General features: G+C 39.6%; 2 protein-coding genes across 5 annotated transcripts; one reads left to right on the top strand and one right to left on the bottom strand.

Annotated features, from left to right (window-relative positions):
• Positions 1–4,196: 4,196 nt before the first annotated feature.
• Positions 4,197–22,364, top strand: LOC310636883 (haloacid dehalogenase-like hydrolase domain-containing 5). 4 transcript variants are annotated; one of them, XM_083357009.1, is made up of 8 exons: positions 4,197–4,448; positions 11,017–11,226; positions 12,273–12,385; positions 13,065–13,125; positions 15,410–15,443; positions 16,283–16,454; positions 18,846–19,034; positions 21,081–22,364. In XM_083357009.1, the coding sequence occupies exons 1-8, from the start codon at positions 4,317–4,319 to the stop codon at positions 21,490–21,492; spliced, it is 1,323 nt and encodes a 440-aa protein (XP_083213135.1). In that variant the 5' UTR covers positions 4,197–4,316; the 3' UTR covers positions 21,493–22,364. The 4 variants fall into 4 exon arrangements, with proteins under 4 accessions (XP_083213135.1, XP_083213134.1, XP_083213133.1 ...); XM_083357008.1 differs by having other exon boundaries at positions 13,032–13,125; positions 16,307–16,454; XM_083357007.1 differs by having other exon boundaries at positions 13,032–13,125; positions 16,286–16,454.
• Positions 22,365–39,799: 17,435 nt separating this feature from the next.
• RAB43 (RAB43, member RAS oncogene family) lies at positions 39,800–46,327 on the bottom strand. Its single transcript, XM_083357226.1, has 3 exons — positions 45,969–46,327; positions 42,212–42,395; positions 39,800–41,185 (listed from the first exon to the last, which is right to left on the bottom strand). Exons 1-3 carry the CDS (start codon positions 46,176–46,178, stop codon positions 40,935–40,937), a joined length of 645 nt encoding a protein of 214 aa, XP_083213352.1. The 5' UTR covers positions 46,179–46,327; the 3' UTR covers positions 39,800–40,934.
• Between the last annotated feature and the right edge of the window lie 12,285 nt (positions 46,328–58,612).

Below are 58,612 nucleotides of genomic sequence, written 5' to 3'. Positions count from 1 at the left end.
TACTATTTTCCGGCGTATAAGATGACTGGGCGTATAAGACGACCCCCCAACTTTTGAGAAGATTTTCATGGGTTAAAAAGTTGTCTTATATGCCGGAAAATACGGTACTTGAGCAGACATGTCAAACTCAAGGCCTGTGGGCCGGATCTGGGCCAGGGGGACTGCGAAGGACCAGCTCCGGCCCACCCCAGCCAGGGTGGGCGCACGCACAGGAGGCGGTGAACATGCGATGCCCGGAAGCAGCAGCAGCCTGTCAGCCCCTCAGCCAGTGCACCCCGTGGCTGCGCAGCCTGTGCAGCACAGGTGGGTCTGAGTGCTGCGGCTGCTGGGCCAACCTTCCAAGCAACAGGCAAAGGCAGATGCGCAGGAGGGGAGGCCCGCCATTTGGTCTGCTGGATGCGCTGGGCAGCTGCCCAGGGAAGCAGGGCTGAGCAGGGCCACGGGCTCTGGGAACTTGAGGGCCGGGCCAGGGGCCTGGGCCCCAAGGCCCCAGGCAGCCCATGCCATTTGGGGGGTCCCTATGTGGCCCGAGAGGGACGGTGAAACTTAGACCCGGCACCCACCTTGGTCTCACCCCCTCCTACATTGCAAGAATATTGGAAAAGCTCAGGAGGATCTTCAGCCAACACAACATATGTGCACACTTCAAACCCAAGAATACACTAAGACAGAACCTTGTCCAAGGATAAAGCATCCAGACACAAACTGAGCAACATGGTATATGCAGTACAATGCAGTGAGCCATGTGCAGATCTGTACATTGGGGAAAGAAAACAACTTCATAAACTTGGCACAACACAGGAAAACCCATCAAGACAAGATTCAGCAGCCCATCTGCATTTAAAAGACACAAGGCCACTCTTTCGAAGACAGCAAAGTCCACTTTTTAGACAGAGAGGACCGTTGGTTTGAAAGAGGGGTCAAAGGCCATCTATGTCAAAATTGAACAGCCCTGTCTCAACAGAGGGGGAGGGATACGACATCGTCTATATCCAGCAGTTTCAAGCAGGCTCCACACCCATTTGTACTACTCGGGTGACTCTGATGACACAGATAAAGCTCCAGGTGGCCTCAACCACTCTAAAAGTGCGCAAATGACCAGTTGTCTGCAAGGAATAAAAATCCTTCCATTCTCCACCATCCAGTGAGAGCTGAAGAAGCTTCTTGGATGAGAAGTGAAATGTCTTCAATGAAAAACAAAGTCCAGTTGCCGAATGAAAACAGCATCTTTGGATTTACTTTCTAGTGTGAATGGTGATAGTGGGAGAACCAGATATGAGTTTTGGGGAAAACTGCAGTACTCTAAATAAATGCAATTCAGAGAAACATTATATTGCTAGTTGAAATGAATGGGTAGGTGTGGGTGAAACAGGTACAAAAGAAATTGATTATTTAGAGACTGAAGAATGAAAGAAAATGTAGTTATGTTGATTTTGCAGAGTTAAGAGATGAGCGGAGTTTGTGATTATTTGCTAAATATAATAACAGTACATGATGGAAGTATGTCAGGAGCGGAGAAAAAAAACCGATCTACACATGAAGGTACAATTTATGCAGAAGAGTCTTCCCAACTAACAGTCAACACTTGGTTAGAGCTAGGTAAGGTTCAATAGCAATCAAGGTGGGGTGGGACTTAGTTCACTTATGAACTATAGAATTAATCTAAACGGATCCCTCTTTTTATCCCTCCCCCGGTCTGCCAATCCTACATCATATATGTAAATAAATAAACAAAATGGTTAATGACTCGTTCAACACAAGGGAATAAGACCATGTGTACTTTGTATGCAGATAATGCCAGGTTGTTGACTGAGAAACTGAACATATATTAGTATTGTATGATATAATGAGCATAAATTTCAAAATTAATTAATACAATATAAAGAGAGATGAGAGAAAAACAGTGATTACCAGTTTTATATAAATGATAAAAATAGTAAATGAAATTGTATAACTTGGGAAGATGGGCAACAGACTAGCAAGGTGTCAAAAACTTGATGACCAAAAAAAAAGAAAAAGAAAAAAGTGATGAAGTACAGGTAGTCCTCGACTTACAACAGTTCACTTAGTGACTGTTCAAAGTTAAAATGGCACTGGAAAAAGTGCCCCCCAAGCCACAGCCGAGCAAGACACCTTTCTGCCCGGCGGCACTCTTCCTCCTGTCCGAGGTTTTCATTGTTGTGAGCATTTCTGTTGAGGATTGGCAACAGGTGGGGTGGGGGGGTGTTTGGTTTTTATTCCCCCCCTCTGCAGGGTGGTTGCAGCAGGTTTTGGTCACTTCACATGACCCTGGGACACTGTGACCATCATAAATATGAATCAGTTGCCAAGCATCTGAATGTAAATCACAAGACCCTGGAGATGCTGCAACATTCCAGCTGATCGGTGCTTCTGGGCTCAGAAGTGCCAGGATCAGCGCTGAGCTCCAACTGGAGCCTGGAGCTAATCCTGGAGCTTCCACTGAACCCTGACAGCCCCGAAGAAGTGCTGATCCTGGCACTTCCGCTGAGCCCTGACAGCCCTGCAGCTCCAGCCATCTCTTGCTCAGGCTTGTGCAGTGCTGCCACCGGTTCAGCTCAATCCCCTCCCCCACTACCTTTTCTAGGATGGTCAAGTACACAGGTCTGCAACCCGCGGCTCCGGAGCCGCATGTGGCTCTTTCAGCCGTCTCCTGCGGCTCCCGGTCCTCTGCCATGTGCAGTCCAAAAAAAAAAAGTGGGACTAAAAAAGTTCAACCAATCAATTCAAATATACAGGGTAGGTGTACATCTCACCTTTGCTCCACTTTTCAGTCAAACCCTGTTCTGCGTATGCGCGCATGTACGCGCATGCGCACACATGTTTTGCGGCTCCCAGTTTTTCCTTTTGTGAGGGAACCCGGTTCCGAGTGGCTCTTTCACTGTTTCAGGTTGCTGACCCCTGGTCAAGTACCACCTGCCAGGTGCCAATGTACCACAGGTGGTACCCGTAGCACTGGTTGAAAAGCCCTGCTTTAAAGGGTCGCTAAATGACTAGTTATAAGGTGAGGATAATCTGTATTACTAGGAAAAACAAAACTAAATTGAATTCTGTAAGATTAAGATGATTTTGAAGTGTCTGTGTGTGTGTGGGAAAGCAAGAAGAGATGGATATTGATATATGAGTGCTGAAGGAATGTGGCTTGAATACAAAAATGAGTGACCTCTGTACTAAAGAAATACACTGAGTTTGTTACATGCAGAGAATGAATGAAGATTAAGTCACAAAACAAATGTATGAAGGAAGAATGTGTGAACTGAGAGGAGGAAAAGACTGAGGAAGTTGGGGCTGGATGAAATTTATCAGAACTTCAGAAAAAAGTGCGAAGAACAAAAAGTGGTGGAACTCAGAATGCACTGCAAAAACAGAATGTTATGGAGGTATAGTAAATGGTATTCGTACAATCTAGACTTAGCTGAATTTCTATTTCATATTTATTTAGTTTATTGGGTTTAATATTTCTTCCAGGTATGTGTATAAAAACACCAGGCATTCAAAATTACGGTCCAATTTTTCCCAAGCCAGTGGTGATATATACCATATATATATAAAATCAATTGGTGTAAATTAATTTGATTGAGGTTCTAAAATGGATTCAACACAAGTATTTATTTTTGTGAAAAATCTGTTTCTGATATAAAAATCGTTTGGCCAATTGGAAATTAAGTTAGGAGCATCTTTCTTTACTGAAATTTCTACTTTCAGGTAGTGAGTCAGATTTCAGTATACTTATTTTATTAATAATTTTATCTAATTTAGGTAAAATAAGTCTTGCGTGTATCTTATAGGCTCTCTACCTGTTTAGCCCAAATTCAGGATTCCTTCTTTTGCTTTTCCGACCAACGGGGGGGGCAAAATTGCAAAGAGGAGAAAATGACGAGCCCCTATAGGCCAGGGGTAGGCAACCTCGGCTCTTTTATGACTCATGGACTTCAACTCCCAGAATTCCTGAGTCAGCGGGCTCAGGAATTCTGGGAGTTGAAGTCCATGAGTCATAAAAGAGCCGAGGTTGCCTAACCCTGCCCTATAGGCAAACTGTCCACCACCACCCCCTCCCGAAAAAGAAAGGCGACTAGTTGCCTAACCATCTGCAAAGCGAAGCGGGCTGCCTGTGTCTGGCAGGCTCCACCTCTTGGGTGACGTAGACAAAAGGGGCGGGCCCGGAGAAAAGCATTAGGGAGGAGAAGCCGGCGCCGGCTCTCTGGCCGCGATGCCGATCAGGCGGTCGTTGCTCTTCTGAGCCCTGGGCAAGGAGGGCTGCCTGGGTCCTCGGCGAGCCCGCGCCAGGAACGGGCGCTATGCGAGGCCTGCTGCCCTTCCTCTGCGGGCGTCTTCAGAAAGCCCTGGCTGCGGGAGCTCCGGGGAGGGTCAGGCTTTGCCACGAGGCTCCGGCTCCCGCAGCTTCCGGAAGGAGCAAAGGCAGCGCCCAGGTAAGAGGAGCTGCTCGCTTTTCTCGCCCCGGGATGCGGTCATTGGGGAGCCTTGCGAAGCCCCTTCCGCTGTGGCTCTCTTGAGCCTCAGCATCCCCAACCCAAGCAAGCCCCGAGAGTTACTCTAACGTGTGCAGGGGTCTTCAAACTTGGCCCTTTTGTGACTTGTGGACTTCAACTCCCAGAATTCCTCAGCCAGCCATGGCTGGCTGAGGAATTCTGGGAGTTGAAGTCCACAAGTCACAAAAGGGCCAAGTTTGAAGACCCCTGGTGTAGAGGGAGCTCTTTCGCTCCGTGCTGGGGTTTCTTTCAAACCCGAGGGGGAGGGGGGCAGGAGAAAACCCTGGCGCCATCTGCTTTCAGAAGACCCCGCCGTGCGCGGGGAGTACTGCTTTGATGAGCGCTTGGCGCGCTTTCATCTAAATGCCGGGTATGGAGGGTCTTCCCGTTGGAGCACTTTTCTTGTCATGTTCATTTCCCCGCTTACTGCCTCCCCACTTTGGAGGAAACGGGTCAGCGAGGGAAGGCCGAATTTGTTACTTTCCAGCTGTGGCTTTCTCAGAAAAGGGGCTTCACGCCTTTTTCAAACAGCCAGCAATGGGTTTGGGGGACCCTGTTCTTTACCTTTTGGCTCAGGAGCAGCCACTGTGTTCTTGTCAAATGGGTTAGGGATGATTGCTTCTGCTGTCAGTTTTCTTAAACTGTTCGTTCAACATCAGCTGGCTTGACTTTTGCTGCAGGAAAAAAAAAGTCTTAACTTCCTGGCCGAATACATGAGGATGTACTCGTGGGTAGTGTAAAACCTGTATTTAATAAGTTATTTAGAAGTTACACCTAACTGTTGACACACTTATTCAGATTTGAGCGATCATGAATTTGCATTCCAAAATATTTGCTGTACATTGTCAAGTTCATTTTAAACCTGGTTATCTTGTTTTAAACAATTCATACAGAGAAGAGTTTGTTTTAAAGGATAAAGATTGCTAATGTTTTCTTTCTAAACACTCTGGTTTTCAAACATGTGCTATCTTTTTAGTCATCACTGAGTTAACCAAACATAGGAATTATATGTTGTTTGTTACCTGGAGAAAGCCTTTAGGCTAGGAGTTGTATATAAAGCTTCTTAACATTTCAAGTTCAAGCATAGTTTTTTGGGCTCAAGTAACCTGTCTGAACTAGTAGCACTCTTTATAATCATCACTACTGCTGTAGCTCCTTAAGTGAGGAACTGTGTACTGGGTGCCACATAGGTGTGGGAAAGATTACATAAATTAGTATTATCTTTAAGTTTAGAGGAGGATCATATTCAGAGTCAGCTAAATATTAAGATTCACAAACTAGCATTAATCTTATCAATATCCATATACAAGAAGGAATAAGCTGAAAATGATCAGTTGATAAATATTTGCTGCAAAAGTAGGATAAAGACAAAATCAGAAGAATATGCAAAATGTGGAACTCATTTAAGCCCTTTTAGAGGCAGGGATCATTGGAAACATCTGTTTTAACCTCTAAGTAACAAACTAATAAATTGCACCTCTGTGTTTCTGCTCTCCATGTATAGGAACATGGAAAGCTACATATGCTGCACTTTGAGTCACATGATATGGGGATTAGAATGGAACAGCTGTCAACATTAGAAGCTACTGTCCTGCTTCTTTCATAGGGAAGCACTATTTTTTCTGCAGCCCTGATCCTGCCCATTTTTTAATTTTCTTTTTGTTTTCCAACTGTATTATCACACCAAATTTGGTATCATTGTATCTTTATGGAAGTATCAAGCTGACAATCAGAGAGGATCCTGGTTCCTTTACATATTTTTTCCTAGATTATTTTAATCCCAGGGATGTTTATGTTTCTGTAGAGAAGGTCAGCATACATCAGGGGTCTTCAAACTTGGCCCTTTTATGACTTGTGGACTTCAACTCCCAGAATTCCTCAGACTTGTGGGAGTTGAAGTCCACAAGTCATAAAAGAGCCAAGTTTGAAGACCCCTGGCATACTTGCAAAATACAGTAATGTTTGAAACTAGACACTCTTGTTGAAAAGGCAGGCACAAATAAGAGCAAATCAACTTGGGCTGCAAATTTGATATTAATGAAGATGATGGGTTGCAATATTGCAAAAGGCGTGAACTTTCCGTTTTTTTCAGAAACATTGTTTGAATTATAAGTCATAATGAGCTATATCAGATGTCTAAATGGTTTCCTTTTGCATTGGGTTTATTTTACAATAGCTATTTATTCATTTAGTTTGTTTTCATGTACAAAGATAATCCCAAAGATAAAATTTGGGATTGTGTTTTTATACTTGCAGCCATTTACAAATCTGAGCCAACACTACTAGCACATTCAAGGTGATCATTTAAAAAATTGATTGCTGGGATTTTTCTATTTTTTTAGGTTCCTGTTTTTGGTTTTACTTATTTTAGCAATAGGTTTCTACCTTTCAAAAGATCAAAACTCTGCTGGAAGTTGGTTTTTTTTCCCCTGATACACTGTACAGACGTTGAACGTAGAAGAAGCAGGATAGAAAGAGTACTGACTCTTTTCAAGTTTGGTGTTGGAGAAGATCTGAGAATACCAAGACAACAAACAAATAGGTCATCAAACAAATCAAAGCAGAGATCTCACTAATGGCACAAATGACCAGACTGAAATTATCATACTGTGGACACATGCTCAGACCTACTTATCTGGACAAGTCAGTAATGCTGGGAAAGGTGGAAGGTAATAGATTCATTGATAGCAGTAATAGGTGTGTCATTGAAAGCCTGAAGAACCAGGTTGGGGAAATATTCTTCTGGAGATTATCTACAGTACATGGTTTTGTTAAAAATTGATACCATCTTGATACATAATCTATTCTACCTTTCAAACTGCTGTTGATTTTTTTCCATCAGTGCTATGGCAAATGGAATGCAGACATTATTTATTTATTTATTTTATTTTAATCCCATTTATATCCCGCCCTTCTCCGAAGACTCAGGGCGGCTTACACTCTAAGCACAAATCAATGTGCTTAGCAATAGCCTTCATTCTATGTATATGCCTGCTTATTAGGGCTTTCACACACACCCCAAGCGGCATTATTACAAAGTCAGCTTATTGCCCCCAACAATCTGGGTCCTCATTTTACCTACCTCGGAAGGATGGAAGGCTGAGTCAACCTTGAGCCTGGTGGGACTCGAACCTGCAGTAATTGCAGGCAGCTGGTGTTACTTAAGGAGGCATTAGCCCACTGCTCCACCAAGGCTCAGTATGCCAACAATTTATTTCTGATTTCTGGGCAAAGATCAACTAAAATGACTAATATGTTATTATGATCTCCATACACCTTGTGGGCAAATGTATAGTGAAATTATACCGTAATTGGGCATATAAGTACCAGTATCTAACTTGGCATAAACTTTTAAATCTCTAAGCTAACTACGTAAATATCTAATCATAAAAAATACGGTTGTGGGATCTCATAATACAGTGGGAAGATTTGGCCTTTCTATGTAAACACAAATATTGTACACTGAAAATTATGATTTTAATGATCCTCTTGACCATGTGCATGCATGCATGGAGAGGTTTGTCCAGTAGAAGTTTCTAATTGTTTATGCTTGATCAATTTTGGTAATTGTACAAGTATATTATAGAACAATTACAGTAACATCTTCTAGTAAAAATGGCAAAATGAACAAGTGCTGTCCTTCCTACAGGTGAAAGGGCACTTATAATAGGAAAACCACATTCCTTTAAATGGATTCATCATATATTTAATAGCAATGCCTATTCTATTGTCATGACTTAATTCCCACTTATGCTTTCCTAGCATCTAGTATTTGTGGATATAGTTAACACTTAAACAGATTAAAAAGCAATATAAGAAAACCTGCAAGCTGCTAACGGAATCCTCAATAAAAATGTGAAATATGTGCTTTATTGGATCCAGTTTTTGAACCAAAACAGAAGGCATTTACAGAGAACTACTGGAATTCTTTTATTTCATTTTTTGTTTCAACTAATTCAAACACTGAAAAACATAAACTGTTGTGTACTTTTACTTGTTTTATATGCTTAGTATAGGCTCAAATTAAATCAATGTGTGAACTATTGTTATACACTGAAAAATCTGATTCTTCTCTTAGGTATACCGTTAGCTTCCAGTTGGAATATTTGATCCCTTTTTCTAATTCATTTATTTAGTTAATATGTCTCATAATTCATGTTCTCTGGAATATGTATTTTCAGATTTCAAATGTTTTTATTTTTCTCTGAGAGAGTATATTTCTTTTTAGTAAAATAAGAGCTTTGTAAATTAAAACAGGCCAAAATATTAATATAATCCACTCCCTAATAAGATTTACTGTATAGAAATAATGATTTATCAAGCATATCTGAGTCAAAAAAATGACACTACTTTTTCCGGTAGTTAAAATTTCTCTCTATCTGATCCCTTTTTCTAATTCAGTTATTTAGTTAATATCTTATGTCTCATAATGGACAAGTAGTCTTGGACGGATAGTTGGAGATAACACTGTCATTATTTATCTTTTTTGCCAAGTTGTATTAAATAGATCAGGGGTGTCAAACTGCACCCACCGCATTGCCGGCAATGGGAAAAAAGTCGCAATACACCACGCCACGTTGCGAGTTTGACACCCATGAAATAGATCAATACAGGTAAAATTATGCTTTTCGAATTTGAAGAGCTTCGTCCCTATTGCTTTCTACAAGTCTGCTGTCTGGGGCTTACAACAAATTAATGACTTTGGCACCTTACATTTTTATAGCCTTGAGTTCATTGACATTGTATTACTAGATACCCAACAAAAGAATGTGGGAAATTTTCATTCCAATACATTGTTCCTCTCTTTCCACAAGCATTTTCTTCACTTCAACTGACTTCTTTGTAGAGTTCATGTATTCGATTCATCAGTAATTTTTCCAAATAAGATGGTTCTTCCTTTTTCACTCTTGGTTTGACAAATAAGCTGCAGTTAGCTGGCTTTGCATACCACATTAAACCAAACAACCCACATTATTATCGAGCAATATGTGAAGCCAGTCATTAGAGTTCTTTGTACTTACAAACAAGAAACTACATATAGGGCAGTAATTTTTTGTAGGTTGTGTTTCCAACTGCTGGGCAAGAATCATTCTTCAAGTGACATCACACCTTTGAGCTGGTAGGTACACGTGGGATTGGAGAATAAATTACCAACTTGCCTACCAAAGGCTGAATGTGGTCAGTCCCTAAACACACATATGCCTGAAAGCAAAGAAAGTGCTGAGCTGCAGCCACTCATTATTTTCTAAGGGTCCCTTTGGTGGGAGCTGGGAGATGCCACACTTAATTTGTAATAATAATTTGTAATATGCCAATGTGTTGGTGATCTTGCTTGAGTATAGAAGGTACAAGTGCCAAAAAGAGTTTCCTGGAATAGAACTAAAATCCCAGTTCTGTTATAAAGTTCACTATATAGCCTTGAGCTGAGCATACTCCTTGGTGTAAACACTTTCACAGGTCTCAAACCTCGTCCAGAGAGCAGGAAAAACAAGCAACCGAGACGAGTGCTGAGTTCTCAGGAACGGTTTATTGAGCAAAGCAAACAAACTCCAAAAGGAACAAAGCCAGCGTTGGCTGCTACCTGCACCCAACGCTGTTAAATACTTGCTGCTTGTACACACCCACGGCCCACCCGGCTGTGCCCACATCCGCCCCTCCTCTACTTAAGACCCGTTCCTCCCAAGCACCTCCCTTTGTGATGCGTCCCGACACCCGGCACCCTCCACCCCCCAGGTGAGCTCCCTCGCGTTCATCCGCCCCATCGCCGCCAGACGCCACCCCCACACCCGTCCCCAGAACCGGCATCCCTCTCCCTGACGCTTCTAGCGCTGCCCCACCCTTCTGCTCACCCTCCCCTTTGCAGGCCCAGTGAGCCCCGGCCGGGCTTCTCTTCCCTGACCTAACAGCTTCGCTCCCCCGTTCCGGCCCAATTCGCTGTTTTAGGTCCACCGGCGGCCCAGGAGTCAAAGGCACAGCTGTTGTGGGCCCAAGGCCCTGCAAGGCCACCGTAGCCGGCAGGGTGGGCATTCCTCTCCCCGAAGCTTCCAGCGAAGGCACAGCTGTTGCGGGCCCAAGGCCCTGCGAGGCCACCGTAGCCGGTAGGGTGGAGTCGAGCCGCAGAGCGCACGCGCGCACTGCCAAAGCTCCAGCCATGGGCCCAGCGCAGCGTCTAGCAGGCCGCCGCCGCAGCCGGGCCTCGCCAAGGACGTCAGAACAGATGGTGAGCGGGAGCAGGCGGTGAGTCCCGGAGCAGGTGGTGGGCGCCGAAGACTGTCGAGCCCGCAGCGCCGGTGAGCGTTGGGCCCGCGGGGCTCGACAACAGGATTATTAAGATAATACTAGCCACTTCTAACAATTTCACATAATTGTTGTGAATAAGCAGTGAAAGAGAGGAGGAACCACGTATTTATACGAAGTTGCTTAAAACAAAGAATAACTGTACAAGGATGTTATGACTGAAAAGATGTCTGGTTGATAATAATTTTCTTGTTTCTCTCTTCCATTTCAGCTAGGTGTACAACCTACCTTTGGCATATTGTTTGATATTGATGGAGTATTGGTACGAGGAAGGACCCCAATTCCTGCTGCCCGAAAAGCCTTTCAAAAACTACTTAATTCTCAGGGACAACTTTTGGTGCCTGTAGTATTTGTTACTAATGCAGGAAACTGTCTTTGTCAGAAGAAAGCAGACCAGCTGTCCCATCTTCTTGAAGTTCCAGTAAGTAATGTTATCATCTATTGGAATGTTTGTCATTTTCTTTCTTCTCTGCAGTACATGAATTGGAATTGTCATGTTTATCTATAGCAGGGGTCTTCAACTTGGCCCTTTTATGACTTGTGGACTTCAACTCCCAGAATTCCTCAGCCAGTCATGTTGCCTGAGGAATTCTGGGAGTTGGAGTCCACAAGTCATAAAAGGGCCAAGTTTGAAGACTCCCTGATCTATAGTTTAGGATTTTTGCCTTCAACAGATAGAGGCAGCTTCTTAAGCTTCATTTCAAGCCTTGCCATTCTTATTAAAACTGTTTTACATTTCAAAATTGCTCTAAATTTTCCATTTCCTTTGGAAGCAATTTGGGGGATGAGGTTTCCAAAGCACCACAAGAATGGCCTCCATTCTCTCAAACCTTCAGAAGCCTTATTCCCCAAATCATGCATTTTGTGGAATGAAGCTTCTGAAGCATCGTAATAATGAAATGCCAGCTTGGAGAATGGCACAAGGCAGCTTTGGTAAGAAGACATGGCATGGGCAGCAGCTTTGCCACATATGCTGGATATGCCTGTCAGCAGCTGGAGAAAAATAGCAAAAGTAGGGTATGACAGTTCCTATAGACTAGAGCACAGGGTAGCAGGGGGAATTGGGGCTTTATGGAATGGTGCTGGCATAGTAGGGCAGCTTTGGGGCTTTAGGTGGCATCTGGTTGACATTGCTGAAGGCGTCAGGACTTACTTTCAGTCCCAGCACTGCTGCCACTATCAAGTACCCTTTGCAGGGTGGACAAAAGGGCATAGATCAGGAGGATAGAGGCAGGTGGGGGGGAATTGCAGCACCCCTGTGTTCGTAAGTGTGGACAGGCTGCCAAGTACCTGAATTTTGTTCATGTGGCTACAAGGGTGATGCAACGGCTATAACTTTGGGCATGGGTTGAAAGTCCATTTTTTCAGCACCATTGTAATTTCAAACACTCACTGAACAAATGGTTGTAATTCAAGTGCTATCTGTACAAGAATGAAAACAGATTATCCACTTTTTCTTTGTCCTAGATTTCCAAAGACCAAGTTTTGATGTCCCACAGTCCTTTGCGAATGTTCAAACGTTACCATGACAAATGTGTTCTTGTATCAGGACAAGGCCCGGTCCTTGATATCGCTAAGCAGTATCCTTGGAAAATATTGGGTTCATTCTGCATTGGACTGAAGGTGCACGATAGGGGAATGTGCTAGAGTGAAGGATGTGGTGTATGTCGTTTTTTCTCAAGATCCAAAGATACATTTTGTAGGGAAAGCAAAAAATGTCTCCCATGAACTCTGTGAATTTAGGAAATCTCAAATGGGATGATACAAAATGTAAAAAGATAGCCAAACTAAGAAACGGGAGTATCATCTCCTTTGCCTCTTGACTCCTTGAATCAATTCCACTGATTCAAAATTCTTTCTTTGAGCAGAGTTAAAGATTTTCAAAGCAAAGTTCCTAGAAATCAGTTTGAGGCCATTTATTAGGAACTCTCATAAATGTTTCAGATTGGAATGTACCGTAAATTATAATGAGTTAATAAGAAACTTGTTCTTGGACATTGTTGTACTTCTGAATAAAAGTTAGCTTTTGTAAGAGTCCTAAATGTAAAGTTCTGAGTGAACAAAGATTGTCTTTATCTGTCCCCCTATATTGTATGTACTTTCCCAGAGGATATGGAAATATTTCCTTTACCATTTCAAATGTATTATTTGTTTGGGGAATGCAAAACAAATATGCCTTTCATTAAATCATAGATGCATTGCTATCCATAACCAATATGTCATTAGTCTTGGATTTTGTCAGCCTATTACAATTGACAGGTTGCGAGAAACTTATCCCTTATTGGACATGGTAGATCATGACAGAAGACCTAAAGCTTTGGTAAGTGCACTGTACTTTATTGCTATTTTTACTCTTTAATAATTCCTTCCACATTTTTTACATAGTCTGTAATTACAGTAGCCTGTTGGGCTGCTTGTCCTATAAATCAGGGGGCCCCAACCCCAGGGCCATGGAATAGGTACTGGTCCATGGCTTGTAAGAAACTGGGCCATGCTGGCAGGCAAGCAAGTGAAGCTTCATCTGTGCATGTGCAGGATCTAGGTTGAAATTCTTAACCAGTTTTGAAGATGGGGCGTGAGTGTGACAGAGAAAAATGTGACCTTTCAAATGCTAAATACCTTCCTGAACAGATTTTAGAAAGTGGCAGTATCACTTACCTTTTCTAGACTCAGAAAGTAAACAGTGTCAGTTCAGATTACTAATTGGGTAAGAAATGACCAGGAATTACCAGTAATGTAGTCCAGACCAGGAATTTGAAAAACACCAGGAAGATTTAGCAACAAACTCTTTCCCTGTTAAGAAAACCAAATGGATACATCAATTGTCAATAGTTAAGCTTGACTAAAAGGAAACTTCACTCTACCTAGTCAGATGATCTTTCATACAGTGGTATGAAGTACAATAAAATAAGTACAAGTTAATATAAAACAATATTCGATAAAAACAAAACGTGCATTAAAATGTGCCGAGAGACATATTTCCAACATTCATACGAGGAACAGATGGGTGTTGATGTTCTATATTATAATTATATTAACTTTTTGACATCCTGTTGCCAGTTCACTTTTGTGCCAGTAGCAACATATGAAGGTGGGTTTTAATTTTGGTTCTAATTCGGATTATAACAGAGTGGATAAATATTTCCCCACACGGACAAATTTAAAACAATAATGTAGTGGTGAAAGTCTGATTGCTCAAGTCTTATTGTTTCCTTGATGCAACATGTACTAGTAATTTGATTGTCAAAAATTATGCATTGTGTACACAAAGGATGCATTTAAAGTAACTTTCTTTACATCATTCATAGCATTTAAAAGATTGCACTTTTTTTCCTTAAAGTTTCTCAATATGGACTGATCTTAGAACAGATTTGGTAGCAGCTTAGAGAGCAACTGAGGAAATGCTACTGATGACTAATAACACAAAGGCTCAAGTATTGTAGTAGGCAAGAGTGTAAAGAGGGCAGCAACATTGGGCAGAACCAGCTTTGTTCAATTCAATCTCTCCTGACATCTGGAGTTCAGATCAATGTATGGTTAGCTCTCTAATTAGCTACATAGCTTGCTTGCCTTGCAGAACGGAGTAATTGTTAATTTGTAATGCAGGTTTTTTTTGTTCCCTTTCTTTGCTCTTTTCCCTTACTATATACTGGTAAGCACACTATAATATAGATGTTGCTGATACACACGTATAGCTAAAGAAAAGCTGTGAATCAGAGAAAAATAATTTAATTCAGTAGGGTGTTGAAAGTAATTGATCTGGTCAGCCAGTTTTAGGATATACAGTAGTTTACTTCAGGTGTCCCCAGTCTTTCCCCATGATTATTTAAAGTTGAAAGCATTGTCTTGAGGGAAGGCCAGTTAAATTTACTTGCCAGGTAAAACAACTGAAGTTATCCGGAGCCTTTCATGTGATGTTCCATAGTCCCCAATCAGCCTGACCCTGAATTAGTCTTCTCATCCTTTTAGATTGTAAATTTTAACTGTGAAGCTGAAATTCAACATCATTTGTTAAGTCAATGAATGTGTATATTATAAAAACATATCCAAGAATGCATGAATGTGGATTTCATCTTCACGTTTGTGATATTGTGCTGTTGAACATAATGCAACTTGTACAGACTAAAGTGAGCTGCAGTTGAATATGTGGAAATGACATGGGGTTAATAGTAAGAACTTTCAGATGATCAAAGGTGTACAGTCAGACAGTGGAAGAAAAAGCTCTGGTGGCAGGTTGAATTAGGCCTAAAAAATATAAGTGTATGTTAGAGGGGATTCTATGTTATAAACCCAGGAGTGTCGTTTCCAAGACACATCAGCAAGATTATGAGATATAAATATTTATGGAGATTCTCAGTCATCCAGGTCATTTGTTTAAAAAGTGCTTTTTAAAAGGCAATTCACGATCTAAGAGGCAAGTATAAATGGGCAGTATCTCATCTCCTTACAGTTGTGATGATAATTTTTAATTTTTTAGAGGTGTAGGAAGTTTAATCAGAACATAGGGTGTGCCCATAATGTTCAGAGGCTTACTTACTGTGTTTCTTCTTTGTGCTAGTAAAGGATACTTTTCTTAGTAAATGTAACTTATTTTTAATTTGTAGCACTTACCTACAATGGAATTTCCCAAAATTGAAGGTCAGTATGTCTAGATATTTATGTCTAATTCTGAAATTTACTCCAAGTAAAATGGATTGCTTTGTGATAGCTCTCAAAGCATTTTGCTAATTTTTCCTAGCTGCTGTGATATATCTGAATAAGAATGTGACAGTCATCATATACAATATACAGTGTATATCAGTTTATAATGATACTGACAGGTTGTCCATTTTTCTTTCTTTGATTTTTCTATCTGAACTCTTTATAAGTTTCTAGTTCTTTGCCAAACCTCATTGTTACAGTTTCTATTTCATAAGCAGTTTCAAAATTAATAAAAAAAACTAGTAATGTGAATTTTAAAATAGTATCTTCATTATTATTCTATCCTAATTCATCTTACAGAAGTTCTGTTGAGGTTTGTAATTATATTCCACTGGCATTGAATCATCCAAGTTTATATAAAAATTTGGGTTTTGCACAGTTTATGATTTTTTCTTGTGTTTTTTTCTCTATTTCTAAAAGGAAAAAGGACTGAAGTACTTTTAAGTACAAAGCAATTATTTTCTTTTAGATATTAGTGGACAAAGCAATGTAATGCTACCTCAAGTGGTTTTTGTGGTACTTTAAAAAAGATTTCTGCATTTTAAAATGTGCTAAGCTCATTGGCTGATTTATTTATTTGCTGCTAAATTTTGATGCCATGGTCACAGCAGCCTTTATGGGTTGATTAAAAATGACTAAATGCAGCCTGAGCCCATAGTTTGCCTATTCTTGTTATAGTGTGCGTGAAAGACAGGTGGTGTGTTTGTTATTTTGCATTAGGAAAGAGCTTACAATCATGCGCATGTAACACATTGATATTGTGCGTATCTTAACAGCAGTTATTTTGTTTGGTGAGCCAGTGAGGTGGGAAACCAACTTGCAATTGATAATAGATGTTCTTTTGACAAGTGGCTATCCTGGAAATCCTTATCAGAGAACTTATCCACATATTCCTGTATTGGCTTGTAATATGGATTTAATGTGGGCAGCTGAAGCTCAGTCCCCAAGGTAAGGCAAAGATGCTAGTTGTTTTGAAGGTTTTTTTTAGGTTCTAACATATATTCATGGCTGGTACCACGATCAAAGATGTGTGGTGTCATAATTGTTTGATTTGAGATAGAACTGATGAATGTTCAGTGAATATATCCAAAGCTTGAATTAATATTTTGGCCTGCGGCAACATCTTCCCTCCCATTTAAAATGCACTTATTGCTTTTCTCAGCCATTTGGAAAGATGTAGAAATACATTTATGTGCATAATGCCATTTTGGTATTTCAAATGATAACTGATGTTTGGGGTTATTATCCTTGTGAATTCTGGAAGAGGCAAAAAGGAGGTCTCTTACAAGAACAATCTTTCAGTGGGAAGAAGCTTGGCTGGAAATACTACTTCCAGATGCATTAGAAGCATTATTGGAAAAAACATGAATGCTTGTTTTTGTGTGCAAGTATACACATAATAATTTTGTGTGCAAGTACACGGCATCAAGTTCCCTTCGTCCTGTGCGCTCCCACAGGGAGGGCCTTCTCAGGGTGCCGCCGGCAAAGGATTGCTGGCGGGCGACACCCAGGGGGAGGGCCTTCTCTGTGGGCACGCCTGCCCTTTGGAACCAGTTACTCATAGAGCTCAGGACTGCCCCGGATTTTCGTTCGTTCTGCCGGGACCTGAAGACCTGGCTCTTTGAGCTTTCCGGCCAGGACTGAGAACTTTTAATTTTTAACCTATTGCAATTGGGTTTTTAATTAGAGTTAAGGGTTTTAGATTTTAATTAAGGATAATTTAATTTAATTTAATTTGTTATTAACTTTTGCATTGTTATATTGTTTTGATTGCCTTGTGAACCGCCCTGGGTCCTACAGGAGAAGGGCAGTATATAAGTTTAAATAATAATAATAATAATAATAATAATAATAATAATAATAATAATAATAATAATAATGTTTTATTTGTAGTAAATGAATAGCTCAGTTTGTCAAACCTAATTGAATTGCCAGACTACTATTGCAACTGTTGTAGTAGTTGTAGTAGTTGACTGCTACTACATAAAGTATATGAATAGAATAGAATAGAATAGAATAGAATAGAATAGAATAGAATAGAATAGAATAGAATAGAATAGAATAGAATAGAGCTGGAATGGGCCTTGGAGCTCCTAGTCCAGCCCCCTGCTCACTGTTTGGTTGTCCTCACTGTCAGTTTCTCAGTTCCAGGTTGCTTCTCTCTCAGTTTCCAACCATTGTTTCTTGTCCTTCCCTCTGGTGCTTTGATGAACAACCTGGCCCCCTCTGCCTTGTGGCAGCCCCTCAGATACTGGAAGACTGCTATCATGTCTCCCCTATTTCTTCTTTTCTTTAGACTATCCAAACCCAAGTCCTGTAGCCGTTCTTTGTATGTTTTAGTCTCCAGGCCTTTGATCGTCTTAGTTGCTCTTCTCTGATTTTTTTTTCCAAACTCTCAACATCTTTTTTGTGATAAGGTGACCAAAATTGGCTGCAGTATTCCAGGTGTGATCTTACTAGGGATTTATAAAGCGGTAATATTTCACGTGATCTTGATTCTATGCTTCTGTTTCTGCAACCCAGGATTATATTAACTTTTTTGGTTGCTGCTACACACTGCTGGCTCATAGTCAAGTGATCGTCCACTAGGACTCCAAGGTCCCTCTCACAGTTACTGTTTTTATGCCAGGTCTCACCCAATCTGTATTTGTACTGTTGGTTTTTCCTGCCTAAGCGTAAGACTTTGCTTTTCTCCACATTGAAACTCATTTTGTTGGATAGGGCCCATTGTTCAAGTTTGTCAAGATCTTTTTGGATCCTGTGTTTATCTTCTGGGGTGTTGGCTACTCCTGTCAGTTTGGTGTCATCTGCAAATTTGATGAGTTCCCCTTCAATTCCCTCATCTAAGTTATTTATAAAGATATTGAAGAGAACTGGGCCTAAAACAGAACCTTGTGGTACCCCACTGCTAACTTCTCTCCGTGTGGATGTAGTGCCATTGAGGACTACTCATTGAGTACAGTTTGTTAGCCAGCTACAGATCCATCTGGTGATGATGTTGATATTTAATTTGTGCTTTTGAGTTAACGTCTTTCTCGAAATTAAGCTGCTATTTTTGTCTGATTCTGATCATAGCATTTTTTTGATGGTCCTGCCAAAAGCATCAAGATAATATTCTCACAGTAAACTTAAATTAATTCAGCCTTGTAAATGTTTTGTGGAGGCTATCTTGCCCAGATGGGCTATTTTCTACACAATTAAAAATGTTCCTTCAACTTTTAAGTGACTGTCAGGAATTATGTAGGCAGAAGAAAACATTTTTCCTTTTGGTGTCATACATTGTTTTTATCCTAGCCAATGATACAACTTTATTGACCAAACCTTATTTCTGTGTTTCAGATTTGGGCATGGAACATTTATGGTTTGTTTGGAAAACATTTATAAGAAAATCACTGGAAAAGAATTGAAATATGAAGCATTGATGGGAAAGCCTAGTGAAGTGACTTACCACTATGCAGAGTACCTCATTAGGACTCAGGCATCTGCAAAGCAGTGGAAGAGCCCTATTCAAACATTGTATGCCATTGGGTTGGTAGGAAATTTTTTTCTTCCCTCTCATTTCCTCTCCAGGAAAAAAAGTTACATTTCAGGCAACCTGTTGTTCCAAGTTAAATGGCAATAGACAATTGAAAAGAGTATTTGATAGGCCCCTGAGAATGTGTTGATCTCTAAACCAGGCATGTCAAACTGCCAGCCCACGGGCCGGATGCATCATATTGAAACCGCACCCACCCCATTGCCAGCAATGGGAGAAAAGTCACGATACGTTGCGCAACGCCACGTGACGTTGCGAGTTTGACATGCCTGCTCTAAACTAATTGTTTTGCAGGGTACCAATTCACTCTTGCTCTTTCTAACTTGGGAGGCAGGCTAGACAGCCAAATCAATAGCAAAATCTGTCCCGTATTTCTACCTAGCACTACTCAATCTACCACTTAATTTGAAAACTTTTAAGATCTCACACCACCTCTAACAAAGAAATTACTTGCTCTTGTGTGCTTAAGTGTTACAGTCTAGTCTTGTGCATGTTTTCTTAATAGAATTGATTGGTCCCCAACACCAGGTAAGGTTGTCTTGTAGTTCATGGATGTCATGCTTGAAATTTTGGTTCAAACACTATAGATTTCACTTTGGAAGAGCTATGTGAGAGAACATTTGAATCATTGGTTATTCCTGTGATTGTACAGTTTCAACTAAGCTTCAAATTGATTTTGGAAGTAATTTCATTGCAGTATAATCATGCCTATTGTAAAATGAAACTAGCATGAAATGCCATTGCATGGCTGCCAATAAAATGGCAGCCTATTAAGTATACAAGGAGTGCTAAAATGATCCAGATTCCTTTATCATCTATTTCTCTATCCCAGCTTACTGGAAATTTGAAGAGCTGTGATAATCCCAGCATGCTACGTTAAAGAAGCTTGCCCTGTGCCGTACCCTGCTTGTGCATTTCAGATTTTATTTATGTTCATGAGAAACAGTTTTTTTTAAAAACCTTTCAATTGAAACTTACAATTCTGGGATGTCATTTTTTAAAAATTTAATTGTCATCTGAAAGCTTTGGGAGTATCAATTTGATATTGGGATATGCATGAAATGTTGCAACTTGAGAATGCTTGTGAGACTATAACATGCTCATCTTCAAAACAAGGTTTTCTGCTTGCATTGAACTAAAGTTTCTGTCATCCCCTACTGAGGAAATTGGAAGATGACTTCAAGATGGCATTCCACTGGCAATAGATTAGAAAAGATGGCTGTAATGTATTGACCCTTGCAACCTTAAAAAAATTACAGGTTTTTAAAATTTATTATTTTAAATACTTAAAATAATACAGGCATTTCTCAGTTAACTACCACTCGTTCAGCAGCCAGTCAAAGTTTTGACAGGAGCTTCTATACAGTCTTCAATGTTCCGGCCATCACAGCACCCCACAATCACGTGATTGCTATTACAATGCATAGCAAACAGCTCACGCTTATGACAGTTGCAGCATCACAATCATGTGACTGCGGTCACCTGATCACCATTTGCAACCTTCCCTATTAACTTCCCACAAGCAAAGTCAATGGGAAGCTGACACGGAAAGGCACAAATCACTCCTTCATGTCAATTCTGTCACTTTTTCTTCTAAGGAGCCTGCTACAGAGATTTCACAGCACCTGCCCACCTGCGACAAAACACATCCATACCCACATTCCCAATTACAGTCCCAATTACTATCATTATCCAAAGACTATCTGTAACTCTTCAAATATTCCATGAAAATAGGTTAAAATTTATTTCTTCAAAAGAATAAGAAGCCACGTGCAATGCCACGCAGTAGGATTTGAGTTTACAAAGCTGCTGGATCAAAAGTAAAATTCCCACAAAGAGAGCTCTGACACACATAGTTTTCCATGAAGAGGGGATGGCACATTATACAAAAGGTGGTCTATGTCTCATTCCAAAAAGCTCTCCAAATTCTAACAAATGACTGAAATTGCAAACTTTTAATAAAATGAACTCTGCTACTCTAATAATCATATATGTACCTCCTATATTTTGGTTCTGATACAACTTTACTGGCTTTCTAGGGATAACCTGATGACAGATATTTATGGTGCTAATCTTTACAACCGCTACCTTGAAGAGAAGATCTCTAGGAGAAGTTCTAAGGCTCATGTCCAGGCCAAAGCACTGGGGGGCACGAGGTCTGCCACAGTTTCTCAGGAAGAGGAGATTGAGAATTCTTGGGAAAATGAACTTGCATCAGCTACTGCCACAAGATGTAGCTCTGTTCTTGTTTGCACCGGAGTTTACAACCCTCATACAGAGGTGCCTTCTGATACAAGGGTCACTGAGACGGTCTTCCACGGGCACAGAGATTTCAGATTTGATCCTGCTTTAGTAGAACCAAACCACACAGTGTCAGATGTTGAAGCTGCTGTTGATCTTATCTTCCAACTGGAAAACTTTGCACCACATGAAAACTGCAGGACTTCCTAATGGCTTGGGGATGCTCTTAGGTTCTTTTTCCTTCTGAAAAATCTAGAGGGTTGCTTAATATCAAACAGTCTCTAACATACTAATGTTTTTATAAGTAACATTTCTACTACATTTCTAAAAATAACAGGACAGTACATCCCATATATCTCCTTTCTGTATCCTGATTTGTTTTAGTGAGCAACGCTGTTGCGAATTGTACTTTTCTATGAATTGTCTTCTACATAATGACTTGACTCCTAGTTCAGAGATTCCAGTTTACAGATTTGATTATTGATGTCAAACATTACATGTGTTTGGCAGTCAAGATTGTAAAACAACACACTATTAAACTCCTCTTCCAAGGAATTAAAATGTGCCTATCTGTACTATCCAACTTTTTTTCTTTATTCCATCTCCTTCCCTTGGATCAATGCTCTGTGTGAGCCACAAAAGCTGCATGTTGATGATTTTCTTGTGTATTTGGTTTGAGATTGAAGGACAGAATTCATAAGTGAACAGAAAGGTTTTGCCAAGGCAGGTATACACATAATCCATTAAAATGAATGGGGTTTGCAGGACAGCATATAGAGTTTTGCTCAAATCCCACTTTGAATAAGCTTCCTAAAGTTCTTTACTGTCAGACTTTGCCCTTTGGGTTTTATTATTAATCATTCTGGTGTTTTTGCTGCACTGAACAGCAGAATTTAGCAGTTCCTTGATCTTTTAGTTTTAACTTGAAACTCCACAAAGGCAATCAGGTACTGATAATGTTTCCTCTTCTTTCTGCTACTAAATGTTACATTTTTAATTTTTAAGGATGATGTATCTCATAAATGTAAACTCTATAAATTTTATGTCCTATTCTATGAAACTTTGTTAACTGCAGCAGTCTGTCCAGTAAAATATGTTCTATTTTAAAAAGCACAAATTTTTATTCAGTGTTCTAATTCCCCTATAAAAAAAATTTTTTTTAGTTGGCAGCTATCATCTTATAGTAGCAAAACCATTATCTATAATTTCTTTATTTTGTTCTTGAGGCAATTGAAGTCCCTATACATGTTTTCTTACCCTGTTTACTTTTGTTATGAATCTGCATCAAGGAACTTTATCAAACTTTGATAGCGCAAGCACGTCTTTTCACCCAAATATTTTTATATGTGTCACTCTTAAGTTTTAATAGGAAATCCTGCTAGTCCCTTTTGTGCATGTTTTTTTTCTGCACATTTCCCATTGATTTATTTAGAGCATGACCTCCCTCCCTCTAATTTCTTGGCTTTCACATTTCAAATCCTGTTCATACATTGTTGTTAAAATGGCCTTTGTCCCCTTATTAACTATGAAGGGCAAACACAGAATTAAGTCAATATTTTTGTTACAGCAATTGTTTACTCTTTCATGCAAATCTTTACTTGCCCAGGAGGTTTTGAATATCATCAGTATTTAATTAATTTATACATTGGTTTGTATAGCAAGGGATAACTTTCAGGAACCCATTACTGAAGATTTGTGTTTTGCTAAGAACACAGATGCAAATAAATTCATTTGAACTTTTTTCTTCACACATTCATCTAATCTATTTCAGACACTCCCCCAATTTTCTGTGATTTTAAGGCATACATGGAGCTGTATGTTTGTATGATTTTCATATTAGTTTCTTTTTATTTCTTTTTTCAAAGTTTCAGGTCCTTTTTGTTTCACCTGGGTAAGACTTAGCTTTTTTTTTAAACTCCTTTCCATGCTGGCATAGTTATGGGCTTGGTGATAGTTTTCCTGACCTGCAGCACATATACTATCTGAATTTCAAACTTTACAGTATATAAAATGTTCAAGCATTCTGGAGAAATTTGGACTTTTCAATTTTTCTTTTAACTTTTCTTAACCCTTTTTTATTTTTATTTTTTTAAAAACTGGGAAATACTTATAGATGGCTAAACTTGCTAAAATCTTGTTAAAAAAGAAAAAGAAAATTCAGTGTTTTAATTGGCAATTGAAATTACTACTGCTTGACAGCCTCCTTATGAGTAACTGTATGAAAAGTATTGTGTTCTCCAAACAAACTTACCAAGTCTCCTGCAGATTACTGCCACAAACTATTGCATTAAGCAGTAGCATGTTCACGTGACTACAATGAAGAGATCATTTAATCATTTGGTCAATCATTACTATTCTGATGATTAATCTTTACAAAACTGAGTCTATGGAGTCCTAGACTAAATAAAGCAATGGGACAGAAATTCATCTGATTATACTTCGTTCCAGTTCAACACTCATCTCTTAAATGCAGTTTGTTTTACCTATCTCTATACTGTCAACTCCCAGAATTTTCAGAAATTGGCATGCTGATTTACAAGATCTGGGAGTTGGAAATAGTAGTATATAGAAGAGACAGGGATGGCATCTTGTGTGCAGGAGTATAGAACTAACCAAGTAGAGAACCTGATGGTATCAGATATCAAAGAAGTAAGACTGGTGGTTTCTGGGAATCAACAAAAGACAACCACAATTTTTTGAAGCTAGATGGGTGCAAACCTTGATGGACACAGGGCTAAGAAATAAAACCAGTGAGCAATCACAGACTATATACATAACATTACCTGTAGAGGGACTATAAAAGCTTTGGGCCTTCAGAAGTTCAGAGATCAAATAAGATTGATGAAGTTGGAAAAAAGGAAGTCCAACCTGAATAAAGCTGAGTTTGCTACCTTCCTGTATTTGTTAGTTGGTACTTGTCTTCCGGGTGAGATTCAAGGTACTAGTAATGGTGTTTAAAGCCCTACATGGCAGGGGTCCGGAGTACCTTAGGGAACACCTGCTGCCGGCATCAACCTCCCTTCGCCCTGTGCGCTCCCACAGAGAGGGCCTCCTCAGGGTGCCACCGATCAGAGAATGTCGATTGGTGGCCCCCAGGGGGAGATCCTTCTCTGTGGGCGCCCCGGAGCTATGGAATCAGTTACCGGTTGAGCTCCGGATGGCGCCCGATCTTCGCTCCTTTCGCCGCAATCTAAAAACATTCTTATTCGAACAAGCCGGCCTGGCCTGATGGGGGATTGGTGGGGTTTTTTACTGTTGTTTTATTGGGGTTTTAATATTGTATTGACTGTTTTTAGTGGGCATGTATTTAATCCTTTTTTAATTTTTGTAATTCTGTATTTTTATTCTTGCCCTGTTCACTGCCCTGAGTCCTTCGGGAGAAGGGCGGTATAGAAATATTATTAAATAAATAAATAAATAATAAATATAACTGGATAATCAAATGCCTAGAAATAATGAATCAGCAGGAACATCAGAAGCTTTGTGCAAAGATCAATAGAACAATGGAAGACACACTTGCTGGTCGATAGTCTGGAAGAAGTTAACATCAAGAGAGGAATCTTTCAAGAAGATTATCATTACAACTGTTTGTCAACAATGCTGAATAAGTCATTGGTCACAAACCCAGCTTTGTGAGCAGTGTATTTAGGATTAAATTTAGTGTGAAACACTGAAGAACACTAGAGAAAGAACTACTTCCTATTATATATAGGACCAGGATTTTTATTCAACACTTTTCAAGGTGTTTGCCCTTCTTTTTGAATGAACAAGATAAATGGATCATTTTACTCATGAGTCAACAATGTAATTTAAGAAAGTGAGTAATTTTATCCCTGGGAAAAGCATTGAAGTACAGTAGATATCCTGACATAGTGCTAGATTGGATTGTATGATCTTACAGACTAAACAATTCCTGAATTAGTCTGTGATCTGAACTAAAAGCCAAAAATGAAGTGAAACCCAACTGATGCCCAGCTATAATAATAATGGTTATATATATATAGTAATTTAGAATTTAATGCATTTAATGTGATTTAGCTTTTTAATCAGTGACTATGAATAAAATGGATTTTTTTAATGGGAGTGTCCACATTTAACTTTTGAGTAGACAATGGTTATAGGAGTGGGAAAAATGACATAATGTTCTATTTTTTAAAATAGGGATTTTAACAGAATTAAGCATATTTTATAGACTTTATCACAGGTAAACAGGAAGAAACAGGCTATTTCCAGTAGCCTTTTTCTTGTCTTGCAATCATATTTTATACAAATAAAATTAATAAATTAATAATAAATAATAAATATTTTCACACTTTTTAAAAATTAACCAAATTCAAAAAGAAACATACACAAAATTGTAAAACACTTACAAAGGGTTTTCATCACTTGCATCCTTTCCAGGAAAATGGGGACAAGCATAGCAAAGCTTTGTACAGGTTTTTGAATGCAAGTGTCTTATAGTCACGGTAGCAATATGGAATACACACAATTGTCATTAAATATTAAGGGCTCAGTGGCTGAAGAGTCCTACTGCCAGCAAGCTACTTTAGCAGGTGGGAGATCGGATTTATCATTTTAACCAGAAGCATTGGTTGAATGCTTTGACTTTTTGAAAACAATGCTTTTATATTAGAATCTTGCTTTTAGTGTGCATGAGTGTATTACATTGATTGACTGATTGATTAAGGGCTATCAGAATGGTGTTGATCATTAAAGTTCAATATTTGTAGATTCTTTATAGCAGGGGTGTCAAACTCAATTTCATTGAGGGCCGCATCAGCATTGCGGTTGCCCTCAGGGGGCCGGGTGGGTATGGCCAGGGTGGGCGTGGCCTACTGTGTGGGCATGGCTAGAGTGCATATGGCCTAATGGGTGGGCATGGGCAGGTCTACATCGTTCGCATCAAGGGTGCCTATGGGGGCCTGGGCAGGAGTGAGACAGATCTGAGGATCTCTGGCAGGAGGAGGGTCTCTGGGCCAGGGCCAAGGCAGTGGGAGCCATTCCCTCACCGTTTCCAGGATGGCTTCGCGGGCCACATGAAACCACTTTGCGGGCCGCATCCGGCCCCCAGCCCTTGTGTTTGACATATCTGCTTTATAGGATGATCTGTCTTCACCTCAGCATTTTAGGCTTCTCTGTGGTGTCATAATTGAATCGATCCTTCTTGATCTACTCCGCTTCATCCCATTCTTCTAAGCACTGTAGATTTCTTAAGAAACTGGGTTTCCACGTAGTGTAAGACAACCCAGCTGTAAATTGTTGTCAAGAACAGCACACAGCAATTGTCAGTCAGCTCCAATGCTCTAAGGCTTGAAATTCAGCTACAGCTATAAAAAGCAATTGACCCACAATTCATTAAGTACAAACACGTATATTTGGAGAGATGATTTGGAACTAAAGGTATTCTTAATATTATTAATGTCAATAAAACATGAACTATTCAAAAAAGCACATTCCAAATGAAACTGTCCAGGTGCCAGATAAGAGGTTCAGCAACTGTAGAGAAAGCAATTTCTCCGCTTTAATAGGGTTGTCTCTAAATGTACAAGTTCAGCTCCTGAATCCAAAAGAGTATTAGTTTCTGTTCCTATACAAAATTTCAGATTGAAAATTGTCCTGATATCAAGAACAATCATATTATATTTGGACGTGGCGAAGCAGAAATACCTTTTTCTCCCTCAGTTTTCCTGCAACTGCTATCTGAAAGCTTGTTATTCAATTGAGCAAGAGATCTGCCTTTTTCCTTAGCTACACAATTGTATAGCTTTATTCATTATCACCCAAATATCTGGTTTCATTCAATTTTTTTCAGATCGACTCATCTGAAAAATAGGATTAAAAAAGTAGATTCTAAAATTAGTCTGTGTGTCCCTTTCATTCTCATCCACTTTTATTGATACACAATCATCTTGGACAAACAGTTCACAGATGTGTTACTCTAGAAACTTCCCATTTTTATAAAGTGGCAGAATAAGTAGTATCACTTCAACTTTCAAATCAAGATGATGTCTTAGAAATCATGGTTGCTCATTTATTGATTGATTGCCCATCTCCTGTCAAGGTGACTCTGGGCATCTTACAACATTAAAAGCTATAAAACTGTAAAACAAATATTTCTAAAAACAGTAACATAGAATTACAATAAAAAGTAAAATTACAATTAAAAGATGAGGAGTGAGAGAGCAAGATACACAGGGGGAAGAAGGAACTTAAAGCTCTATCAAACAATATCTGAAATGCCCCAAACCTCTTTGATAAAACCTCTTATATCTTATTTTTCCTTCTTAGGTAAACTGAAGCCTGCAGAGTAAAATTTAATATTTGTAATGTACTTTAACAGCTATTTTTAAGAGCCAAAAGGAACGTTGGAAAACAAACAAAATTCTTCCCACCTCCAGCAGAATTAAAAGAAAACAAATATCAAACCATATGCTACTTAAAAATAAATAAAAACATTAAAATAAGTTGGCAATTGTGTTGGCTATTTAAATGGCATCAAACATGGGGCTTATCACAATGTATAATGCAACTGAATATGGAGATTGTCATTTTTTATTAGTATCCTGTGCCTCATGGAGAAGCACTGATACATATCATAATGAAGGCAATTGATAGTATTATCTGAAATATTTACCTGAGGTGGATACGAAAAAGCAATCTACCAAGTTTTGTATTTACAAGTTCACACATACTCTATTCTTTAATAGCATCCCTGTTAAACAGCTTGTTAGTATGTTCACATATCATGCTGCATCATGGTCAGGCTTAGTTTTGGCTTAATGTTTACAAGAACCATTAGGATTTATAGATTATTGACAAAGCATAGATCAAGGATATGCAAGCTACATTCCCAAGACTTACAGTCTTTAATGCCTCCCCTCCCCCCACCTTTCTGAGGTCTTGCAAGCTCTCCTGGTTGCATTACTGAATTTAAAGTTGTGACTGCTGAAAATTGGCAGCAATTTTCCAGTATAAGAAAGGAAATGTAGAAAAACTGTATATCATAAATTATGTTTTGCTTTGATAAATTGTAGAATAGTTTTGATTATATGCCATCAAGTTGGTGTTGATTCTTAGTGACCATGTTAAATAGATTTTCTCCAGGGGGATCTCTCTCCGATCTGATTCTTCCAGTCTTCCAACTGTGCACTGATTGCTGTTATAATTGAGTCCAGCCACCTCTTGCTGTCATCCCTTTTCTCCGTGTTATAGACTCCTGCAGAAAGCTTCGTTTCTGCATATGTCCAAAATGTGATTTGTGTCATTTGTGCCTCAAATAAATTCTCTGGGCTGATCTGTTGGATGAGCCATTTATTCTCTTGGCTATGCATGGGATTGTCAGGAATCTTTCCCAATTCTGAAGTTAAAAAATGTCAATATTCATTCTATCCTCTTTCTTCAAAGTCCTACTTTTGCATCCATAGAAACTCGCAAGGAAAACGACTGCCTGCTTCATTCTACACTTTGTAATATAGACAACTTATTTACAACTTTTCCAAGGCCTTCATTGCTATTCAACCAAGTACTAGTCCATGGTGTATTTCTTGACTGCTGAAAATCGCATTAGTACTGTTAAACACAAAACAAAAAAATGCTGTACAAAATTCAGTCTGCCAACTGTGGCTTTTGTCTCCCTCCAAATTATTAAATATTAAGTGCAGATCTCAGTTGTGATCCTTGGCTGAGTATGTGTGGACATAGTAATTATTGCTACAACAGCTGAGAAGTGAAGATGGTATTTATCACTGTGGCCATGGCTTAATCCATCCTCTTTCCCAATGGACAGAAGGTTTTTTGGGGCAGGGGGGGGGTGGAAGGGTGAAATTCTTGTAATTCTTTTGATTTCAATATTTATTTGCTTTGCTGACTGAACTCAATAACCCGAGGTGGTGGTGGTGAATTAAGAAACACACAGTGTAATAGCCAAATGCTCAGTTTAATTATACACAGTACAATGTATTTGCTACAGATTTTGCTCTATTTTACCAAAAGTAATTTCATAGTTTTTAAAAATATTTTTTTAATAAATCCATAAATAGGTGCCAGTAAAATGTCAACATTGATACTCTGTTCCCTTGTTGTCTTATTTTCACCTCTTCTAGTAAACTTTAAGGGAAAACAAGATAGATGGCCCTCTATGTCTGTTCCCAGAAGCCTTATTACAAGCAATAAAACTGTTTTCAAAAAATGGAGAACAATTCAATAATATCAGAATTCTTCAAACCCTTTGGAAATGAAGTAGTGAATTCAATATGAATTGGTGCTTTATCTTACTAAGTGTATGAACCAGCTAGTAGAAAAGCTGCCTGTCCTTAAGACAAGAGATTTTAAAAGTCAGGCTATACCAGTTAGGCACAATTACTGCACAGAGCGTATGACGAACCTTTGTTAGCCCACATCATTAAAAGTTTTCTCTAAAAAACAGCCCTCACTTCAAAAATTGTGCAGGTGCTCTGTCAGACTTCAGCCAATGCTATATTTATCGACACAAATCTCTACCATTAAAACCCACCCTAGCAATACTTGCACCTGTCCTATTATACCTTTCCACAGATTCTGCCATCAGGTTATAGCTAAACTTAAAAGCAATGAGGTGATAATACACACATAAGTGCTGAAATCGTATTCTTAGTATAACAGAGAACATCAACATATTTCCAAATTGTCTTTTCAGAAGTAAGAAAGCAATTGAGAAAGGAAGAGCATTTCAGAGTAGAGAGACAGCAAGATAAGAGTAACCCAATTACTTTCTTCCTTTCCTTTATCACTCATAGGTTCTGACAGTGTTAGAAGTCAGATTAGCCAGGATATGTAAACTTAACTAGGGATGCTACTAGGATTGCCCCAGTCACACCACCAGTACTGGCTCTTGTATTTAAACATGCATAATAACAAACTTAAGGAACTTGTTGCACCATATTGATTATGGCAGAAATCAGTCAACTGCAAATGTGTCCAATCTTTGTTAAACTCCGGCTATGTGTGTGGGTATGCAAAAAAAATGTATATTTTACACCTGGCCTTTCATTTTTAGGCAGAATTATTTCTAAGGCACAAACTCCCTATTTAAAGTAAAGCTCACTACATTTCTCCACAGAACATATTTTTTGCATTTTTGAGTTAGACACACTATGCTGGCCAGATAAAAAAATGCCGACAGCCTACATATCCTATCCTAATCCAGAGACAGATGTGTCCTCTGATGTCTGAGAGTGGATGGAGGTTTGTATGTTACTTGCACTGCAAAATCACTATCAGCTTTGAACATTCATCTCTATGAAGATGCACATTTGGTCATGAATTCTCCATGTAGCTTCTGATTCAACAAATAAATCTGTGAAAGAAGGTTTGATCCAGCACATACATGTAATTTATGGAATTTAGGGCAAGGGTTACCCTCAGGTGATGACTGTTTATTAACTGAGAAAGCAAACCTAACAATTTGAGAATTTGAGAAAATAGGCAGATCTTAAAAACCCAGGATCACTCAAACATATTTCTGGGAGAAGAAATAGGACAAGCTTCTCTACACTTTGTTCATCGTATTTCAGATACCTGAAGATCCTATGTTAATTTTTTAGTACAGCCATTCGCTATGATCGATATATTAAAAGCATGCCTGTGAATTATACATGACCTTTATTTCCCAAAATGCAATGGAAGAAGAGGTAAGTTATGATCTAATAAGCATTTTATGTAACCATAAATATTCCAGATTGCCTCAGTATTTATGACATTGTAAATGTCTATCCTAGCTATAAGATAAATTGGAATTTAGGATTTCAAGCACCATGAGGGAGGCAGATTATGATTTTATATTTTGTTATATTCACAAAAAATGTCAAATGATTTAAAAGGAACTGATCTTCAAGTCTGAAACTCAGAATAAAGGATGATGTCACCTCCATGATTATGTAAGCTAGAAATCAATGCACAGAACCAATGCCATTATCATAACTAGGTCAGAAAATCCAAGGAAGGTTGAAGGGAGGCAGACATAAATTCTGCTGGTTAGCTTTAAAGGACTTTAGAGAAACTGATGCATAATCTGACTATATTTACATTTTCAAATCTTTGTCAAAGATGTGAAAAGACATTGTACATTAGAAAAGGAGAAATAGGACAAAGTTCTTTCTTTTTCCTTGCTCTGTGAGAAGCATATGATTTCTCTCAACATTTTACAGGTGTGCAGAGAAGTGTGCAAAGTCTCTTCTGTTCTACATTCTTGTATGTAACATAAAAGCTGAGTGCATAATTGGTTGTATGTAGATTAGATCATCTGCTACTCTCTTTTAATCTGTTGCAGTAGTGATGTTGTAGACATAACTAGACATGTGTGTACTTATGTACTTCTGACATTTCCAAATTCCAGATATTTTGTAAAGCCCAAAGGGAAAGGGCTATAGGAAATACATTTTTCAAATTTTAACCTTTTTGCATAGACTATGCATTAAAGTAACTTTGTACACTATTATAAATAAATACATAATGCAGCTGTCTTTTTTTAAATTCAGGATTTTTTAAATTAATTGAAATTTTTAATATTTTTATAAATAAGTTATCTTCCATAGAGCAAAAAAAATCCCCAATACTTGTTGATTGTATTTTTTTCCTGCATTGCCAAGTTTAGATGTCATCCTATAAACAATTTAGTTAAGAGATAAGTGTACATTTTCTGTAATATACGTTTTCTCCTGATCTCGTGATGGTGGTAGCAGTGGTGTATTCTAAGGAGGGTGAGCGAAGAACACTAATTCAAGGCATGAAGGCCACCCAACTGTCTAGCTAATGAGAGAAGGCAACTATATCAAGCAACAGTGATAGAGCAAGAGGCTGGAGGTGGATGATCACTTTAGTGCCAAGAGCAAATCCACAGTTTCACAGTGCACAAGAGAAAGCAATATAGTAAGCCAGTCTCATACTTTACCAAGGAAGCCATATGGATAGACCAGGGGTCGGCAACCTAAAAAAGAAAAAGAGCCACTGGGAACCGGTTCCATCACAAATTAAAAAAAGAGGGAGCCGCGTGCGTGTGTCCATGCACGCGCATGCGCAAAAAGGTTTTTTGCGCATGCGCGGACGCACGCGGCTGCCATTTTTTAAAAAATGAGATGGAACCGGTTCCCGGTTGCCCGATGGCGACGGCCCGTCTGCAAAGCTGCCGCTTTCGGCAGCTTTGCAGACGGGCCGTGGCAGCTTCCGCAAAGAGCGGCGCCCCTGCCCATTCCGAGAGGTGCGCGCGCACCTCTCCGAACGACCGGAGGTGCGCGCGTACCTCCGCGCGAATGGGCAGCGGTGCCGCTCTTTCAGGAAGCCCGCCGCGGCCCGTCTGTGAAGCTGCCGAAAGCGGCAGCTTAGCAAACGGGCTGCGGCAGCTTCCGCAAAGAGCGGCGCCCCTGCCCATTCCGAGAGGTGCGCGCGCACCTCTCCGAACGACCGGAGGTGCGCGCGTACCTCCGCGCGAATGGGCAGCGGTGCCGCTCTTTCAGGAAGCCCGCCGCGGCCCGTCTGTGAAGCTGCCGAAAGCGGCAGCTTAGCAAACGGGCTGCGGCAGCTTCCGCAAAGAGCGGCGCCCCTGCCCATTCCGAGAGGTGCGCGCGCACCTCTCCGAACGACCGGAGTTGCGCGCGCACCTCCCCAAACCTTTGGGGAGGTGCGCGCGTACCTCCGTGCGAAGGGGCAGCGGCGCCGCTCTTTCAGGAAGCTGCCGAAAGCGGCAGCTTCCTGAAAGAGCGGCACCGCTGCCCGTTCGCGCGGAGGTACGCGCGCACCTCCCCAAAAGTTTGGGGAGGTGCGCGCGCACCTCCGGTCGTTCGGAGAGGTGCGCGCGCACCTCTCGGAATGGGCAGGGGCGCTGCTCTTTGCGGAAGCTGCCGCGGCCCGTCTGCTAAGCTGCCGCTTTCGGCAGCTTCACAGACGGGCCGCGGCGGGCTTCCTGAAAGAGCGGCACCGCTGCCCATTCGCGCGGAGGTACGCGCGCACCTCCCCAAAGGTTTGGGGAGGTGCGCGTGCACCTCTCCAAACGGGCGGTGCCACTCTCCATTTGGAGAGGTGCGCGCGCACCACTGCCCGTTGGAAGAGGTGCGCGCGCACCGGGCGGCTGGGAGCCGCAAGAGACGGCTCAAAGAGCCGCATGCGGCTCCGGAGCCGCAGGTTGCCGACCTGTGGGATAGACAATATAAAGTGCTGAATGATGGTTGACCTCTCAGATTGGATGGCATTCAACATATTACTGAGAAAGAGCTCTTTAGCATTGCTAATGTTTAATGGGTATTTATGAAAGAATTAAAATTTTTGGGGTATCTATTTGTAGGAGCTTCCATTCAGAAAGAGAAAATATAAAACTGCAAAGACAGAATTACGATAGGAACGATGGAAATAATTACGAACACAGGAAAGCTCAATGTAGTGAAAAATGAACTTAATCTTTACACTTTTAACATCTTAAGCATCAGCAGACTAAGATAGACAGTAACTGCACAGTTTTCCTATCAGTTACCTAGGTACAATGCAATTAATGACCAAATAACATCAGTCAGATTTGTAGACATTTAAAATGACATCCAAATTATACTCCAATCACTAATGCTAAACAGGAGGGAGTTGATGGATGTTATGGTCAAGTTCAATATGGAATTGATAGAACATGCAAACAAAATATGTCAGTCGTGGCTGGAAACTATGATGCCAAAGCTGGAAATAGTAAAGCAGAAAATGTAGTTGTACTATATGACCTAGGAAACTGAATGAAACAAAAGAATGACTTATCAGTCTTTGCTTCATAGCACTCAAAACACCAATAGCAGAAACCTACCATCAGAATGCAGATTGGAAATTGCCAAAAAGGGAAGAGAAGCCCAAGTCAAGAAAGATAAATTTTCAGGAACAAACGTAACAAAGATGTTTATGGAGATTGTCAGTCATCCAGGTCACGGTTGTCCCAGAGGTGCTTTTTCAAAAGGCAACTGGATTTTTTTTTCGTTTTTTCCTTGAAGACGTTTTACTTCTCATTCCGTGAACTGAAGCAACTTTTTGGATGAAAACATAAATGTCTTCAAGGAAAAACAAAGGAAGTCCAGTTGCCTTTTGAAAAAGCACCTCTGGGACAACTTAACAAAGAATTTCACAGAACCATTCAAAGAGATGAAGAATAGGTTTACAAAGATATTGGTAAAGATACTGAAGTTGGAAGTAGAAAAATCCAAGGAATACTACAATATAATAAACATGTGCTTTTATTTTGCATATAAAAAGGCTCTCACTTACGTCAACTATATTATTCTATGAACTGTGTTTAAAATAAATGGGAACCTCAGAATATCTCATTGCTCTCATAAAAAAACCTATATATAACACAGTCCAGACATAATATGATGAAACAAACTGTTTTTATGTTGGCAAAGAAGTAATACAAGGTTGTCTACTTTCTTTGTATTCATTCAGTCTAGTATGTTTCACGTATAATGAGGTAGGTTGGATTTAACAATGTGATTTTAAAACTGGAGAAAGAAATCTCCCAAACCTGCCCTACGCTGATGACATTACTGATAGGCGAAAATGTAAATGATCTGCAATGAAAGTCAACAAGTACACTGAAAGACATGGGAATAATAAAACTAATGAGAACAGCTACAGTAACTAGTGCTAAAACTGATAGTGAAGATAATGAAGTAGTAGCTTCTGCCTTTTAGGATTGACTATCAAGAGTACTGGAAGCAGCGGTTAAGAAATATTCCAAGACTAGCAATGGTAAGGTAGCAATGAAAACTTTGGAAAAGATATTCAGACATATATCTACAAACATATGTCATCAGAACTTTGCAAGAAATACTTTTTCGGGTGATGCTCTGTGGAAGTAAAAGTTGGATGGTGAGGAAGCAGGGTAGAAATGACCAGGCTCAATTTATCATTTTGGGCACATTATGAAAAGACTTTTGAAGTCCATAGTGGTGGTAAAGGTGAAAGGAACAAGAAGACAGATGACAAGGTGAATTGACTCAGCAAGACCTGCAGAGTTGGAAGTGCTGAAAGGCCAGATTGGAGACCTGGAGATCTACCCATTGGGTCACAAAGAGTCAACACCAATTGAATGAGGCACCTAATCTGCCAATCCATCATAGTATATTGAAAATAAAAGCATTAATTAAAAATAACATATAAAGTCTGGAATAACCTGGATATGCACATTTCTATCATAAGACTTCAAAGGTATTATTTTGGAAAAGCTGGAACCAATTTTAGACATAATTTAGTATATTTTATTTTTCAAACTGTCACAAAAAGCAGTCTGTTCTAAATTGCATGATACATATGTATCAATTACAGTCGTATTTCTATAGCATATTCCCCTGTGTTTTATGGAAAAAAATAGACCATAAAATTTGCTATCTGTGTAACAAAAGTAATCATCTGAAATGCTTAAAAATTTAAAAATGGTTTTCAGTAAAACTGAAATATTAGGCATTTAATATCTCAAACTGAATCTGGCATGTTTCATATGCTTCATTTGATGTACTTGAAACCTGTATATCATTTTATGCTAGACGGTGCTAGATAAATATAAATCCATGGTATGTGTCTGTGTGCACATGTACGCCCCTGTGTATTTAGAATGTAAATATGTAGCAGTTATATCAGAAGACAACTGTGCTTCTCTAATATGCGATTATTTTATAGTATTACATTAAAAACAGATTTAGGCAAAATAATGAATCTTTATAAACATAATTACCGTAATTCTACAGATCATCTACATTATGGTGAAAGGCCAATTTTCTTTGCCTTTCTGTATTATCTAATCACAGGACAAAACAAATGAGTTTTTTTTTTAGCATTATTGGAATAGTCAAAAAGTGATCAACACTCCAGCACATAAAGGTGCCGTGAAGAGCCAAGTGTCATTAAAGAAACAGGCATGGAGTTTAAGTTCATATTTTTGCTGCAAGTACGGTAAATAAATGTTTCCCACTCATTATGATATGCAGCTATTTTTATATTTTACTGGAAAAATCAATTCGAAATATGACTCTTTTCCAAACAGGTTTCTTCATGCAATACTTCCCTTCTACTCAAAAGACTAAAGAAAAACAATGTTGTTGATTGAATTCTTCCTGCTGATCATGGGGCCCCTAAATGCTTTGACAATTTCCTCCTTTAAAATTTACGCTCAAGCCTACCTCAGGTTCATCCTCCAGCGTTTCCACTGAAGATTCCCCCAAGGCTGTCACGCTTTACACCAGCTAAGTTCTTATTTGTTATTGCATGACGATGATTGTCTTTTTCCTTCTACCTTTCTCAGGAGAAGATTGTAATGAATCCATATGCATAGCCTTACCACCCGGAGAGGCATCCTATTCAACTCCTTATATACAGAGGAGACCAACAGATTAACTTTTAATTGGAATTTGCAATAGCAATATCATTGCCATCTTTTTCACAAAAATCTGCAAAATACAGCAAAGTTTGTAGTGGCCCAGACAATCTTGCACTATTCTGTAACCAATTTGTACTTTTACCAGAAATTCAACAGAAGTAATCCAGGAGAGATTTGTAACATTCTCTAAAATCTGGTCTTTAATTTTCTGGTCCTTGCAATGATTAATTGAAGCAAGAAGTACAGTATGTATGGAGAAAGATCTAAACTGGTAGTAATGTCAGTACTACGCAACCTCATCATAACAGCTCATAAGAATGAGCAAAGCTGTTGTTTTCCAATCTGGGAATAAATAAGTAGTATACATCACATTATAAAGTACTAAAGAACCTTAGCTGCTAAAATGCATATTAGCAATATGACACAGCAAGTTAATTCTGAAACAACTGTGTGCTCTCAATTACTTTGGGGAATGTATACCGAACTATAGCCCTACAAAACAGTATGAAAGGAGTCTGCTCACATAAACACATTTATATAAATAATGTAACAAAAAAACCCAAAAGATATCCATTCACAGAATTCTCTTTTTTAAAAAAAATAAAAATAAAAATCATTACTGGCACCCCGTTATATCAGATTGGCTTGAAATACAGTAGCATCAATTCCTTAGATCAGGGGTGTCAAACTCAATTTCATTGAGGGCCGCATCAGCATTGCGGTTGCCCTCAAGGGGCTGGGTGGGTATGGCCTGGGTGGTCGTGGCCTACTGGGTAGGCGTGGCTAGTGTGTATGGCCTAATGGGTGGGCGTGGCCAGCTCTACATCGTTCACATCAAGGGTGCCTATGGGGGCCTGGGCAGGAGTGGGACAGATCTGAGGGTCTCTGGCAGAAGGAGGGTCTCTGGGCCAGGGCCAAGGCAGTGGGGGCCGTTCCCTCACTGTTTCCAGGATGGCTTCGTGGGCTGCATGAAACCACTTCATGGGCCGGATCTGGCCCCCGGGCCTTGTGTTTGACATGTCTGCCTTAGATCACTGATAGGCTGAGATCTTTGCAGCCCTTGGCAAGCAAAGCTTTTCTCCCTTTCTGCCAAAGTGAGCTCCTGGACAACGAACTTGCCTAACTATTTCTAAACCAACACAGTCCATTAAATCGTCCACCCAAGGCTGACTTCCTTCCCACTTGGAATCAAACTGATGCTGAAGTACTAAGTGCAGGATTCACCAAATGAACATATGGTTATATCATCACAGATATTGGTCAGTTTGCATTTCCCTCTTTGGTAATTGCTCAGCTTTTGTTAAAATATATATTTGTTTTAGTGGATTGTTTTTTATACTTTCTGATGATCTTGCTACAGTGAAATATGCTATAGGCCTCCTTGTTCTGGAAAAAAGTATTCTTAAGAATGCAAATGATGAATGACTTATTTGAATTGAAACTTATTTCAATTTTTTAATGTTTTAATAATTGGAAATAGAGCTGATATAATTCTTTTGTCTTGAACTTTGTTTTATTTACTGAGTTGGTATACTCTCTCATCTAACGCTCATGGAAATGAAAAGAACTGTTGGAAAATCAAATCTGTCCTTCTACATATGCGCAAGACATGGCAGGGACTATTCTTAAACCGCCTTCTCTCATATAAAAATGATTAAAAGGTACCACCCATCAAATTCCTAAAAGTTATCTCTGAAACCCAATTTTAAAAAAAACTTGTCCAGGATTTTGCCAAAACCTCAGGATTTTGAAAAGGAGTTGCCTATGGCTTGATGATGCCTGACATAAAAGCTACTATATGAAGAGATGAATTTAGGATCTGTGTTTGGTTCAATTAATCATGCTGAGACTCTATTCGGTTTCGTAAGTAATGCTTATAAGTATTGGATTCACAGTACACAAATCATTTCTATTTAATCCCAAAGTTCTGTTAGTAATCATTGTTAGTTACTGCTTAGGAATTAAAGGCTGGATACCGTAAACCTGAAGAAATCTGGTATAAAATTCAGAAGCAGCATCTCTCAAGCATCTCTCTTTTCTATGGAACCATAATTATAAAACTACATCTAACTGAATTTAAGGCCCCTTTCTTGTCTACACCTTATAAAACATTCACCTTTAAAGCTACTATTCTGAAATTACAATAAAAACATTCATCAGGATAATCATTGGAATCAAAATTACACAGCCAGACACTTTATACTGGAAAAATTAAAACAGATTAAATGTTTTAACTTGTTCATATTGATATTCTACAAAAACAATCTCTGAAACTAGTGTTATCCTAATCTCTGCTAACTGAACTGAAACTTGTGTCCAATCATAAAATGCTCAGTATTTTCCTAAAATAAGTTAGACAAATGCATTGGGCATATTCACAAGTTTGAGAGCATACTGTGTTAGTTTCATATTTGATGTTTTAAAAATAAGAAATTTTTAAAAAGGACAGATTTGTTAGAAAGCCTATGGCTACTCAGGGAGGTAATCATCATCATAATAGTACCATTGTATCAAACCCGTTTTAACAGAACTGACTGCAAGGATTTCATTCAACAATCTTTGATTCTCAGACAGGTGCATGGGGCCCATTAGAAATAATGTTGGACACTGAAAAGTTGACTTGGAAGATTTGCAGTCATTACAATTATTCCTTTCCCAGTTTAAGGTGCTTAAAAAGGCAATTGTTATTAATAACTTACACTGGCCAATGTAAACAAGGATATTCATCTTAAATTAACAATGCAGAAATAGTTCAGCAGTTTTTGACTAATAGATTGCAGTGTGAAGCTAATTTGAAGATTGTGCTGTAGCATAACGGAAGCAATCAGGAGCAGAAGAAATGGGTAAGGAGGGAACAATAGGAAACCCAGGGCCTATGGTATAAAAGAAGTATCTTATAAATTAGCAAATATGCCTTATAATGAGAATTCCTGAGCCATTTGTCTTACAAAGCAAAGCAACTGTTTGATGATTTTTAGAGCTCTGTACCATGAGTGGTCACTTTAGGACAGGGGTCTTCAAACTTGGCCCTTTTATGACTTGTGGACTTCAACTCCCATAATTCTGGGAGTTGAAGTCCACAAGTCATAAAAGGGCCAAGTTTGAAGACCACTGGTTTAGAAAAATGACCAATGATCTCCTACACATAAGTCAGCATTTACCATATACGAATCAACAACTTCTTAATACCACTGACCAGAGAAAGTTCAAAAAGAGCCAACTCGGTAATTGTTGAAAGTACCAAAAAATGGGGGGGGGGGAAATCCTCTAGCTGGAATAATTTATAATATGCTCAATGGTAATGAAACAAGAAGAGGCTAAGATTGAAGGGAAAGGTATTCAAATAATCTGCTTCTCTGAAGTATGCTAACCATATTGAAATTAATGAAGATGAGAATCAGCAATCTATAGCATTAACTAGGGAATCTATATCAATTGTGCAAAATAAACTATTAAATCTATCTTAACTTATAATTTTCAGCCTATTTAAAATAAAGCCGTATACATATTCAAAGGCATTTACTTCCAAGAAAGTTCCACTGAAATCCATGGAACTATTATCCACTGAAATGTGTTTAGGATCACGTCTTCTGAGGTGAATATGAAATGAAACCAAATCAAACCTCTATGTATTATACAATTGTTCAGTGTTGTACCTACTGCTTTCTCTATTTAAAAAAAAAACAAGAGAGAAAAATGCTTGTTTTGCACATCTTGTACCAGCAACATTAGTATCCAGAAAAACATACTTTCATAATTTAGGAGGTTCAGCAGTTATATCCTATGCAGAAAACCTAATATTTCATACTTAAAACATCACTACAAAGTTTACGTCACCCTGTGTAAGTTTATTTATTTTTTCCTGGAATGTGAAGAGTTTAAAAGCCTGCTGCCATAAAAGCATTAAATATCATCCAAGTTGATAAATCCCTTATGGAGATGTCAGTGAATAGCAAAATAGCAGTTTTGCACTCAGACCATTTTGTATGAAGGTATTTTAAGTAGCTTCATTCTGTGCAACTTCCTGCCAAATTGCACTAATTCCTCAAAAAAAAAAAAATCTAGTAGAAATTGCTATGGAACGACAGCCACACAGTTTCAGATCTACACAAGAAAGTTCCTTCATATTTAAAAAAAAAACATGCTGAAAATGTTAACCCCTTAACTTACAAAACACAAAGTTTGTGCAAAGCGTCTAGGTATAGAGGAGACCCAGAATGGAGGAGAAAGAAAGGAAGGTATCCTCTAAATTCCAGTAACAATTAGAGAAATTGTGTGATCAGCAGCCACACCCCCACCCTTCCACCACATCCTTGCTGTCAAGTTTGATGCTGTCTGTATTTTTCTCACTGAACACAGGGCCTCCGTGTCTCATCATGAGCTCTGTGGCCATCTTCACAAAAGCTTCCTCCACATTACTGGAGTCCTTTGCAGAAGTCTCTATGGCACAGGTGATATCATAGCGTTCCGCCAGACTCTGAGCCTCTTCTAGCTGAACCTCCCGAAGGTCACTTAGGTCAGACTTGTTTCCTAGCAGAAAATATAATTGTTGATAGGATTATTTTTTTTAAAATATTACTCTGGAGATTAGGGGAAATGTTCAGTTGGGGAGGCCTAGGGAAAAAGACCATGGCAGGGATAGATAAAACTGCTGAAGGACCTCAAAAGTGATGCAAATAATCAGCCTAGAGATCAGATAGTACAGTTACCTTGGAGATGACAAAAACAGGTAGCCGTCAAAGGTAACAAAATATCAGGATAAAGAGATGAAAATATAAAATAAATGCATAAATAAATTTGAGCCACTGTAAAGTATAACATTAATTTTTGGGACACTGGATTTATAATTCTATCCCACTTTGATGCTGACAAACCCTGCATTTCAATATAATACTTCAAGCTCAAGAAATGAGCTTTATACCCCTTCTAACGTAGACATTCCTGCATTAACAGGATATTAGTTATTTTGTATTTAGTTATCTCTGGAACTAATGACAATGGATTTTTTGTATTACGTTCGTTCACTTTCTGAGAGTTGTTACATCAGAAACCTGCTCAGAAGGGACAGAGATATCTAACAGATGAAAAAAATTCAAATTTTATTTAAAGTATCCGATATTGGTTGCATACTAGCCAAGAGGATCTCACTCTGAATAATCTGAATGCCAATATCATGCATTCTTTTCAACCTCTTAATACTCTGTGAGACAACACGGCATAAGCGTGGAACGCATCCCAACAGATAGGAAAACACCGGCTCACAATGTGGCTTGACTTGTTCAAAATATACTGTTAAATAAGAATCCTTAAAGCATGGAATACTGAGACAACCATAAAAGGCTGAAGAAAACAAAGTAACCTGTAGAGGAGCTTGAAAGTAATTTTTCCTGCTTCATCAATTATTATGCGGTAATTTAATCTAATCCAAAATGAGGAAGACATGTTTTTATTTTTGGAAACGAAGAAATGCCTTTGCAGAAGTTGCTATTGTGTCCTAATGCATAGGCATAATTCTTTTTATTTCTGGCTTACCAAAGTAGATCTTTTCAAACTCACCGATTAGCAACTGTACTATATTGGAGCCTGCATATTTCCTCACATCCTCGATCCAGCGAGGAATGGATTGGAAAGAGCCTCTCTTACTAATGTCATAGGCTAGAATAGCTCCATTGGCGCTTCGATAGTAACTCTGGGTTATAGTTCGAAACCTTTCTTGACCAGCCGTGTCCCAGATCTGTAACTAAAGGAAGTAAAAAAGAAGAAAGTCTGTAAGTTCTTCAATCACAAGTTGCTGATTGTACTTATCAGATGACCTTTTCTTATGTAGACTGATTGAAAAAAATCTAAACAGAGCACAAAATAATTTCACACCCAGTTGAATTACAATATGTTATCACTGGGTAGCCACAACCAACATGCCCAATCCATTTGGCAAAGAAAAGTGTAGCAGCAAGTTTAAGAGGGCACAATGGTGGATAAGCAACCATGGCTCCCCAACATTACTGGCTACCACAATGCAGAAAGGTTAGGGCAATTATAGCTGTGATGTACAGAGAGCTGACGTCTGACACACAAGTGCAGTTGTATTTCTTTTTTTATATCACAGAGCTGCTCTTCACAGCTGCAGTACTATTAGAATACCTGAAAGATACATTTGGTTTCAAAGTTGGCCATGTTATGTTTGCAGCCCCACAAGGTACACAAGGTGCTCTGAAGCACCTCACACCCCTGAAATATACTTAACTTCAAGCCGTGAATAAAAAGGGCTTAAAAACACTTAAACAAAGGTATTGCTTTAGATTTTTTGTAAGATTTACTTTAGGACTGGCATTAGAAAACACTGCCTTGGGTTTCTATGAACTGAGTGAAATATTTTGACAATGTGGATTGTGTTGAAATAGGACTCAAGATTAGCAGTAATATGTTTTCCACCAGAGATACCGGATTTGTTATAGGTTTATTTGTATTTTATTGGATTATTATTTGTATTATATTATTAACTTATCTGTATGCTATCTAGAGCCTCTGGAAGGAATAGTTTATAAAAATAATAAGGCAATAAATAAATGGAGACTGTACACATTGATAACCAATTACATTTAAAGTCTTGCTTAACAGTCTTACTAACAACAGCCCATGTAATTATGAATGAGCATAGGTAGTCCTTGCTTATTGACTCCAATTTGGACAGTGAAGTTGGGTGAGGCATTTGAACTGCAATTATGTGAACACAGGATACATTGATGATCATAAATGCCTACTATTTACGATGTGCCCAAATGTCATTCACATGACTAGAAGGATGTTGTGACAACCATAAATGTGAGGATTGGTAGTAAAGTTACTTTTTAAGCACCTTTGGAACTTCAAATGGTCACTAAATGCAGTTGTTAAGCAAGATGTACCTGTATACAGACTTGGAAATACCTTAGTCATGCAGGGAAACAGAGTTCGTGAGGCTAAAAAGAGTTCAGTCAGACCTTCCAACTTTGCAGGATCTTTTTTTTTTCGTGAGAAGTTGGAAGGTCTGACCTGGGCAATGGTGCACCAAGCTCTATAGCAGCGCCGGGAGGAGAAGCAGCAGGAAACAGGGCTGCCATTTCGAGAACGGTGAAGGGAGATGCGAGGCAATAATTAAAAAGCAGAATTCCAAAAGATGAACTTTCCTTCAAAATATGTATTCAAGCAGATGTCATAGATATTTCAGTTTGGATTCCTATTCGGAATAAGGATTGGATTCAATAGTTTAAGTGGACCTTTTTAACACTGAGCCTTTCAATATTTTGTTATTAAATCAGTATATTTAAAGGCTACTTCCTTTTAAATATATGTTTAATATCTATATATCTTATCGCAACATTAGGATTGGAATCAAAGTGAGTTAAACAATAACTAATTGTAAGATATTGCACACATTGTCTTTGGAAAATTTCTTGATTACTTTCAAAATCAAGGTCTGGAAAAGCTTTCTATTTACTTTCCCGTACTGTGAACAGGTTTACAGCCCTCTTTGGTATGCTGTGTCATATAATAAAGGAATTGCACAACGTGTCTGTTAAAAGTCAATTAAAATCCTAAAACTCTTTGACGCACTGCCAATAACTTTTCCAGGTCAAATTACAAAATCCTACTGGGATATCTTAGTTCCTCCCCTTTATTTATGTAAATGAGATGTTGTTGATCCAGATTACAAAGCACGACAATTATTTTAAATATAAGTGTACATTGAAGGCATTCACGTTCTCTGTAATAATACATGTTTATTCTACTGAGGGCAAATGCTAATACTTTCCTGAAGTGTACCATTTTAATAAAATCTACCCTTAATAGTGAAGGGGGCATGTTTAGTGTATTCAGATCTAGATGTCTACAATTTATACATACCTAAAGGAATATTTTTTTAAAAAAAATCAAATTAGCCTGATTTAAGACATTACAAAGGGATACGGTGGCTCAGTGGGTTAGGACGCTGAGCTTGTCGATCAGAAGGTCGGCAGTTTGGCAGGTCGAATCCCGAGGGCCGCGTAACAGAGTGAGCGCCTGTTACTCATCCCAGCTTCTGCCAACCTAGCAGTTCGAAAGCACGTAAAAATGCAAGTAGAAAAATAGGGACCACTACGGTGGGAAGGTAACAGCATTCCGTGCGCCTTTGGCGTCTAGTCATGCCGGCCACATGACCACGGAGACGTCCTCGGACAAGCGCTGGCTCTTCGGCTTTGAAACGGAGATGAGCACCGGCCCCTAGAGTTGGAAACGACTAGCACGCATGTGCGGGGGAACCTTTACCTTTACCTTTTTTAAGACATTACAAAAAAAACTGCCCAACCCCCCAGTTAATTTTATAGTGCTCCACAGAGCTGGAATGTATAGGGTTTCCTGTCTGAGCACGGGGTTGGATTAGAAGACCTGTGAGGTCCCTTCTAACTCTGTTATTCTGTTCTGGAATCATTCTTAAACCAGACTGCCCACTTAAGCTTCAACACACAAGCAGGATATTCACACGAGTTACAGGCCATGTCATGAAAAAACTACCCACAGAGGGATTACAACCTAATTTCTAGGTTGTAATGTGATGCCATCTCCTAAGTAAGTAAAGAAGTTTGTCTCAAAGTTTGTTGTAAGTTTTTGTACTTTAATATAATTCATCAGATAAGCAAAGTGGACTCTATCATACCCAAGCAGGCTCCAAACCAAGTTCATGAACCATGTATCAACACACTCAATTACAAAAGAACTCATCATGTCATATTAATTTCAAACATTACCAAAAAGCTCCTTGGGGAGTTTTATTTTAACAGGCCTGGAATATCACAACTGAGGTTCTCCAAGAAGCTAAGAGGCTTTTCAAACATTGTTGAGCACCTCCAGAAAGGCAAAGAATATTCCTTTAGGCTTTTTTTTAAAAACGGGCTGGACCCGATGCTTTTACCTTCTGAACTTAGCAAAGGTGGGGAGGAGGGGACTGATGGAGGTGTGGGGGGGGGGAAAGGCAAATTCTACTTCTTTTCCTTTTTCAAAAAGGTATCCGAGCGGCAACCAGGTAAGAGCACAAACTCTTCGGCAAATTCTGGCTCGGCGATGACTTCTCGGCCCAGCCGCGGGTGTCAGCAGATCGGCTGGTAAAGACGCCGGGCGCCCTTCGGTCTCCCGGGAAAGGGACGTTGCCACGCCAGCTTCTTCTTCTCCCCCGACCACAGCTGTTGTTCTGTCCGCGCACACACCTGTTACCTGCCCGGCCCGCGCCGCGAAGGGGAGATAAGACAGGACTTCCGCCCGGCGCCTCCCCTCCCCTCCCTCGTCCCCCGCTGCCCACCTTGACCCGCTTGCCCTGGATCTCCAGGCTCTTCATGGTGAAGTCCACGCCGATGGTGTTGCCCTGGCGCTCAGAGAAGGCCCCGCTCTTGAAGCGCTGCACCAGGCACGTCTTGCCCACGCTGGCGTCGCCGATCAGCACCAGCTTGAAGAGGAAGTCGTAGTGCTCCTCCGGGTCCGGCCCGGGCGGCGCCGACGGGGAGCTGGGCATGACCGCGGCGCTGCTCCCGCGGCTGCCCGCCGCAGGTCCCCTCGCTCCCGTTTGGCAGCCGCAGCGCCGGCCTCAGCATCCTTCCCCGCCGGCCTTCCCCTACCAGGCCGAGGCAGTGGGCATGCGCGGCGGGAGCCTGCCTGCCTGCCTCCTTCCTCCCTCCCACCCCACCCGCCCCCCACGCGCGCCAGGCCTCGAGGGTGGGGCAAAGGAGCCGGGCAGGATTCCCCCTCGCGTTTAGTGGGAGGGCTTAGCGGAGGAAAGCATTGCCCCCGGCTAGAGGCTGAGCTCGCCCATTACGATGGCCGGATTTCCGTCTTCCGTTATTCTCTCTCTGGTCGCTCGGAGCGGGAAGCGCGTCTAGAGAAGCTCCCCCTCACCCGTGTGGCGTAGGCAGTGCACCTTGAGCCTCGAATTGCTAAATTCCCTAGAATCGGACGTAATGCTTGTTTTACATGCAATGGTTGACCTGTTGCCCTTTGAACGGTGACGGTGGCCAGAGGAAGAGCCGAAATAAGCAAAAACGTCGAGTGCCTTTGGAGGCAAAGATAAATGTTATTTGTCTTTAGGGTGCGGCAAAACGAACGGTGTGATCAGTCGTAGGGAGGGTGGCCAGTCCAACCTGTGTAAAAACTGGTGAGAAAATAAGTTCTAATGATCCGGTTGAGCTCCCTGCAGCGCTTGCAGAAGTGAGGAAACGTGCAACCCTGCAACTAATTGTTAGATTCACTTAGTCGTTTACAATCTTATCTTTATTTGCAGTTTTGGGATAAACAAGGAGCACGCGCTTTATACAAGCTGTCCCTCGGTGTGCAGGAAATGCAATAATACCGAATGCATTTGCTTCTTAGTTTTCAGTCATTTTTAGCCAAGCCCTGATACAAAGGATAGCATTCCACAAGACAGGAGGAACAGGTGGCTGGCTGGTTTAGACAGTAAAACATTTTCCAGAGTCACTTGAGTCCTGAGCCAAAATTTGTACCAGAGGCCATAAATTTCACAGATTGGAAAAATGTTACCTGGTAAATATCTGTGTTTCTCTATATGACTCTCCATAGTTCAATAATGTTACCTTTCTTTACAAGTATGTTTGTTTCCAAAGCTTTAATAAGGGAATTCGGGTCTAGTCTTCTGCAGGCTTGTTGACACTATCAAGGCCTGTGTCAGATTAGACTCTACCTTTGTAAAAGTCTAGTACAGGGGTGTCTAACCTTGGCAACTTTAAGACTTGTGGAGTTCAGCTCCCATAATTCCCCAATCAGTGTTCTGGGAGTTGGTTCGCAAAGCCTTAAGTTGCCAAGGTTGGACAACCCTGGTCTAGTAGTTGTTTCTTCCAGCTTCTCACAGGAGATGCTTGCTTCAGGTTGCTCAGCTCTTCTTTCTGTCACAGAGCGGACCTTTGCCAGCGTCACAAGATCTGTACTCTATTTGTACCGTATGCTGCTATTGTTCATTGGAGTACACCCTTCCTCCTCTCAGTATGGAAAACCAGATACGTGTGTCTGTGTATCTGCCTGTTTACATATATATGTGTGAGTGGCCATATTTGGACTACAAAACTGGATCACCACTAGAAAGCAGCCAGGACTTTTCTGTATCTCTTGCATAGCTGTAGTAATAGGTTGGATTTTGAGCGCAAATACAGTATCCATGACCTTCGAATTTGATTAAAATTTGATTAAAACACTAATTTCAGAAACAGCGCCTAGCCAAGAAAGCAAATTTATCAATAAAAGGGGAAAATATTGATTCCACTACACAGTCAATTGTGCTGTAAATTATCTTACATTTTCCTTGTAAAATGACAATATCCAAATCTCGAAGCTACATTACTCAACAAAATATACATCTATGGCTGTCAATCTTTGTTGAGTGGAAAGCTAGGTGTATTTTTTTCTTGTCAGTTTTTATAGAATTATTCTTCAAATTAATCATTATTAATTAAAACAAATCTGGTGTGAATATTTGCCACTATTCTTTATTACAAATGTTTTGCAGTTATCTAAAAGTAAACCTGAAGTATAGCTGTAGACTTTAATAAATACATTCACACATTCCATTCAGTGCATGTACCATTGATAAGGTAAAGGTAACGGTAAAGGTTCCCCCACACATGCGTGCTAGTCGTTTTCAACTCTAGGGGCCAGTGCTCATCTCTGTTTCAAAGCGGAAGAGCCAGCGCTTGTCCGAGGACGTCTCCGTGGTCATGTGGCTGGCATGACTAGACACCAAAGGCACACGGAACGCTGTTACCTTCACACCGTAGTGGTCCCTATTTTTCTACTTGCATTTTTACGTGCTTTCGAACTGCTAGGTTGGCAGAAGCTGGGACGAGTAACAGGTGCTCACTCTGCTACGTGGCACTCGGGATTCAACCCGCCAAACTGCCGACCTTTTGATCGACAAGCTCAGCGTCCTAACCCACTGAGCCACCGTGTCCCTGTACCATTGATATGGTCATATAATTATGCCGGTTCTATGCACAGTGTTCATTTTATGCATACTGTCAATAAACTATTGACTTGTATGTTATGTAAGATTAGTGATTACAAATGTATAAACTCTCTTCAAGCTTTGTAAAATGGACATAAGAAAAACAATGGGCTTTGTCCTGGCTTCTTAATCCTTGAGAGTTTGGTTAGTATGATTTGTAATAATAAGAATGTGATCATACAGTATACCAGCGTTTCCCAACCTTAGGAACTTGAAGATGCGTGGACTTCCAACTCCCAGAATTCCCCAGCCAGCATAGCTGGAGAAAAGTTTGCCCATTGTTTGAAGGTATAAATCATATTCATTTTTCCTTGGTATAAGTTTTCAAGTATTTTTTTTTGGTGTACACACAGAAGCACCTTTATGACTATCAAAAATATTTTACAGGTAGTCTGAATTTTCAGCATTCAAAAGAGAAAGAACACTTCAAATATTGTTGCCCTTAAAGACAACCAAATATATAGTAGTCACCTAATTTCCTTTGAATGCACAATGATCTCCATGAATGTTCTTTGTGTTTACTCATATCATCTGAGTAATAAAAAATATAGCATAGAATCTGAGATGTAAATTTAGAGATCACATTTGGACAATGAACTTGTTTCTTGGAAAAGTCATTTTCTCAGTTTTCTAACCTATTTGCAGCATGGAAAGTTGAAATATTTGCTTGCCTTACAAATGAATGTTAGCCTAAGATCCCATGCCAAACCTTAAAATGACTTGGAAAAAGTGATCATTTAAAGATTGATTTATGGTATTCTTAATTTGGAATGTGTCTATTTGCTAAATAGAAAAGGAACTAAAAACTCTTTCCTGGGTCCTTTAATCCAGCGTTTTCCAACCTTAGGAACTTGAAGATGCGTGGACTTCAACTCCCAGAATTCCCCAGCCAGCATAGCTGGCTGGGGAATTCTGGGAGTTGAAGTCCACGCATCTTCAAGTTCCTAAGGTTGGGAAACGCTGCAGTATACTGTAGTTGAATGGAATGAAAACCCTCCAAGGAATTGTGATCTTAACAATATATGAACATCTCCAAAGGAAAGTCAGAAATGTGTGTCTGTGTGTAAAAAAATATAGACCATATGCTCTATATATTTAAAATATGGATTAGGGACTATTTAACATTCTAAAATGATAAGAATTGAATGAAAATAGGAATGGGTACAGTATGTATATTTGTACTGGAATTTTGAGGTAATAGCCAATATCCTTTTGATTACTGAAGACATACCTGTGTTTGACAGAATATTGTGATTTTTGTATTGCAGCTACAGTTCCCAAAGGGCTGATAAATGTTGCCTTTTAGACTTCATATTTTATATACACAGAATTTGTCATTCTCTGGGGAATATGCAGAAAAATGCCCATATTTCCCGAAGTATTTCATTTTCAAATATTAAGTGCTTTGAGCCTATATTTTAAAAAGGGCTTAAAATACAAAAGAAAATGAAGCACAGTTAAATGTATTTTAGTTGGATTGAAAAAAAAAATCTATTGAAAACTAGTACCGTATTTTTCCGGCGTATAAGATGACTGGGCGTATAAGACAACCCCCTACTTTTCCTGTTAAATTATAGGGTTTGGGCTATACTCGCCCTATAAGACTACCCCACTGCATACAAAGTCTGCTTGGATTGGGTGGGTCAGCTCTCTCTCCCTCCCTGCCTGTCCAGCCCTCCCTGTCTCCAAAGACGCAATTTTTTTTTAAAAAAATCCCTTTTATATCCTGCCCTTCTCTGAAGACTCAGGGCAGCTTACAATCTAAAGCACAAATCAATGTGCTTAGCAATGTACAAAGTACACTTCCGGCATCCAGAGCCTGCCTGCGTTTCTTTAACCTCCACATGCTTCCGACTCTCTACAACTTCAGCGTTGTAAACCTTGCTGCTGTTAGTATCTTGGGTGACTCTTCTCCAAACCCCCTCTACCCCAACCCGGGTGAAAATGCTAACATGCTCCCAGTGTGTGCCTATCCCTCTCCAACCAACTGCCCCCCCATCCGTATCTGGCTCCAGTGGGCTCGTCCACACGTCCCAGGGTTGCCGTCCAGCAGTCCCCGGCTCCGGTCCATCTGACACCGACGGAAAACAGCCAGCCCTTCCCTCCAGTGCGCAGGCTATAGCATGCAGTCCCGGCACAGGTCTGTCGGCAGGCAAGGGAACAGCTAGCATGTTTTGTAGTGCCCAGGCTCCCTGTACGGCAAGGCAGACTGGGCTGCCCTCCTGAGTGCCTGCGGGGTCCTCAGCAAAGCCCTGCGATGCAGGCGCGTGCAAATGCCATGAAGCAGCTGGTTGTCGGGTTTGCAGAGCCAGGAACCGATGATCAGCTGATAGTCGGGCTTGCTGATTATGGGCGACCTCCTCCCTTGTTTGTCGGAGCGCTGGGTCATGGAGCGAGCCGTGTGCAGTGGGGAGGGGGGTTAGTAGGTGAAGCAGGGCTTGTTTTTGGAATGAGACTCCCTGTGTAGTGTCGGGCCCGCAGGGCTTGACAACAGACAACAATTTTGTGATTCTCTCCCCCTTCCTCCCCCCCATCAATGAGCTGCTGAGGTTGCCTGCGTGTGTGTATGTGTGGAGGGGTGTTGTCTCTGGTTTTTCCTGTAACATCAGACAATAAAACCGCCCCTAACCCTAACACCCGGCGTATAAGACGACCCCCGACTTTTGAGAAGGTTTTCATGGGTTAAAAAGTCGTCTTATACGCTGGAAAATACGGTATATCATTGGTTTTATCTGTTTAAGTAAAGCAGACGTATGTCCCCCCCCCCCCGACCTCATCATAACATTTAATAGGGTTGTATTGTACTAATAAGTGTAGTATTCTATAATTTAACTAACAAGATTTTTCTCCCAAGCAGTGCAGTCTGTTATCCTTCTTTATTTCCCTGAAGCCTTGCCAAGCATATTAATTTTTCCTCATCCATTATCTGCCTGTATCACATACCCCAAAGATGTGAATTTCTGATTGCTGATTGTTGTCCCAAGGGAGCAGTCAGTTTTATTTAGTTTAGGGCTGATTGATTTTTTTCCTTTCTATATATTAGTATTAGCATTCTATCTATTAACTATTAGCATTCCTAATGGCCGTCCCCAAATTTATAATTTGAACACATCTATCTTCTGTCTCTCACTCTTACTCAATATCCAAGTTTTACAGCCATTGCTTTAACTGGAAAGTCCATTGTTTTAATTCTTCCTTTTTTTGATCATTGAAATGCCATTCTACTTAAACTCTGTCTAAATTGATCACAGGCATTTTTCATCTTTCTCAATTCCAGCAGTTATTTTCACCCAGTGAAAGGAAATAATATACTCCTCTTTTACCTTATATTGCATAGCCCCTGTCAACAGCACAGTTGAGGTCTGATAGCATGACTATGCAGTTAAGTGAAAACAGAAGTGTTTTTCAGTGCTAGTGATTTAAGGCACTGTTTCCTGAACTATATTTTCTAAATACGATTGGCATGTATTATTTTTCCAGATGCATTGCCATATGGCATTGTTTTAATTTGCATTATATTATGAGGTTTATATTATATGCTGTCCAGAGTCAAGAAGGAGTTGGGCAGCCAATAAATTTAACTTATAATTATAGTCAAAGAAGGCCTGAAACTGTTTTGGTTACTTGATTAGGGAGTTATGTTTTGCATATGTTAATCCAGCTTTGTTTTATTTCACACACTCCAGGATTATGTCCTGGTTTTGACAGTACATCAAAAAATTTATTCTTGGCACAAATTAAACTGCAGTTGGCCTAGCAGTATAATTTGCTAAACTAAGGAATCTGTCTCAGGTAAAACACTGAACTATTAAGCAATTAATTTAATATTGTATTTCATTGCAGCAAGAAGTACTAATAGGATTGTTAGATTCTGAAGCAAAAAAACAAAAAAACTACCATACTATTGCAGGACTGGGTGACTGCCACTCTAATTGTGTAGAAGCATTTAATGAAAAAGTTGAGTTTTAGTACAGAGAGTTGATTCATCATTGATTTGTTATGAAAGTATACCATAAATAATAACATGTATCTCCTATCTGGAATATATTGTTCATCAAAGTTCTTACCCAAACATCTTATATTGTTGCTACAGTTTTTCAATAAGATAAGTGTCAGATACTAATAACAGATTTCCTGAAAATGATGTTCTCATTTATTTTTATGCTTTCTGTTTCACAAAATGAGGCAACGAGATTCTTTTAGTTCTAAAAGCACACAGTGTATTTCTATAATATACATTTTGTGAGCAGCTGTTTTAAAATGTATGAACGCTAAACAGTTTTCATATTTTTATGTAAAGTGATGTTGCCAGCTGGGAGACAGAAACAAAACTTTTGACAAGTAAGCTCTGCTGTGGATTTGTTTATCTGTTTTTGCATTTATATAGTTCTCTGGGTTAATATAGCTCTGCAGGTGCAAAAAGCTATATGAGTAACTATATAAGAAGCTATGCAATTTGAGCACAATACTATAATTTGCATGTATAGTAAAATAGAGCTGAAGCAAAGAAAAATGCTGCCTTCTCTAAGCCATTAGTTACCCTGTATTACTGTGTATGTTAACAGTGTCCACTGTGGCTTTTTAAAAGTTCCTTTTAGAATAACTTTAGAAAATGTTTAAAATACTTAATAAAAAAGAACATAATTTAAGCATGGTTTAATGTCCAATCACAACACAATTAGGCCACATTTTTTAGTATTTCCTGTGAAGAAAGAAAGAAACATATCATTACAACCTAGTATTTATTTATTTATTTATTTGTTTTTATAAACCGCCCTTCTCCCGAGGGACTCGGGGCGGTGTACAGAGTAAGGTAGGCAAACATAATGAAACAGTACTGAAAAACAATAATCAAAACAAACTGGGACCCCAATTAGAGCTATCAGGCCAGGCCGGACTGCTGGAATAGGTAAGTCTTTAAGTCGCGCCGGAAGGTGCGGAGGTCGGGGGCCATCCGGATTTCGGTAGGCAAGCAGTTCCAGAGGGCTGGCGCACTCACTGAGAATGCCCTCCCCCTGGGGGCCACCAGCCGACATTCCTTGAGCGGTGGCACCCTGAGGAGGCCCTCTCTGTAGTAGCTAGAAGGTATGTGCAATGCACTGACAGATGCAGGATACCAGCCAGTGGTAGATACTAAAATATGATTCAGTTAATATATTGCATGAAATATTGTGAATCTAGACATTGCAATGTGTAATCTACCATTTGTGCACTGTTGAAACTAAGCCAAGTAGTCAATAAGCAATCATTAAAAGAAACCACGGGTTATTGAAGTTTGTAAAATCATTCATACCAACCTGATGCTTGTGACATTTGTTCTGAGTATGTGAGAAGACAAGGAAAAAAGCATGCATGCTTGCTAATTCTGAAAGTATAAATTGATAGCTTTTAAGACTTTGCCTATAACTGGAATAGTTGATGCTACAACCTGGGGATCCACAGGCATTCAGAAGACAAAGGAAAATTTATACTGGTGGATTTTTGAAAAGAAATGCATTAAAGCAGGGCTGTCAAACTCGCGTCATGTGATGTGTTGCGACGTATCGCAACTTTCTTGCCGTTGCTGGCAAAGGGGTGGGTGCGGTTCTGCTATGATGCATCCAGCCCGTAAGCTGGCAGTTTGACACCCCTGCATTAAAGTAAGATATTTCAGATACTTTACAGAATAGAAATATATGAGATTTCACCTCAGACTTTGTGAATGGGTGGCATATAGTACACCACATTTTTCTGGTTGGAGAAGTACAAAACTAATATAGATTAATTAATCTGGGAGACTCATTTCTCCTGCCTAATTCAACATTTGCATATTTTGCCAATTTATGGACTACCATCTTAATAGTTGCTGAATGATAGCTCCCATATGTCTTCACAATTGGCCGTGTTTATTGGGGTTCAAATTGTCACATTGTCACAATTTGGATTTTATTTACTTCCCCAAACTGAAATCGCTCACCATAGAATTGGAAACTTCAGACAGGAATTTTAAGTCAAATCTTTTTCCTGTATTTTTACTGTTCAGTTATAACCCTTAATAAAATTATTATTAAGGAAAAGGAAGATTTGAGGCATTCAACTGATAAAGGTAGATCTTCAAAATCCTCTTTGTTCTGCCCGTTTATGTAGTAAAAGCTGTTGAGTCTCTCCAAAGGGGTGAAACATTTCTTTTGATCTTTCATACATTCCAAGGAGAGATGTTTGCCTCCTTTTGTCCTTCAAAATGCTGATGAAAAGACACCACTGATCAGAATCTCATCCAGACTTTTAAAAAAATGCTTGTTAATCACCTTTCCAATTTTTCCCAGTCTGTGTACCCATGACTAAATGTTAACTAACTAGCTTTATCTTTTATCCATGGCACAGCTATGTAATATCAATGCTGGTTAAATAAATAAATTATCAAAATTTTAAAATGAGCTGTCCACAAAGATAAAAGGAAAAAGCCCTGTGATCTGCTATTTATATATATATATATTGGGGGGTGAGCAGTGGCTCTGCATATTTTCCCCCTGATCAGAGTACTTAAATGGCCACTAGGTGACAATGTTGATCTAGTTTAAGAACCATCATTCCTTGACAGAATTTGAGCAAAAGTGAAGCAAATGTGTTTAAGGTCTCCATATTTAATTATCAATATTTTGTCTTTCTTGAGAAATCCCAGCTGTCCTTTCCCATTTGTTTTTAAAGAGTGCTATTTCTTTCTTGTTAATCAGCATTTTGTACATTTACAATTGCAGAGAATTTGTTCCAAACATTTTTGGAAGGGTAAAGTCCAAGGGAAGATAGTGCTACAAGTGGAAAGGAGTCAAAAGGCTCTTTTTTATACAACTTTCCCACAACAGACAAAACATCAAATTTTTGGAGTGCAGGGACAGCGCTAGAAAATGGCAAAGGAAATGGCTATGGAGATGACTGTGCAAGGCAAGGAGTTAAAGATGACAACTCCTTCCCTTTTCTCTCTTTAACGAGGAGTTTAGCTTGAACAGCTATTATTATTTCCCTCCTTTGGGGGCAATTCCTGGTGTGATTCTGCTAGCCACTTCCTTTTTAAGAACAGCTTGAAGAAAAATACCTTAGCAATGAATAGTAGCCAAACAATGAAAGTTAGACTCGGTGATTTTTTTATTGTATCATATTACATAGAATCACAAACTGAAAAAGGGTAATGTGGCCATTGAACCCAATATTCTGCTCACTGCAGGAATGTGAATAACAGCATCCTTCCAACAAGTTTCCTCTTGAAGTTGCCCAGTGAAAGAGAGCCTATTACCAATATAATGGATAGTCTTTGTCATCGTTGAACTGATCTTACTGTTAGAAAGATATTTTTCTAACAATCAAACAAAACATATTTTCCTGTAAGTGAAATCTTTTATTTCATATCTTGCACTCTGGAATAATATAGAAGAGACTGGCCATCTTTTGTGTAACATCTCAGGTTTTTGGAAGCTGTTATAATAACCTTCCTTGACCTTCTCTTGTCAAAGTCAAATAAATTAATATGAGTGAAACATCAGTTCTTGCCATACTGGTGAAATCCAGTCAATGGTTTATTAAAGCTCTGTCCACAGCTGAGTATACATGCTTAGGAGTAAGTGCCATTAAATATGCTAAGAATGCATTGCAAATTATACTGACTGGGATTCTGTTAGTTGAAGAGATGCATTAAAAGAAACAAAGCATTGTTGATGTAGAATATCCTTTCGTAGGATAGGGGTTCAACCTGTTTTTCAAAGCACCAGAAGGCAAGACAAGAAATAATGGATGGAAACTAATCAAGCAGAGAACCAACCTAAAATTAAAGGGAAATTTCCTGACAGTGAGAACAATTAACCAGTGGAAAGGCTTCCCTCAGAAGTTTTGGGTGCTCCATCCCTGGAGGCCTTTAAGAAGAGACTGGACAGCCATTTGTCCAGAATGGTATAGGGTCTCTTGCTTGAGCAGAGGGTTGGACTAGAAAACCTCCAAAGTCCCTTACAACTCTTATTCTGTTATTTTTTAATCTCTTTCTGAATCCATCGTAGGAATTTTGGCTCGGATTTTATTCATGAGTGCCAATTTGTCAGTTATTCACAGGAGATGTATTTTCTAAAGAGTTGAAATTAATTAATTTCATTTGTTGGCCACTTGGAATCCTATCAACAGTATATAATGGTCTCTGGGTGGACTGATTAACAATAAGGGGAGCAATATCTTCAAAAATACATTTCACTGGTAACACATTGTTACTTATTATATGTTATATGCTATGAATATATTACAAAATATGATACATACAGTATAGTATATTAGAATAATCAGAATGAGTATAGTAGGCTTATCTTCATCTTCATCTAGCCTTTTCATGAACCCACTGGGAAACCCTAACCCTAACTTCTGGAGGTAGGTTGTTCCACTGATTAATTGTTCTGTCAGGAAATTTCTCCTTAGTTCTAGGTTGCTTCTCTCCTTGATTAATTCTTGTCCTCCCTTCAGGTGCTTTGGAGAATAGCTTGACTCCCTCTTCTTTGTGAGAACCCCTGAGATATTGGAACATTGCTATCATATCTCTCCTAGTCTTTCTCTTCATTAAACTAGACATGCCCAATTCCAGCAACCATTCTTTATATGTTTTAGCCAGTGATGGGATTCAGCCAGTTTGCACCAGTTTGGCAGAACTGGTAGTTAATTTTTTGTTGCCCAGGCCTAGAATGGGCTTTTGGAAGCGGCATCCACAAAGAGAACCAGTTGTTCACATATTTGAATCCCACCACTGGTTTTAGCCTCCAGTCCCCTAATCATCTTTGTTGCTCTTTCTGTACTATTTCTAGCGTCTCAACATCTTTTTTACATTGTGGTGACCAAAACTGGATGCAGTATTCCAGGTGTGGCCTTAAAAAGGTGTTATAAAGTGGCATTAGCACTTCATGTGATCCTATCCCTCTGTTAATGCAGTCTAGCACCATGTTGGCTTTTTTGGCAGCTGCAGCACACTGCTGGCTCATATGGAAGTGATTGTCCACTAGGACTCTGAGATCCCTCTCACAGTTACTACTATTGAGCAAGGTACCACCTCTACTGTACCTGTGCATTTGGTTTTTCTTACCTAAATGTAGAACCTTACTTTTTTCACTATTGAATTTTATTTTGCTAGATAGCGCCCAATGTTTAAGTCTATCAAGATCCTCCTGTATCTTAAGCTTGTCTTCTGGAGTGTTGGCTATTCCTGCCAACTTGGTGTTCTCTGCATATTTGATGAGTTCCCCATGTATCCCCTCATCCAAATAATTGATGAAGATGTTGAAGAGTATTGGACCCAGAACAGAGCCCTGGGGCACCCCACTACACATGTCCCTCCACATAGATGCAGTTCCATTGAGGACCACACACTGAGTACGGCCAGTCAGCCAGCTACAAATCCATCTGGTGGTGATGCTGTCTAACCCACATTTTTCTATCTTATCAAGTAGTAGGTTGTGATCTACTTTATCAAATGCCTTACTCAAGTCCAAGTAAATTATATCCACAGCATTCCTCTGGTCCACTAATTTTGTCATCATAACAAGCTTGATTCTCAGGATAAAATCTGTTTAACTACTGGAACTTTCTTTCCATAATAAAAAGAAGCATATTTTCAAATTCTCAGTAAACATAGAAAAATATTCTTATTATTATAGTTTTTCACAAATATGAAGTCTAATGAATTTTCACCTATCTAATTTATAGAAACTGAAGAGTCTCGGTTGGGGTAGACAATGCTTTTTCTGTTGAGGGCTGCACCCTACAGGAATAATCTTTCAGGAACCATTTGCCAATTATAGATGGAACATCTATACATCTTGGTTAAATAAAATTTCCTTTTCCAGTATCCCATTTCATTTTCTTATTGGCACACTCATCTTTCTCTGTGCAGCAGATCACTGGAAATAGGATGATCTTACTTGCCACAAATCTGAATTGAC

Source organism: Vipera ursinii (genome assembly GCF_947247035.1).
Source record: "Vipera ursinii genome assembly, chromosome: 2".
Classification (NCBI taxonomy): domain Eukaryota; kingdom Metazoa; phylum Chordata; class Lepidosauria; order Squamata; family Viperidae; genus Vipera; species Vipera ursinii.
The sequence above is the reverse complement of the archived record's forward strand: the minus strand, read 5'-3'. Positions and strand labels throughout refer to the sequence as shown.

Excerpts from the sequence above, each read along its gene's own strand:
- LOC310636883 (XM_083357006.1), top strand. The coding sequence starts at position 4,317 with ATGCGAGGCCTGCTGCCCTTCCTCTGCGGGCGTCTTCAGAAAGCCCTG. Across the intron at positions 4,449-11,016 it reads GGAGCAAAGGCAGCGCCCAG|CTAGGTGTACAACCTACCTT; the intron begins GTAAGAGGAGCT and ends CTTCCATTTCAG. Across the intron at positions 15,444-16,282 it reads GGAATTTCCCAAAATTGAAG|CAGTTATTTTGTTTGGTGAG; the intron begins GTCAGTATGTCT and ends GTATCTTAACAG.
- RAB43 (XM_083357226.1), bottom strand. The coding sequence starts at position 46,178 with ATGCCCAGCTCCCCGTCGGCGCCGCCCGGGCCGGACCCGGAGGAGCAC. Across the intron at positions 42,396-45,968 it reads TCCAGGGCAAGCGGGTCAAG|TTACAGATCTGGGACACGGC; the intron begins GTGGGCAGCGGG and ends TACTTCCTTTAG. Across the intron at positions 41,186-42,211 it reads TATAGTACAGTTGCTAATCG|GAAACAAGTCTGACCTAAGT; the intron begins GTGAGTTTGAAA and ends ATTTTCTGCTAG.